The 72089-nt window shown below is 32.9% G+C and overlaps 6 protein-coding genes and 1 long non-coding RNA gene across 13 annotated transcripts; 5 read left to right on the forward strand and 2 right to left on the reverse strand.

Moving 5' to 3' along the window:
• Positions 1-13238: 13238 nt before the first annotated feature.
• LOC18586882 (Pre-mRNA cleavage complex II protein family) lies at positions 13239-18414 on the reverse strand. Of its 2 annotated transcripts, none has more exons than XM_007010459.3 (9): positions 17736-18414; positions 17176-17273; positions 17021-17054; positions 16721-16890; positions 16360-16543; positions 15628-15808; positions 15129-15228; positions 14499-14564; positions 13239-13816 (listed from the first exon to the last, which is right to left on the reverse strand). In XM_007010459.3, the coding sequence occupies exons 1-9, from the start codon at positions 17921-17923 to the stop codon at positions 13755-13757; spliced, it is 1083 nt and encodes a 360-aa protein (XP_007010521.1). In that variant the 5' UTR covers positions 17924-18414; the 3' UTR covers positions 13239-13754. The 2 variants fall into 2 exon arrangements, with proteins under 2 accessions (XP_007010521.1, XP_007010520.1); XM_007010458.3 differs by having other exon boundaries at positions 14499-14626; positions 17736-18412.
• Positions 18415-19905: 1491 nt separating this feature from the next.
• LOC18586883 (auxin-induced protein 15A-like) lies at positions 19906-20205 on the reverse strand. The gene has a single exon (XM_007010462.3). The coding sequence runs from the start codon at positions 20203-20205 to the stop codon at positions 19906-19908; it is 300 nt and encodes a 99-aa protein (XP_007010524.2).
• Positions 20206-28804: 8599 nt separating this feature from the next.
• On the forward strand, positions 28805-32750 carry LOC18586884 (serine/threonine-protein kinase ATM-like). The gene is made up of 2 exons (XM_007010463.3): positions 28805-29051; positions 29192-32750. Exon 2 carries the CDS (start codon positions 29212-29214, stop codon positions 32440-32442), a length of 3231 nt encoding a protein of 1076 aa, XP_007010525.3. The 5' UTR covers positions 28805-29051; positions 29192-29211; the 3' UTR covers positions 32443-32750.
• Positions 32751-33850: 1100 nt separating this feature from the next.
• Positions 33851-36253, forward strand: LOC18586885 (uncharacterized). The gene is made up of 5 exons (XM_007010464.3): positions 33851-34052; positions 34129-34258; positions 34351-34520; positions 34988-35382; positions 35461-36253. The coding sequence occupies exons 1-5, from the start codon at positions 33977-33979 to the stop codon at positions 36127-36129; spliced, it is 1440 nt and encodes a 479-aa protein (XP_007010526.3). The 5' UTR covers positions 33851-33976; the 3' UTR covers positions 36130-36253.
• A 10073-nt stretch (positions 36254-46326) lies between these two features.
• LOC148760424 (uncharacterized) lies at positions 46327-46945 on the forward strand. The gene is made up of 3 exons (XR_016028803.1): positions 46327-46573; positions 46668-46702; positions 46890-46945. It is a non-coding gene; the product is annotated as an uncharacterized LOC148760424 (long non-coding RNA).
• Positions 46946-49689: 2744 nt separating this feature from the next.
• Positions 49690-51964, forward strand: LOC18586887 (uncharacterized). The gene is made up of 5 exons (XM_007010467.3): positions 49690-49826; positions 49903-50032; positions 50105-50262; positions 50701-51095; positions 51174-51964. The coding sequence occupies exons 1-5, from the start codon at positions 49820-49822 to the stop codon at positions 51840-51842; spliced, it is 1359 nt and encodes a 452-aa protein (XP_007010529.3). The 5' UTR covers positions 49690-49819; the 3' UTR covers positions 51843-51964.
• A 12352-nt stretch (positions 51965-64316) lies between these two features.
• LOC18586889 (ubiquitin C-terminal hydrolase 13-like) lies at positions 64317-66257 on the forward strand. Of its 6 annotated transcripts, none has more exons than XM_088802640.1 (4): positions 64317-64610; positions 64793-64916; positions 64979-65143; positions 66016-66257. In XM_088802640.1, exons 2-4 carry the CDS (start codon positions 64814-64816, stop codon positions 66168-66170), a joined length of 423 nt encoding a protein of 140 aa, XP_088658766.1. In that variant the 5' UTR covers positions 64317-64610; positions 64793-64813; the 3' UTR covers positions 66171-66257. The 6 variants fall into 6 exon arrangements, with proteins under 6 accessions (XP_088658766.1, XP_088658769.1, XP_007010532.1 ...); XM_088802643.1 differs by having other exon boundaries at positions 65042-65143; XM_007010470.3 differs by having other exon boundaries at positions 64321-64610; positions 64995-65143.
• Positions 66258-72089: the final 5832 nt, after the last annotated feature.

Consider the following 72089-nt stretch of genomic DNA (forward strand, 5'->3'; position numbering starts at 1 on the left):
TTTCACAGTGATTTTCCTTCCATCTACCAAAATGCCATCACCTTGATTAACAATGCGTCTCTAGTCATGTTCATACTGAAATCTCACAAAAGCAAATTTAGAGAACCTATTCTGAATATTACGAGGAACAAAAACATCAACAACCACCCTAAACTCATCAAACACTGATTTGATACTCGGCCATGACATCCCTATTGCCAAATTATCCATATATACTGAGAATAACGATCTCCTTCACCATGCCAATTCAAAAAATCCACAAATCCTAATGCCCTAAAACCCTTGTTGCCTATTACCCATAGCTGCTGATCCATCTCCTCCATGCTTACCTACAAAAAAGCTCTCAACTCTCTCTCTCTCTCTCTCTCTCTCTCTCTCTCATTGTTTTTATATATAGGTTTAATGGTGATTTATTCGTTAAATATTTTGTTAATTTTTTGTATTGAATGTAATAGTTATATCATAGACTTAAAAGGTTATACTGTTATTGTGATTTCTACTTGAACATGTAATTTTATTTTTAAAAAAGAACTCTTTTACTATTCATTTGTTTGTCTTTATTTGACTTTAATGGTCAAACTAATTCAACTTTGGCCATTTTATTTTAAAATGTTATGTGAGTTTATATTTTAAGAGGATAATATTTCAAAAATTTTGAATTCAGTATCATAGAAGGAGAAAAATTTTATCAAATTACAAAATGTCACATGTCCTTCAAAATTAGTAAATTGAAGAATTTTTTTAAAAACAAATTATGTATCGCCATATGAACTTGATGACACCATTTAAACTAGTTATATTATCAATTTTAAAATAATTAATTTTTTGACTAGTTATTTAAAAGACACATAATTAAACTAGCTTTAACTATACCCAACCAAAGCGAAAAAAACATTAAAATTCACCCATGAGTAGTTATTAAAAAATTGCGAAATAATACTCTGAGCCAACATTTACAAGTCTTTTACCTTTTCAAGATTTATTCCAGGATTTATTCCAGGATCTCCAAAAACTTGTCATGAGAAATTATTAGGAAAATGAACAATAACCAACTTTGCACAGTATAAAAACCTTAACTTAACAATGGACGGAGAGTGATGGTTTTCTAGAGAGGGAAGAGTTTGGTTTTCACCTTAATTTTTTTTTAACTAGAAGTGTAATTTTTTTGAAAGATCTTAGGACTTTTTTTATATAAATTTTTTATCAGGTAATTTGCTAAATTTATTTAGAACTCCAAGTGTATAATTATCAAGTAATTATTTTTAATTTACCTAAATAAAAGAATAAAGCATACTCATATATAAACAGGATGATTGTCATGAGTGTTATGCCTTAAAATCCAACAGACATATTTTCCATTTCGATCTTGTAAACATGAGAAAAAATAATAGAAAAAGTTACTTTGTAAAATTCTGGAAATCTATGCTGTACATAAAATGCTATACTCAGAACATGAAAAAACACAAATCAACACTATTCTAATAATTCCATGGGTTTCTTTTTTCTTGTTTAAAAGATATTTAATTTAGTTTAAAGACCATTCAATTTATTGACGAGTGCCCTGAAGATGACAATACTGTACGCTTCTTTGCACCTCTTGTTCACCCTTATGGTTCAAATTTGTTTGTTTCTCTTTCTTTCATAATTATTTAATGAATCTGAGCTTTACCCAGACTTGTCCGAAGAATTTTGGCTAGCAATTTTGCAATCAATGGGCTGCTATAAGGTTTTTGATCACAAGAAAACAAGTTGCTTAAGGCACCTAGACTAGAGTCAAGAGAAGAGGTTTTTAACGTCAAAGTTAAGAGTTAATGTAAAGTTTAGTTAGGAGTGAATTTGAGATAAAAAGAAAATTTCCTTGTTTTTATATATGAAGCAAGCAAACCAATGAAAGAAAGCTGGAAACTTCCTCCTACACTATCATGTGTGCCAACCTTGACTTAAAGGTCGCTGCGTAAGCTATGGGTTAGCATTCAGTCGTGACGATGGTCGGATGGGATGGTGCCTATATAATGAATCATTATTTGAGCACCATATTGTCTACTCTACCCATCAAGAAATGGATGCCAATCCTTGCCTACTAGTTTTCAAGTTGATCTTCGGCCTCGGCCTCTTACTTTCACATACCACTCATGTAGTTGAGGCTAACGAGGCTGTTTCTGCTCCTTCCTCTGCTGACGCTAATGTTCCTTCCTTCGATTTCCCATATAAGTTTAAGGCTGTGTCCAAAAGGCTGAAATCTCCCCGATTACGACCACCACCTCCGCCTACTACTAATCCGTATGTTCACACCGGAAGACCACCTATGCACCCGTACAAGTACAAGAGTCCCCCTCCTCTACTGCCACGCTCGCCATCACCACCACCACCACCACCACCACCATCACCTTTGCAACCACCGGTGTAACATTAGCTAGCTTCTGTTAGTTAATAAAATATAATAGAAACTATATATTTTCAAACTTAATTTTATGTGCCTAATAGCTATTCCTTCACTATTATTTCTGTTTCTTGGATGAAGAACAGAGATGGAAAGTCCTTGGCTACACAATTCTACTTGAATAAAATTGAGTCTCTGCTCCAAGATTTTACCAGATTTGTTTCTCGCATGTCTTTCCTGAGAAGCGAATTTCTTCGCGCAAGCTTCTTGGAAGATGATGGCTGCCGCCAGAGCAGAAGATTGGATTTTCCTGTGTTTTTTGTTCGTGCCGTGCTTTCAATTTTGTGACCAACTTTTACAGATTAATGCAATATGTAGGACTTAAACTTCATTCTTAGAAAAAAAAAAAAAAAACAAAAGCACAGACACGCAACAAATGAGCTTATTAACTAGTTATATAGACTTTTATTATTCAACACTCGAATCGTACTAGTAGTTACCGTAGAGAAAATATCAAAGAAAGAATGTTTTTTAGGGTCCCTCTCCCAGGTTTTCCTTTAGAGGGTTTTGTATTGTCTTTGAGCAAGTTTTGCCCCTTAGGAACTGGGTCTCTTGAGGGTCTTCTCACGTTGCGCTTTCTGTTTTGATTTAAGTCTTTCTTAGGAGTGACATCTGAGTAGTTGGAGGATCTATGGTGATTGATAAGTATTGTGTGGCAGATAATCTTAGAATGATATTCTTCTCAGTACACATAGGCTCACTTGTTGCAGACACTTGGGCAGAATTCATTTCCATCCTTTGTTTTCTCTGTCAAATGTAGCTGTAGTTGGTAGTTGGTTGACTTAGAACAATGCAACCCAATGTCTTACGCAGATTTCGGTACCTAATGCCAGGTTATGTTAGATATTTTTGGATCCTTGCTAATGCTGAGTTATGTTAGATATTTTTTATCCTAAGCCTTGTATCACTATATAAAAAAACACCAAAAAAGGAAAAGATCAAAGTAGAAATGATAATTTACAAATGGAAATAAATAATTTAATTTATTAAATGTTTAAAACTTTTAAGATGTTAAAGCACAATACCTTTCAAAGACATACTTCCATGGATAATGGACATGTCAATCGGCCTTAACCTCATAAGATAATTGAATTGGCAAATACTCTGTGGAGTCAAAAAATCTCAAAACCTTACAATCACAATAAAAAAGCAAGGCTTCTTCACATACTCCAATATGAAAAACTTGACATATTCCATGTAGTAAAGACATGATAATCATCCATGAATGCTCTACCCAGATATCATACCATATAAAAGAAAACCATTTATTGGCCTTTTAGACCAACATTTATAACTTCCCCCTTGCTTTGTCCTTGGCTTATTCAAGGTAGAATTGTTATCAAATCTCCCTAAAGAATGCTTCCCAAGTGTGAATGATCACTCCCCAAAGCTTGTCATTACATTGTCACTTCAACCACAGCAAAACTGCATACACTAGGTACATTACAACAATGTAGGTGCACAAAACATTCTCCATGATCCCCATGGCTTGAAAATGTTGTTCTAGACTCCTCAACAAATTATCGATCTCCTTGGCCTCCCTTTGGTTTCGAAATTACTCAGATTTGGGCCCCCTTCAATCGAGCCCCCATCTGGTTAAGAGACACACGACCCCTTTTGGTTTCCTTAAGGGCAACAAGCTCATCCTTGAGCTCACATGCCTCATTCCTCAACCTTCCAACATAGCCTCCCACTAGTTCAACATGTCTACCAACTCATTAAAAGTCGACTACACCTCACCTCGAAGCTCGTCCTCTTTAAATCCCAACTTCTCAATGTTGGCCTCGACCTTTTCAAACTTGTCCCTCATTTCTCTCAAAAAACCTCCACATTGGACATCAAACTGTCTAAAGAAGGTAGCATGTATCGCAGACTAGACTTGTTTCAGTTGGCTATGCCCTAAGTCTCTTTTATCTCCTGAATGGGTGTGGACTAGTTAGCTTTTGAATTCATTTCTCTCTTTCGCCGATAGACTTGCTCTTATACCACCAACTGCATATTGAAACTTTAGCTCAACTCTGTGTGCCCTTTAACTTTACAATACGTCTCTCATCGGGTTCAAGTCAGCCTCGAAACCAACAAAACTAATAAGAACACAAAAGTTTTTGAAGCAACACAAAAGTAGCAAAAATAAGAGAATAAAGCATGAGAGAAATGAGTTTTTATTCTCAAATTTGGTGTACTTTAGAAATGAACATAATTGCTATTTATAGGCATGGCTAGTCTCTTTATCTAACTTATTTACAATTCAAATTTAAAATAAATAGCTAAGACATTCATATTTAAATATGAGGAAATTGTGGGAAATGACCTTCGTAGTAAGGTGACTTCAAAAATGATCGTCTTTATATTTTTAACTGTTTTTAGCTAATTTGTGGCATGACTTGACAAGAATACCCTTTAATCCAATTAATCCAAATGAAGGTGTGTCTCAGTTTCTTTCTTTCTACTCTCCCACCATTCAGCTTAAAATTCCAAAATTAAATCTCGATTTAGATTTAGCTATCCCTCCGCCCAGCTCTCCAACACTATCGAGGTCTATATCAGCAGCCATCTTTCTCATGATCCCAAAGTGCAGAGATGACATCAAGGTATTTGTTTGGGTTCTTGCGTTTATATAGGGTTATTCATAGAACGAAAAAGTTGATGGGTAAATTATATGAGTTTGGAAACTTAAATCTGGCTGGGGGTAACGAAATCAATCAGTTTATAGGCGATGCGTGAATATTTCTTAGGCATTGAGTCATTGGATATTATGGTGGATAACTGGATATTAGGAATCGTAACCTGTTTATTTGGCATTAGGTTCCTGAATATTTGTTGAGCATGGCATGAGTTCTTTATAGGCATTAAGTGACTGAATATTACCTAACTGAATATTTATTGAACATTGCGCTAGTTCTTTATAGGCATTACATGACTGAATATATGTTGAGCGTTGCGTGAAAGTTAATACGTGACTGAATATTACCTGACTAAATATTTGTTGAACATTGCATGAGTTTTTTATAGGCATTACGTGACTGAATATTTGTTAACGTTGCGTGATAGGCGTTACATAACTTAATATTACGTGACTGAATATTTGTTGAGCATTGCGTGACCTATTTGTAGGCATTGCGTGACTTTAGCTACCTAATGCTGAAGGTGATTCTCTACTGATTATCTTCAATAACCTAATAAGCTCTAATGTAATTCTTGAAGTTTATATATAATTTCATAATTGTATAGTAACAATAGTATTAGATTTTGGTTGCTCTACCATAATGCCTAAATTAAAAAAAAAAAAAAAAAAAGAGGAAACGATAACGAATTTCTTGAAAAGGAGAAAAGAGATAACATTAAAATCCTTTTTGATTAGTGACAAAGAGAGAAAACCTTTAAGTTGCTTTTTATTAAGAAATTCTTGAAAAATGATGTTTGGCCTAGCTTTTACTTTTAAGAAGTAGATAAAATGAAAGAGCAGGCTGAACAGGTACTTAATAACCAATTCAGCCCCCTTTCATTGCACTAATATGGTTGTAGAAAACGAAGAGTCAGCTTTCATGCTTATAAATAAAGGGAACCATTAACCATTTAAATCAAATTCAATTATCTTAATCAATCTCAAATAATTAAAAAATGATCTCTAGAGATCCAAGAGTCGAGAAGGGGAAAGAGGCAGCCTCCGAAGAGAATAAGGTGCCTTTGAGTGTGAGGGACTAGTTGCACATATTCTTGAGTGTGAGGGACCAGTTGCACATATTCCAGCAGGAGATTCAAGTCCTCATCGACAACCTGATGCAAAGGACTTTTGACCTGGAGGCTGCCATCCTAGGCAATGAAAAGATTCTCGTTGAGATAAAGTTCAAAGTAGATGAACTTATGGAGAAATGAACTACGGTTCATTTTTTTTATATCATTTCCTTGTATTTTCGGGGGGTCTTTTTAATAAAATTTGAATAAAATTTATAATAATTTTTATTTTCATTGAGCACATATTTTGTTGAGTTATTTTCTTCGTTTAAGTTATATTATGCTGAATAACTTCATGAGTGGATGTTAGGCATTGGGTGACCTATTATTAGGTATTGGGAGAGTGGGTTATACACGGCCCGTGAATTGTGCTATGCATATCTTCTATCGAGGTATTGCGTGAGTGGTTTGTATGTATATGGAATAAAGTACTTATGGTGACGTGTTGTTATGTATTGCGTGACGTTGGGCCAGTACATGATTGTTTAAGTTGGCATAACGTGAGTGGATATTAAGCATTGATTGACTTATTATTAGGTATTGCGAGATTGGTGGTGTGTGACTAGTGTAATTCACCTCTTGTTTAGAGGCTTATTATTCATTGGGTGACTTATTCTTAGGTGTTGCGAGCATGGCGGTGCGTGACTGACTTGTGCAATTCATGTGTTGCTTTGAGGCTTTTGTTTAGTAGTTTTTTAAGTAGTGCGTGACTGGTTTTTATATATTGCATTACCTATTGTAGCAAGAGTGGTGGCGCGTGACTTGTGCAATTCATGTGTTGTTTTGAGGCTTTTGTTTAGTAGTTTTTAAGCTTGCGCATATGTATGGAGTCTGACCGTGGATTACTTATGCAATTCACCTCTTGTCTTTTAGGTGGTAACGCTTTTTCTCTACTTCGCTCGCAGCAAAAGGTTCAAAACCCCTCAATAAGTAATCCACGGTCAAACCCGACACATATGTGCCCTATGGGAATGCATTCCACTCTTCGTTGTTCTCAACTAGCGACAACAACCATGGAACCACAGATCGTCTGTAGTCTTGACCGAATAAAACATTGGTCGCTATCAAGACAAGGGCCATCTTGCTCACGTCTCCCTCCTGCTGAAACTGCCTTCCCTTGATCGAATCTAAAACCTATTGGATCTTCACCTCCTTCCCCGGTCCCTAATATCTTAGGTGAATTCTTGAAACAAAATAATTAATCCAAGTGTGGAGCATGGATTATTAAGTAAATCAACATATTTACATTAAAGCATTACAGTTGACCCCAAATAATACAGAATGAACCCATGCAGATAAATTTCATGCAGTTATGACACTCGTGCAATTTCCTACAACAATAGCCACGCAATGCCTAATCAATTAGTCACGCAATTACTAACATTAAATCACGTAATTCTAAGAACAACTAATCGAATCACACACACACTAACTAATAACATAGAAATCAGTCACGCAATGACCTATCAATCAGTCATGTTAAGTTGAACCCTTTTTCAATCACGCAACCCCAACGTGACCCCATGCCAAAATCCACTCACGCAAAAGGTGCCAACCATCTAAGCACGCCTCACTCACGCAATATCCAAATCCTCAACCGAATTCCTAACACAAACATATCAACCAGTCACGCATGGCCGGTCACCTTTCCAACCCTAAACACCAACAATACCACCTTCATGTTTATATTCAAAAATTTCAAACAACAAAAATATCAATATGAATGTGCAATATGTATAGGTTTATGCTCAAAAACCTTAAACCTAAACATGAACAATAACCATTCTGTCAAAAACCTTCACATGGTTGAAAATAAAATAAAAAAATTCATAAAAAAATATTATACCTTTCTCAGCGTAATGTCCACTTCCTCACACTGCTCAATATGTGAACTACCTTTGTGCGAATAATAACCACTCCAAAAGGCTCCTACCACTGCCAAAATGCTCGAAAATTGAACTGTCAATGAATGCTTTTACAAACTTGCTTCTGAGGATATGTACGGTCTCTCGATGAAACCAAAGAGTTGTGGTCCACATAAAAGACACACTTGACCCATTAATAGGTTTCGGGTTGAGGCACGAAGCCTAGCGAATGGGTCGGTTTCATTAAGGATAATTTTGTCCAATTTTTTTTTCTCTTGGTTAAAAACAGTTAAAATTATAAAGATAATCATCCTCAAAAACGCCTTATACCTAAAACCCATTTAAGAAAAGGACTCTTTAAATATTCACACTATCTACATTCATATTTGAAGTACATCTTATCTATATTTTATTTTGAAATACATCAACTCATCTAAGCTTTCAAAAGGGTGTGCAGACATTACTACGCTTATTGCACAAATTTGTTGGATCTACTATCTATTGGGTTAGTTGGTTGGCTTGCTTATAGTATTGGCTTGTCTAAACTGTTGGTCTACTTAAGCTATTGGCCTATTTGAGCTACTGGCTTGCTTGGTTGCTGAGGGTCAAGCCGTAACCAATTTAGAGTTGTTGGGGGCCAAATTCGACCTTTCATTGATTATCAAAGACCATGGCTGACAAGTGAAGAAGAAAAAGAAAAAGAAAATTTTGTAAAATCTTTATTATTATTTCTTTTATTTTAAAATTTTAAATCAAAATTATAATATTATAAATTAATATTTCAATAAGAAAAAAGTAAAAGATCAAAAGTCGTACTTGATTTGTCGGAGTGAAGAAATTTTGAAATTTGTGACAATTTTAGACTTTTTGTTTGCTTTTATCTCCTAAATCTTTAGTTAAAATATTGTAATTTAGAATAGTTTTTGCCTTTTGAAAACAAATTAAATAATCAAATAAAAATGGAGAAATTGATTTTCTTTTATTATTATATTTCTTTTTCTCACAATTCATTTTTCCATTCTTTAGTTTTTCCTTTTTAAGATATTAAACAACTTATAATTTATAATAATTTGACCAAAAAAATTATTGACTATAAAATTTTAACAAATTTAATTTTTATTTTTTAAAAAAAAAATTACAACTACTAGCATAAAAAATAAGATATTAGTGTGCATGTGTGTATATAAACATATATATATATACATATAATTTATATATATATATATATATATATATATGAATCTGTCTAGAAGACTCTTTTATTTGTAAATTAAGAATGGAGCTGACTTTTTATGTGCTTGGACAAGATTGAATTTCTTTGGACTTGATTATCAATTTTAGAAATTATACTCGAACAATAAAATTTTTAAACTCCACAGACAAAATTAAACGATTGCTATGTATTCAATATTTTTTTTTTGAAAAATATGCTTTTATTGATATTAAAAGGAATAAGCTAAAATGTGTTGGCTTATTCAAGTACATAAGAAATAGAAAGAAGAAGTGATAAACCCATGCCAATTTGGAGAAGCTAGATTTGGAAGTGTCCAGCTCCAATAAAGAAGCATACAATGCTGCCCACTTCTTGCACTCAGTGACAATACTAGCTGTCCAGATTTTACTGTCCCTGTTCTTGCAATCCAGCTTTTCTACTCACATTCCCTTCATTGAATGTCTCCTTTGTCATTAGGAGTCTCCGAACTAATTCTCAAGCAAATAAATGAATGAAATCAAATCCCTTCCACTTTGCATATCCATTTCCACAGTGGAGTTCCCAATCCAACTTTGAATTAAATCCCACATCCCAATAACTCTCTTCTAGCCTGTAACTTCATCACTCAAAATGTCACTGCCCATTTAAAAAAGAGATCTTATTCATGTTCAGATCACAAAATATTAATCACGTATCCTAGTCCAATCCCCATATTGTGGCGTGTTTGGCTTGCAAACAGAACTCCTATGAGTGCAAACATAATACGGACCAGCAGTGGATTAGGATTGATTCACAGGTTGCTGAATATTTCTGTTTGCGTTTGAGAAAACCTGTAGCAAGTCTCCATGCCTCTAAACTCCTGATTAAGCCAAGAGATCAGCATCCTTATTAGCTTCACGTAACACGTGTTTACATGTTTTAGACTGTCCATGCACGATAGTCACTCCCTCATTCTCCATGGGGCATCAAGAGGTTTCATTGTCCAAGCCACTGCATTTCTTGAATTGGTTTTAATCCACAAATCAAAATCACGAAACCATTCAGAGGTCGTAAAGATAATGAAAGCTTTCCTAATAACTAGTATTTCGGCTAAAGTAGAGTCGCTTCTACCAAACATTGTATTTTCCTTTGCTGCAATTAACAAATCTTCATAATAAGAAAAATGATTGAGGATTATTGGGTGTCACCCATTTAAAGTTCCATTCTGCACACCACATACTCCATACCTTCCACGATTCAATGCAAGTAAAAAATAGGTGACTAACAGTTTCACTGTTTTGTTCGCAAAGTAGATAGATTGTCTGCTCTTCTCCAATTAATGGTCTTTTGGAAAGTTCATGTTTCACTGCTATCTTCCCCCACATAAGTTGCCAAATCAAAATCTCGACTTTACAAGGGGCAAACCCCTTCCACACCTTTTGCTAAAGCTCTGCGTTGTCATATTGCATGATTATCACAAGTCGATAAAAGGATTTCGAGGAGAACATACCACTTGTTTTAGGTTTCCAAAACACCCCATTTGGCATGGAATCACTAATAATATGCTCTCTTAAGTAACTCCACAGTCGAGTCCATTGTTCAAATTCCCACCCGAACAATTAGCTGTGAAGTTCAATTTTCAACTGCCAAGTATTATTCTGCCATTCTCCAAAATCCCATATATCCTACCCTTTTTGTTAGTGGACAATGCAAAAAGAAGTGGTAATCCATTCTTGAGAGCAATTTCGTCCATCCATTTATCATGCTACAATGCTATGGAATACCCATTACCTACAACAATTCCAAGACCAGTTGAAACCTACAAAAAGAATTTGTTACTAGGTGAAAGGGGAGAAATAATATTTTCTCAAAGATTAAAGCTTTTACAAGTAATAGCAGCATTGGGCAAAAGGACATTTGGCTCATAGTCATTCTTTGCTATCAAGATTTTTGTCCGTAGACTATCTTTCTTGTTCTCAGATCTCTCCAACCATTTGTTGAGTAAAGCCCGATTCTTTGTTTCTAGATCAAACTGTCGAAGAACGCCCATATCTTTGTCTTGGCAAATTACATTCTAATTAGCATAATGAATTCCCCTATTTGTACAATTACCATCCCAAAGAAATCTCCATTGAATTTCGTCCAATTTAATTTTAACCACTTGAAGCATCTTGAATAGTGATATGAAAAAATAAGCAAACTACTTAGCACAGATTTTATTAAAGTGACTCAGCCTCTAATTGAAAGCATTTTAGTTTTCCACCCATTCAATTTAGTCTCAAATCGATCTAGCGCAAGTTTCAATAGTTTTCTAGAAGCTTGGGCAACCCCTCAAGGAAGTCCCAAATAAGTAGTTAAGAATTGGCCTACCTTACATCGAATTCGTTCTACCCAAATTCCAAGTAGCTCTGAATTGATGCCTATCCCAAAGAGATTGCTCTTCTTAAAATTAATCTTCAACCTCAAAACAATCTAAAAAGCATCTTAACACTCTTTTTAAAGTAAGTAAACATTCCAAATTAAGTTTCACAAAATAAAAAAAAATGTCATCAACATATTGTAAATGTAAAAGACTCAAACCTCTTTTACTAATGGGAATACCATTGCAAATTTGTTCTGGCCTCCGACCTCTACCTTTACCATGAGACAACTAAAAGCTTCAGCAACTATATGTTGAACAAGAAAGAAAATTGTGGGCACTCTTGACCAAAGGCCTCATTGTAATTTAATAAGTTTAGTAGGTGAGCCATTAACATGGATGGAGACTAAGACTATAGTGACGCACTCCATAATCCAATTACCCCATCTCCTTTCAAAACTATTATATGTTCATTTAATTAATAGTTTCAAGTACTATATTCTAATAAAACATGTATCACTCTCTATTCTTACTTGTACAATTTAAAAACCTCATCATCGATGTATAAAATAATTTTTCCAAATCTAAAGCTAATCCAAACCAAATCCAATTCCAAATTTTGGGGAGGAGGATAATTAAAAGGTCCATTGACAATATATAAAAAAACAATTATAATGGAATCATTTTTAAAGTTTTTTCAGCAAAAATTATTCTCCTCCTCTGCCTTGTTTCCAAGCTTTTATATCTAATTTTCATTATCACCAACGTTGCTCTCAAATCACCAGTAATCATATTTCAATAATTCAATTAACCCGCATGTCAGCAATACAATTAAAACATTGTCTTAAACCAACAACACTAACTATAGTTGCTCTACGAGCAAAGCAAAATTAGAGTTTGCAATTTTGGACACTACGCCTCAACACACAGCATAAGAAGACTCGAAGTTAAACGGAATTTAGTTTTATCGTGTTTCGTATCTTAATCATGTCAACACATTTAAGACATAAAAATTTTTATGCCTTTTAAAGATGTCAAATACGGTTCATACATTTAAATCTATTTAATTAACCGTGTTTAACTCGTATAAGTGGACACGTTTATTAACCTATTTAAGTTTAATAGTAAAAGATTATTTTATTGTGATAATGGATTTTATAGATGTTATTTATGTTAAATTTTATTATATTTGATTATATTATTAACTTGTTATAAATGGTTTTATGATTATTGATTTTAAATTTAAATAATAAAATTATATTTTCATTGAAAGTATTTAAATTTAATCATGTATTAATTAATCACGTTAATCATGTTAAAATTATATCATGTTAAGCCTTTAATCGTATCATATAAAATTTAAACCTACATGTTTAATAAACGAGTTAACGATATTGGATCGTATTACATGATTATTAAATGTATTCGTATATGTATTTCAGATCTTGACAATTAATTAATCGTATTATGTCCATGTTTACCTATATAACTGTTAATACTTGTGTTTATACAATAATAGTAAAACACAATAACAAAAATTGTCAAGTCTAAACAAAATCCATAAAGCAGCTTTGTTGGTTTTGCATTATGATATATACAAATGGCTGGTTTGGCATTTAGATATACAGTTTGATCTACAAGGAAAGCAAAATCCATAAACCAGCTTTGCATACTGATGTCTTACTCAAATAATTACAGCCCCTTACACTATGACTAATATTTCGACATCAGTAAGAAGAGCCCAACTTTTCATAAAGATATGAATGTGTTTAACGTTTAGTATGTTTGGTAGATATGCATGAATGCAGCAATTAGCATGCATATCTTTCCATACAAGATATCCCCTGCCTCCTTATAGTGTGTTTGGTAGGAATGAAGGAAAATACAAGGCAAAAAGTGAGGAAAGAAAAAAGGAAAGGCCTCCATCTTACCCTCCTATTAAACATAGTGCAAGTATTATGTGGTATCTTGTCAAATTTTCGATAGTGAAAAAACTATGAGAGCTAATTCCCTGTTAGTTCAATCCAAATATAGAAGCCAGCCAATGTCACAAACTGGCCACTGCCTTATGACAACAGTGCCGATATAAGCAAGCTTGGAATATTAATTAGTTGAAGACTGATGACAGATATTTGATGAAAATGACTCTTCAGGTTAGTAGAACTATCCGGTTAGCTTGTAGGCAGAACATTTGAAGATACATAAGGTGATCTGCATCCCTTGACCTGTAAAATTACAAATAAATAACTAACTGATCGCCAAGATAAGATCCAAAGTAGTAATAGTTAAAGATAATGCTATTAGTGCTCTGACCACACAGAATGTTATCAAAGAAAATGGGAAAACAGTGGAAAGACCCATCAATTACCAACTTTATCATTCAAAATACTGTAAGCCAATGCATTAGAACACAACAGAATCTTAATATTTTGAAGACAATATGGTGCAAGAGGATGTACATACTACATAATATATAGGCGACTAAAACCAGTAAAATCGAAATTTTAGTTTAGTTTAGAATGTGGATACAAGTTAAGATGACTGACTAGAGAGGTATTAGTAGTGATACAGACTGCACACAAAGAAGACACCACTTAATTCAGCTGGACTGCTTCCCATAGAAATTTTGCAAGTATATATTGCCCTCTTAGGACCAATTAAGTGGTACTTTTCTCTCTCCTACCCACCCATCCCCAATATTCCCCACACCCCCCCCCCCCCAAACCACATCTTGCGTTATAAGAACCATGCATCATATATACTCTTATCCATGTAAATTATTCTAGTCAGTCTATCTGGCTAACCCACCTCCAAAAGAAGGGGAAAATGGGGGAAGGATTGCAGTGAGAAGGCATAGCAAATACAGTTTGGCCTTTACAAATATTACAGTTCTAAGGCTCAACTTACCTGCAACAAGCAAGTAGGAATTTGAATATACCCCTGCAGCAAAAGATTGACCTTCTCCAGAGTGCTCTGTGGAACAGGAGTGATCATATAGAGCAAACCTTTGAACATGTCAATTCCTCTCACAATTCCTAGTTCATAAAGGCAACAAGTAAGAAGAAACAGAATAAATCAAGTTACTTCAATACTACTTTTAATTCCTGATGGGGGAGAGGGGTAGAAAAGTTCCTGCTGATATTTACCCTAGGTAAGCCCCACTAGGATCTTATTCACCTCGCCATCCAGCCCATCTCATTGACAGATTTTCTATTTGCTAGTTTAAAGATAGTGATCAGTTTTCATACTTCATTTTCAGGAGATTTCTAAGACCGCATATTATTCTATAAAGATTTTATCTGTATGTGCCACAAAACGACCTACAATATGTTGGCGGTTTGTTTGTCATGGAAGTATGAATTTATATGTTTATGTGCTATTAATTAACCATAGATGGATAGCCATAAAGGCTTCTTGACTTCTTCCAATAAAATGGATAGAAAGTTAAGGGATCAAAAGACTATGCAAATCAAAATAATGAAGATAGAGTTACTGATGATCAAGCAAATCAACTGAGGCAGTGTAACCCAAACCTACCAAGACCAACACACCAGGGTAAACTTTCAGACTCCTCTGAACTAACAGCCAAGCCAACAATAGTTGCATTCAAACTGTAGAAAATTTCAGTGCTTGGGACCTAGAATAAAAGGCAAACCATTATAGAAGGAGTTCACTTGTAGGGAATCAATTTTAGTATAAAATACAAAAGTAAGAGAGATGCTACAAAAAGTTTGTATTGGCTGTGCAATCATCACTAAGTTCTTAACATTATGTAATGAAAAAAATTAATAGAGAAATGGAGGTCTCGTTTTTTGAAACACAGAAGTGGACAAAGATTCCAAAACAGCATCAAGCATTTCTTTTTTTTTTTTTTTTGGTAAATGAAGGAAATATTATTGTGAGGAAAAGGTGTCAAACAGGGCCCGCAAATAATACAACCAATATAACTGGCCCCTCATAGTGAGAAAAGGCTAGTATGTTGTTCTCAAAGGAAATTTTATTGCAAAAAAAAAAAATTCATTTAATGATATCTAACCTGGCAATGAAGATGTCTGATTTTGATACTTGATATTGGAACTTCATAAGGAAAATGAGAAGTAAGTGCATATGCAAGTTCTTTGATTGTAGTAATAGGCTTGTCATTAGGAAAAATCTGCCTAAAATAAGCCATTATCCGTAAATCCCGCAAAAGGCGAGCATCCTTCTGTACTAGAACTCTACAAAAAATAGAAATTAAGGTAAGATGTAGGAAAGCAAAGCTACATCTCCCAAGAATTATTCATGGTTTTTGGCAAATATGCACAATAAAGAGATAAACCTTCAATCTAGAAGAATCACTAATTTAGTATCAATAATAATCACAAGATATGTTTCAAATTGGAATTTCAAAGAAAACATCTACCTTAACGCAGCAGCATAACAAGATAATATTAAGCAGCCAAACAAATGCCATTAAATTCATACTAAAGTAATTTATCACTTGAAATGGGCACCCCTGTTACAATTTAGATCTCAATCATATACAAGTGTAGGTAATATGTACCAAATTGGTATATAAATAGACAACAGACGCATAAGATGTGAAAATTATTTAATGACCCATAATATCAGGTCCAACTATGTGAACCCAGCACCCAAAATCATTGAAGTAAGCTACATTGTTATAAAATTCTAGGGTGAAGAGGCCAAATTTAAAAAATCTATTTAACTTACTGAGATTCAAGATCTGAAAATTTGTTAGTTAACCTGAAGGTGGCAACAAACTTACGATCTATTTAAGGAGTCCTGGCAAGCTGATTTAATCTCTATGATATTAACCATCCCATCAGAATCACCATCCAACCAGAATGCTCCACCTGGCAGATTCTTACTCCCAACAGATATGTTTATCTTAACGACATGAGTAGGAGAAATGTATTTCAGCATATCCACCAATATCTCATAACCAATACCTGACAAATAAATGATTTTCAAAACATTAACAATATATTTCTAGTAAGTTACATCAATCTTTGTATGACAAAAATAGATATCTGGAAAATGTCATTTCAGAACAACAAGAACTGGTTATGATAACAACTAGCAAAGAAACAAGGGAATGAGTCAATTGGATGCAGATCATAGCATACCTTTCACCCAGCCAGGGGTATTGACAACAAGGGGCAATTCAGTCCTACCAGCAAGTTCACTCTCATCAAAAGTGCAGTATTCCTTTCGATAGTAATCATAGAGGGTAAATGCATATTTCAAGTATGCTGATGGGTCCCTTTTTGAAGAAATGTCACCAAAGAAAAAACACCTAATAGAAAATCAAACTGAAGATTTTTAGTGCCCATTACAAACAGTAACAAATAGATCTCAAGTTCATTCTTGAAATACTCAATCCAGAACCAAAATAAAATTAACAAAAAAGGTAAAAATATATGTACCTCTCAGGCGTCTTCAAGCATGGGATTGCCAAATCTATTTGGACAAACAAAAATTATACGAAAGCCCCAGTCAATAGACAAAAAACAAGTTTATTAACCCAGAGAGGAGATTTTAAGGATATGATGGAAAGACAAGAGTTAAGAAAGCCGAATACCTGCGGTTAGTTTGTCAACAACCGTAAGGGACAGGAAACCTGGAGCAGTGAACTCAGGCTGCCCAACATCTGCGTCCAAGTAAGCTACTTTTTGGTACCTGTTAACAACATACCGACCAGATGATCATAATAAAGTTATTAATTCTCATAAAAAGAACATGCAATATTCAATTCAAAAGGAAGGTCACTAAATGTCTGTTTACAAATAATTGCTTAGAGCTCCGGCTTTGCTTTTTCCATCCACTTACAAAATACAACAGCAAAGAACAGAATTTTTGCCCTCCATAATAACAGCTTGAACAAGTCCAAATAAATCAAATAGATATATTAGCCTTCATTTCCTCACTCCATAAACTACAATTAGCCGCAAAAACTGAAATAAAATAAAATCTAGGGCAAACCCATTAAAAACACCCCTAAAAAAAATTACTTCAGATAATATCATGCATATTTAAAGAATTAAACATAAACCCATTTCAATACAGGTAAATCAAAATACAGAAAAATTTAAAAAAAAATAAACACCAATGATTCTCTTAATGATATAACAAGGCCCTAACCTTTGGAGAAGAATGTTAAGGAGGAGACGAGAGAAAGTGGTTTTTCCAGAGTTTTTGGCACCACAGATGAAAGCAATAGGAGGTGGCGAAGTCACTGAATCATAGGCTATGGAGTCTGCAGCCTCCGACCACTCTTCTGGTATGTATATGTTTGCCGTTGAACTTCCAGATTCCAATTTAGAATCCATTGTGGGAGGAAACAAAACAAAAAAGGATTTCTTATCCAGTCAAACTCGCCGTTTACAATTTTTTTTTCAAAGTTACTGAATGGTTCCTGTTATGAAGGCGACGGCGACGGAGACGGCCACCAGAAGTGTGGGGAAGGGATTTCAGTTTGTAGTCCTTCTTATGGGAAAAAGAAATATTTTGGGAAAAAGAAATATTTTGGGAAAAAAATAAATGGCTAGAAAGATAGAGGAGAGAGAGGAAAAGACAGAGCGCTTTTTCCCCAACGGCCGGCGGCAGGAACGGCGGAGAGCCGAGGGAGTTAGCGTTTTTAGTGAGAGATAAGGGTTTTAGGGTATTTAGAGGGCGTCCTAAACGGCATCGTAAGCTGGAGCAGAGGGAAAAAAAAACAGAGGCCAGCAAGCGGGTCGGATCAGCCCAGATCCTGCCTTTAGTCTGGTTGAAGTGTGCTTTCCCGATGACAACCAAATTTTTCAAAAGGGGAACTTGGCCTCTTGTTATAAATTTTTCAAAAATTTATATTTGAGGCATAGAAAGGGTAAAAAAGTTTTATATTGTCTGTTTACCATTAAGCGCCACTTGTTTCATTAATAAATAGGAATAAATAATTTTAAAATTAAAATAAATACTAAAAATTTTAATATTTAATGGATTTTTTGTTTATTTTATAATGCAAGAATTCATGAATTAATTTAATTATTTTAATTTAACAACACGGTATGTGCATGATTTTCATTTTAATTAGTTCGTGTAACCATTTGAAAGTTTACATGCCTTTTTTTTACATACTAGACATAAGTTATGTATGTTTATACCCATGTAGAAATGCTATATGTGTGAGGATTGGTTTTCCCATGAGCATACCCATCTCAACTCTCCCAGTAAAATCTGTACGAAAAAACAAGAAAAAAAAATATTTATACAAAGAAAAACAAGTAAAATAAATATATTCTCTCCATAATCTTTTAACAGTTGAGCATAAATAAATTTCAAGCATAACACATATCAAGTATAGAGAGACTTGTGGAGGAGAGATTAAAGGGAGTAAAAAAAAACTTTGGTTTTTTATTCTATTAAATCTTAAATTTTTTTTATATTTATTTTTGAGATCTTAAAAGTTTTTATCTTTATTTATTAATGAGATGGCACTTAGTGGTAAGCTCACCGATTGTAAAAGCTTTCTATACATTATTATTGTATCAAATATAAATTCAAATATGAATACGGATACATTTATTAAATATACAACACCATCCGACACAACATACTTAACACGTTTACTAAACAAATCAAGTTAAATTTTATACAATACGACATTATTCATAATTTATTTAAATAATTAATACGATTAACACGATTAAATTAAAATATAAATAATTAACAATGAAACATAATTTTATCTTTCAAATTTAAAACTAATAATTATAAAAACAATAATATTCATCAAGTATAATAAGCTCTACCATCATGATCAACCATAATAAAAATCCATCAAAATCATCGTCAACCATAATAAAATAAAGTATTTATATGAGGATTTAAACCTATCGAGTAAACACGTTACACAATTAATTAAATGAGCAATAAATAGGTCATAGATTATATGGATACATGATAACATGATTAATTAAACGTATTCTAAACGAGTTAAGCATATGTGCAAGTTTTAAATATAAAATACGATTAATCTTGTATTTTATTTGTATCGCGTTATTGTGTTGTATGCAATATTTCTAGATTTATTCGTTGCTCTCTTGATTACCAAATTATCCACTATTATTCAAGGGGAATTTCAACTAATTCCTAAATTGATAGATGTATCAAAGGGCCATTAGTAATTTATTGTAATCCAGCAAATATATCAGAAAAGAAAGGCAACAAAGGGAAAAACAAGACATAATTGGGAGCAAATTTTTGCAGAAATGGGAGGAAATTGAATATGAAATTGAGCAAAGCACGCATGCATGCATTGTAGTAGAGGGATTCATATCCTCCTAGCATTTCCAGCTAATAACCTCTCCATCTCACTCCATTGGCAAGGAACGCGAAGAGCTCCTTTCTGGACAAAGCCAAATTCTTCCGCAGCTTGCTCCAACAGCACCAAGAAGCCAGGATGGTTTAGATAACTCAAAGGGACAATGAACCTCTTTGTCTTGTCATTTTCTACTGCAAACACCGCAAAGTGTCCTCCCTTCACACCTTTGACTGATGAACCTGATCGATCGCCGCAAACTTGTAGCTTCTCTGCCACAATCTTCATGCCAGAAGCTCTAAGCTTGGCCATGGACATGTTTTTCCTTTTGCTTTTGCTTTTGCTTTACATGAGTTTGCAAGCATCTTACTTGACTTCTTTATACAAGGCTTAAAGGGGCCTTGGTGGCTTGGAATCAACATGCAATGGAAACAACTGCATGTGAATGGAACTTCAAATTTTATCTTCTCATCAATTCATTTTTGATATGTCCCTTTTGGCTGGTCACATCTGTCTTTTGCATTATTACCTTCTTGTGAAGGAGCTTGTACTTTTGGTCCTTTTCAGGCAAGTTTCTTATAGTTTCAACCTTATCTTCACTGCTTCAATGCATATTTTAAACAAATTTAGAGAATAACAGTTGTTTTAGAAGAGAACCACAAGTGATTCAATTCGGCTTTTAAACGCATTGGAACAAAATTCACCTAAAGGTCACAAGTCATATGAAGTATATAACATTTGGTGAAGTTTATGCAAAATTTTAATTGGGTCGACCTTTCTATATAAGACTACAATCATATCCTCAATAAGAATAAACATTTTGATGATGTATCCGGTGAGTGACGGATTCAAAATTTTATATAAATGAATGGTTAAATGGTAATCATATAAAATTATGAATTTATATATATCAAATGTTATATAAATATATTAACATTCGAGCATTTAGGTCATTGATTGGTGCATAATCCTTTACTTAAAAAGCAAGATTTGAATCCCCTCCTCCAATTATATAAAAAAATATTATATAAATATATTAATAAAAAATTTAAAAACTGAAAAATTGAGAGATCACATTCATCACCACCATCTTCATTTGTCAAATTAAAAAAAAAATTATTATTAAGCAATAATTTCAGTTATTAAAATGGAATTCTAGAGTCATTTCCATAAGGTATATGTTAGGCCACATTCATTGGCATTTATCTAGTAGGTTTCTCATTGCCAGTACCTTTGTGCTTCATTAATGAATTTCATGGATGCTTTATGATTTCCATCATCGGCCATGTTCTTTAGTCAAAGGCTTCTCATCAATCATGTGTTTGGGTTTTTTAATCCATGTTCCAATATTTCATGCTCGAGAAGGGTAGCATAATGTTAAGGTGTCTTTTTCTCTTATTTAAGGTTCTGCAATGCATATATATATATATATTGGAACAAAAATATTTTATTGTTAGAAAAATATATAATATTAAAAAAATTTCTTCAATTATTTAAAAAAATTCAAATAAATATTGATTGTTTTATTACGTTTAATCAAATTTTTATATTTTTATTTTGATCCATTTAAATATTTATAATTAATGGTTGATTAATTGTTGTTAATAAAATATCACTTGTTACTTGTTTTTTTTAAAATATTATTTATCATTTTATATTACATGATACTTACGTGGCATGCTGATATGGCATTATGACCTGGTCATATGGTATTTTTACTTTCCATATCATTACCACATGGGTATAAAATAATAACTGATATTTTAACCAATGGTAATTAATTAACTACTAATCATAAAAGCTTATTTGACCAAAAATAAGAATACATGGATTTGATTGAAAGATATAGAAGAATAAAAATTTATTTAAATTTTCTTAAATAGCATTTTAGAAACTTTTTCAAATAATATATATATATATATATTCTTAATTTCATCTTATAAATTTGTAAAGATATCTATTTATAGTCTCGAACCTAACATGTTCTCTTTCTAACCAAATCCAAACTCATCTTCATTACTTAAGCTAAGCACAAGTGGCTTAACCTCATATTCTTTCTTCACAAAATGCTAAAACTATTTAATTTCTATGACAAATTAAAAATATTTTTTCAAAAAAAATTCCTTAAATGTGTTCAAATACTAATTTCAATACTGTAGGATCCCCTTACTCGAGTTTAGATCCTTAATTACATTTTTTATGGATTACTTTCTAATATAATTAGAGGAGCACATGTACTAAGATGCAGGAATTGGTAATCAAATTTATATACAAACATTTTTTTTTGGCTTAACATAACATGCCCAAAAAAACCTTATCCAAGCATTCAGTCATGAGGACCAAAGAATAATCCAAGGCTTGGATAATTGGTGATGGAATTTAAAGGGAATCATACTGTGAATTTTTCCTCTATAAACCATACTCATTCACGAGCTCTTGAAACCTTTGCATTCGATGTGCAATCACTTCCTCTGAAACCCATATTCCTTTGCAGTTAATGGTGTAATCCTTCCTCTATAAATCATACTTTTTTCAATTTAATATGTATTTTTGCATTCATAAGAGTGAAGAATTCAATTGTTATGAATCCCTCTGCTCTCTAGACAAAGGATAATACACCAATTCAGAGACGGAGAGAGGGAAGCTAGGAAGGGTGCCTGCTCTCCCTAAATTTTTTAAATTTAATAAATTTTTTTATTTTTTTTATTTTTTAATTTTTAATTTTTATTTTTCAAAAAAAATTTATAATTTTATCTTTACAAACATTGAATTTTTTATTTTTACATCTCAAACATAAAATTCTAATTTCATTACTGCACCAACCAATGAATCAAATGTTCGAGTATTTATTATTATTATTTATTTACATTGAATATAATGAATAAGAAGGTAAAAGAGAGATGGGGAGACAGATGCATGATCTTCCCCTGCCCAACAAACAACCATAAATAAATGAGATAGAGACTGTTCCAAGAATTTGTTAGAAATATCTCCATGATTATGCAACCAACTTTGATACGGATGATCAAATCTGTACCTTTTCTTCGTACACTGATTCATGGGTTCACATGTCTCTACCAAGGTACCCTTGTCTTGGTTACACTAATGTACATGCAAACCTCCAAGCTCCTTAATTCCATGTCGGATAACCATTTTATTCCCAAATTGTCTAAAATAATGTTTTTATCTTTTTATCCCCATAAATTATGTATAATTATATCATAATTATTTTAGTGTTTTATAGTTATAGATTACTTGATTAAAGAGATTATATAGTCAAAAAAATTAAGGAGAAAACAAAACTCTCTCTTCTATGGGAGAAAAAATCATTTTCTTTCTGTTGTCCGGATAAGCTTATAAAACATTCATATTAAAATCTTGTAATCACTCTACATAAATTATAAAAAAGTAAAAAACTTGTATCCGAATATTTGATTTATTAATTAATACATGATTTTCATCTAAAACAAATTTCAAATCCTCTTTTTCCAAATATAAAAAAAAATTAAAAGACTTATATTACGTGATAACAAAAATCTTATAATATATATAATATTATTTTATCTCTACTATTTTAAATTTGAAATGCTTATCCATTTGGATCATAGTTTGCAAAATCTTCAAAGTTATCTTATTTCCTTTACATTCCTCGAATTGATAAATTATTGTAAAAAGTAGGAAATGTTCAAAATTGTATGATTCAAATGCAAAAAGTAAAGGAATCGTCTTAGGCTAGGCTCGGGCATATATTCTTGGCTCAAGCCAATTATATTTATAAAAAATATATTATTATTTAATTTTAATTTAATTTAAAATAAATTTAGATATATTCATATATCAGTATAAAATACCTTTTTAAATATTTTAATAATAAAAATATTATATAAATGGACATGGCAAGCTGAGCTTGGGCTTGACTTTAATAAGTGAAGGCCTAGCAATGAGCCCAATTCAGGGAAACCTCCATGCAAAAGCAAAGAAAGATATTTATTTGTGCTCAAAATTAAGAACTAAAAACTTTGAGCTCTAACATTATTTAGATCCATAAGTAATAATCTATATTTGTTTTAAACTTAATGACAATGGACCAAAACTAAAATCTAATTAAAAAACTACATTATGTATTTTAAAATTAACCTATTATATTATAATGAATTAACTAAATAATATGAAAAAATCCCAATAAAAAAATGAAAATATGAAATATTAAAGAAATATATGTCATCATAAATATTATTTACAAATTGGATGAAAAATTTATGTGATTTTAACATAAACGTAGAATGTTTTATTAAATGTACATTTAAGATGAATGAAATTTTTTTTTAAGCATTTTATTTTCTTTCATTTTAAGTTTATATTTTCTCTCTTTTTTTTTCTTTTATTTCTTGTGCCATGTTGTATTTAATAAGTTACATATGAAATGAAATGAAATTAAAGTAAGAAGAATAGAGATACTCGAGCATTTGACTCATTGATTTATGTTTAATCTTCTGTCTAAAGAGTAAGAATTGAATCTTCTTTTTTTAATTAAAAAAATAAAAAGAACAAAGAGAAGCATATAGGAAGAGAGGGAAAGTTCTGGAAATGACTCTTGATTTTCAGTTATTGTGTAAACAGTTACCAGAATCAATTTATACAAGCTCCAAAAGGATAAGAGTTTTGCTCTATTTACAGTTATGTAACTGATATATTTTACAATGTTATACAAATCTAATTATAGTTAAACCTTTATAAATTAATAACTTTGAAATCATGAAAATTAATTAATTAATTGAAATATTATTTAATCAATAAATTAATAATTTATTAATTTATATATTAATTAATAAAAAATAATTTATTAAGGTATTCTTTATTTCTTTTTCTAAAACATTGAACTTAATATATGTATTGTATATTGGGATTATACGAAGTATTTAATTACCAATTTATGAATTATTGTTCTATATATTTATTTAAGTAAAATAAATTTATGAATGTAATCAATCTCATTAAATAGAAGTTATGAGAAATGACAAAGAAGATGAAGTTGAAAACTATAATTCTGTACTTAAACATTTCTCGTGCAAAGATGCACTCAAAGCAACAATCGTTTTATATAATTTTCTCTTATAATACGAGTACTACCTCAAAGCTTCTTAATGTATTAAGAAAAAGTTAGAGATAAAATTCGAGAAAACATCAATTTCAAGAGAAAACGAGTAACATTGGATTTATATTTTACAAAAACCTCTTAATTGATAATTTTGATATATAAGAAGATTATTGATTTATATTTTAAGTGAGACTAATGTATTTTTTAAAATGTATTATTTTATATATTTTAACGAATTATTAATTTATTATATTGTTGGTCTCAAGTCGAGATCGATTAAAAATAGTGTTTAATTAAAATTATTAATTTATTGAGTATTAATTTATAAAGGTTATTCTATATCTAACCAATGAGAATTAACCAGAAATAATGAACTAACTAATCATGGTTGCTCCTTTAAGTCTGGACTCTTTTGGCTACTCCGAACTGGGTTGTCCTGGTGTTTGTCTTGATCTTCTCCGGTCTTCGTGGAGCGGTTATGTTCGGTCTTTGGTTTTCGGATTTCCACGTTGAGTCAGGAACTTTGCTGTGGTGTCTCTTTCATTTACTTGTTGCTGTGTCAATGTGTACAACATCATGTAGGTTTTTCTGCCTTAACTTGACGAGGAGACCTTTGGTTGTATATGTACAGTTTCTTTTGCCCAAAGCTGCTCTTATGCCAAGAGGACTCTTTCATCAAATTGGTTCAAGACTTGTTATGGCATTCTTGCTTTGATGATATCAATAAAACTCACTTTTTCTTTAAAAAAAAAAAACTGATCATGCTTAAATAACTCTATAGAATCCTTTTCCTCACAAAGTAGCAATCAATTTCAATATGTTTGGTTTTTTTATGAAAGGTAGGGTTCTTGCAAATGCGCAAGCCGACTGATTATCACAATAAAAATCAACCGCATCTGTGTGTGACACTCCAAAATCTTTAAGCAAATATAACGCCCGCATAATTTCACAATAAAAACAAAAGCCATGACTCTATACTTAGTCTTAATGGAACTTCTAACCACTACAGTCTGCATTTTAGACTTCTAGCTCACTAAAGAATCACAAGAGGAAGATGGCAAACCTGTAATCAATCTCCTGGTATCTTGGCAGCCTGCCCTATCACAATCTGTGTAGGCTAGAACTTTGAATTCAGCCTTTGAAGACATGAGAATCCCTTGCCTTGTTGTACCTTTAACGTGCCTTAACACTCTGTATGCAGCTTGTAAGTGCACATTACTAGGCTTATCTCTAAACTGTAGAATCTGCCAGTTAAGTATTACCACTGCTTTTTGTCAATTGGAGTGTAAATTGGCTTTGCCCCCCAAAAATCCATACTCATCAAGAAGAAATTCAAAAATATTTTTCTGATTAGAAACCAAGGGTTTTGGTGGCCAATGGGCATTCAATATTGTGCTCTTAATAGATGGCTAAAAATATGAGGATAGTGCTTGACTCAATAATGCTAAAAGATAAAAAAAGAGTGTGCATTTGCTTCCTCATGACAAACATGCTTCTTCATTGCTTTCCTGCCCACACCCTTTGGTGCTGTCTTGTCTACTACAGTCTTGTACATTTTATTCTTTATTTCCTATTGGGTGAACATTAATTGTTGCCAAAAATACCTATTCATTATAATTCAAAGTATTATGTGTTTCTTGAAGTAGTATTCAATCAGTGCCTAATATTTATAAAAAAAAATTTAAGACATAATACATTAAAAAGTTTTCAAAATATTTTAAAAAATTTAAACAAGTTTTTTTTTATTGTGTTTAATGAAACCCTCGTACTTTTAATTTGAAATAAATAAATAACATAATACTCAAATAAACCCCTAGACTATTCAAGAGTATTTAAATAAGTTTTTATTCTTTAATTACATTTAATTAAGTTCATGTATTTTTATTTTGGATTAAATAAGTTATTATAATTAATGATTAACTAATTATCATTATTAAAAATATAACTTATTATTTTATATTTACATAGCATTGATATGACATTGATATGAATGATGAAAAATGTCACATGATTATGTTATCATGTAAAATTAACACATCATGTCATCATCAATTATGATATATTTGCATGTCACATCATAATCAATTATGATATTTTAACATGTTACATCAACGTCACGTACCCTAAAAACAAATTATATTTTGACTAAATTACCTGTTGGACATAACTGACTTATTTGATTCAAAATAAAAAATATAAAAGTTTATTTTGTTCAAAATAAAAGTACAAAAACTTGGTTGAACACAATAAAAGAATAAGTGCTTATTTGAATTTACTTTGATAATTTAGAAGCTTTTTTGTATATTATGCCTAAATAAATCTTTATGATTAACTTTGACTAACACTACTTGTCTTTTTATACCATACGATGCTAACGTGGTATACTAATATGTCATATTAGATGGTGATGCGGTATGTTAATGTGGTATGATGATATGATTATATGATAGTTTTTATTCTTCACATTAACATCATGTCAATGCTACACAGGCGTAAAATGACAAATATCACTTTGATTAATAACAGTTAATTAACTAGTACACAACTTGTTTGAAATAAAAGAAGAATACAATTTTATTTGAATTTTTTATAAATATTTCAGAGATCTTTAAAGACATTATACCAAAACCAAATATATTATCTCTCTTCTAATTTTGTGATTGTAGTGTATCAAATAACATAATTATTATTAAAAATTATATTTTAATAGATTTGATTAACATATGTTTATAGACACTGATTAAAGTTGATTAAAATACTATTTTAGTATTTTTTATTTAATGATTATTTTTACCAAACTCCAAAACAGATAATGCATTAATCATAAAATTCTTTGTAACCAATTCCAATAAACGCTGGATAACATTTTTTAAATATCAAATAGGATGCAATTTTATCAATTTTATCTATTTAAAAAATCGATGATAAAGTAAAGTCAATGATTAACATTAATATATTTTATTAATTTTCAAAAAAAATATTAGTAGATTTTATCGATTTTCATGTTGAGATAATATTTAATAAATATCAATTTACACTCCTAAATCAATTAATAATAATAATTTCCATAAATTTTTTCATTAAGTTGCAAGTAAATTTCACTTATGGTGTGTAACCTTTAATTCTGCTTCCACTTTATCTTTAGTTGTTCCAATTGAGTTGGAAAAAGGTACATTTAACTTTGAAAGAAAATATAAAATCAATCCTCAAATAAAGAATTTGATAATTAATTAATTATTAGATCCTAAGCTCTTAATTGTTTATGTCGCATTGTGTTGTTGAATCATGGAAATATCACTAGTTTAGAAATTTTTTTTTCTGACATAATATTTTAAAAAATTTCTAAATTATTTAAGAACATTAAAATAAAATTTTTATTTTTATTATCTTTAATCAAGTTCTTATTATTTTATTTTAAATCAAATAAATTTTTATAATTAATAGTTAATTAATTTTTTATAATTAAAATATCACTTATCATTTTATATTACGTGATATTGATATAATATATTAACACATTATAATATATAATGATGTGGTATAATAAAATTACTAAGTGTTATTTTTTAATTTTAATTTCAATATCACGTCAAGCGTTATATGAATATAAAATGACAAGTGACATTTTAATTCAATTTAATTTTAAAAAAATAGAGAGTTAATTAAATATAATAAAAAAATAAAATTTTATTTAAAATAATTTAAAGATATTTTCCGAGTATCATCTCAAAGAGAAAAACTAAAAAAAAGGACTTTATTATTAGTGAGTGGTAATATCACTAAAATAAAAGAAAAAAAAGAAAGCCTGTGAGTATTGTCAACCTGAAAAAGGAAGCCCTTCTTTTTCTCTATTTGTCACAGTAATTTGGCGAATTATTCGCCTAAATACTCTGCCGCCATTACGCTATTCCAGAATGTACTTTCCCTTCCCTTTCTCTCTTTGTTTTTCTCCTTAAATCTCTCTTCGCTACACCCCCACCAAGGGTAAACCCTCTTTTCAACTCGGCTTAAGGGCTCATCATCAACTCTGCTCATAGTGTGAATGCCAGACTTCTCTTAGGTACTTACATTCTCTTTTTTAACTGTTGGTTTTTTTTTTTAATATGTATTAGTTTTAGTTGAATGAATGGCGTTAGAATAAAGCTTTGAATTTTTTTTTATTTTTTTATGTACTAACTTTGAATTTGTGTTCTTTATTAGATGCTTAGAAAATAGTGATAATGGAGGACCCTAAAACCCCAGAAACCCTAGAAGCAAAAAACCCAGATTTAGAACTCCTAGAAGAAGCTTCTGAAGCTACCGACTTGCTCACTTTTAGTGAAAGTAGGAATGGGTTAGGCTCCATTTTGGATGTTCAGCATCAAGAAAATGGTAATGCTGTTGGAGGGAATAGCTTAGCCCTGGATCGAAAAGAGAATGGTGTTAGTGTTTTTGAGACTGAAGAAGGTTGTTTAGTGGATGATGGAGTTGATGGAAAGAAAGAGGATCAAATGGGTGTTGTAGTGGCCGAATCAACTGAGAGGTTGGAAGAAAGAGTGGATGGTGGGAGTCAGACAAATGTGTTTATAGAAACTGTTAGGGATGAGGGAACCAAGGAAGATGATGGGTCGGGCATTAATGGAGTTGATTCAGTTAAGAGGATACAAATTTCCGGAGACAACATATCGCTTTATGTGGACTTTTCGGGTCCTTTAAACGAAGTAAATGGCACTGGGTTAATGGGAAAAAATGAAGAGTTTAGGGAAGCTGGAAATGAGGAGCTGATAATTGATGGGCAGGAACATAAGTTTTATGTGGGTAATATTGTATGGGTTAGAACCAAAAGTCAGACTTGGTGGCCAGGAAAGATCTTTGATCCTTCAGATGCACAGGAATATGCTCTCAAAGGTGACCAGAGACACTGCTTGCTTGTTGGGTACTTTGGGAGTAGCCATGTCGCGTGGTGTTGCCCATCGCAGTTAAAGCCTTTCCATGTCAACTTTGAACAGATGACTGGGCAGAACAAAGCCAGAAGCTTTCTTGGTGCAGTTGAGAAGGCTGTGGATGATTTTGGAAAGCGCCTGAAATTGGAGATGACTTGTTCTTGTGTTCTGAAAGAAAAAAAGTTCTCAGTTAGCAATTCTGCTATTAAGGCAGGAGCTTCCATGCCAGAGTGCAAAGTTGGTGCATTAGGGGAGTTTTCTGCTGCTCAATTTGAGCCTGCAAAGTTTCTTTGTCAACTCAAAAATCTTGCATATGTTGTTTCAAAGCCTGGCATGCTTGAGTTTACTGTCATACAGAACTGTTTATCAGCCTTTTATTGTTCAATAGGACATTGCCAATTGCCCATGCATCAACTTTGGAGAATGACTTATGATGCGGAGAATGCTGGCAGCAGGCCCATGGATGGAAGAGATGCCACTGCTGGTTTAGCTGGAGAAAACAGCATCTCATATAAGTTGTTGCTGGAACAATCTGATGTAACAAAGAATCAGATGTCACAGCTTGATCAGAATGCAGATTTGGCCAAGATCTCGGGGGAGAACTGGGGAGATATTGTTGCTGGAGAAGGTGTTATTTTAAGCAAACTGGCTTCTACTTCAAGGAAGAGAAAGGGGAAAAATTATTCTGAAGTGAGAACTAGCAGCATCCAAATTGAAGGGCCTCATCAGGGTATGTGTGTTTCTTCTGTAGAAAATGGCAATGATATGACCGATTTAAAAAATGAAAAGGCCTTTGAGTTGAGAGAGCGGAAGAAGAGCAAGTACTTGTCGTATCCCTATGTTAACTGGGAAAGCAAAGGGTTGACTGAAACTGAAGATCCTAACACCTTGAATGTTTCTCATGAGGGGGTGAATGAATTTATTGGGTCTCCTTCAGTTGTCAAAAGTAGTGTGAAGAGGTTCCAGAAAAATTGGTATAGGAAATTCATAAGGGGGAATACTGTAACTCCTTATCCAGAGCTGATGAATACACCTTCTGCTGAGCTGCTTTCTGAACTACATTTTATAGCTGTGGATTGCCTGTTCTCAACCGAAAGTAAAAACTTTGGTCTCATTGAGTGGTTCTTTTCCAGATTCAGAATTTCAGTATATCATGATGAATCCATTTATGAGATGTACTGCAAGAATATGGTTGGTCAGAAAGAGGCTACAGCTACTGATCCTTTTTTGTCAGGGAATGATTCACATGACATGAAGCCTACTTCCTCACCCTGTATGTATCCTGGGAATAAAATGCAAAAGGGAAAGAAGCTGACAAACTCTGGGAGATCAAAAATTAAGTCTCTTTCTGGCCTGTCAGATGTGAACATAAACTTTGCTACATGTAACTTATCAGTGAAAGAGTTCCAAGCAATGGCCTCTGAAGCACCTAATGGAAAACAAACTTTAGCTGGTCAGCAGACTAAACAAGCTACTGACATACCAGATTTAAATGGAAATGGTGCTATGCCCATCCCATTGGCTGAAGATTCACAAATTATGAGCCATATTGCTTCCGAGCCTAGAAAGAGAAAGAGGAAAAGAGCTGCTTCAGAGCATTTAAAGACTAGAGCAAATGGAAATACTGCAAGCTCCAGTTCGTTGTTGTTAGATTTGCAAGTGACAGGCCCATATTCCATCAAAACAATTCCTGAGCAAAGTAACAGGGAGGGGTTGAATGTTGGCCTGCCTGATTCTAGTGGAAAAAATGCTCATGCAAGACCAGACATGGGTGCGCTTGCAGCTGAAATTAAGCCATGTCAGAAGAAGAGAGGGAGGAAGCCAAAAGCACCATCTGGCCATCCAAACCCTATGCTCGCTGCAGGAATACCAGATTTAAATGGAACTAGCAATGAACCCAACATATTGGGAAAAGATTTTCAGGAGGCAAACAATGTTTTATCTGTGGTGAAACCTGTGCGGAAGAGAAGGAGGAGGAAGGGAGAGGCTACTTTAAGCTCAAAAAATATAATTATAAATTATGATAGAGCAGAGGCAAATGGAAAACCCCTCGGGACCACTCTTCTCTTGACATTTAGCCCAGGTGCTTCCATGCCTTCAAAAGAAGCTTTAGTGGCAACATTTTGCAGGTTTGGGCCCTTGAAGGAATCAGAGATTCTGATAATGAAAGATTCTAATAGCGCCCAGGTTGTTTTCATGAGGAGTGAAGATGCTGGAAACGCAGTGAAGAGTTTTGAAAAGAGTAATCCTTTTGGCGCAACCCTTATGAATTATCACCTTCAGAATGACAGTATTCTAAATAGTCAACCCATGGAGGTACTCAGGACTCCAGCAAAGCCTTCTGGTTTGACGCCTCACCTTGGTGATGCACCTCCCATTGACTTTATAAGGCAGAATCTTGAGATGATGACGTCAATGCTAGAGAGGTCAGGGGATAATCTTTCCCCAGAGATGAAGGCAAAATTGGAGAGTGAGATTAAAGGCCTACTGAAGAAGGTTAGTTCTCTTCCAAATTCCTCCTCTTCCTAGTTAGAACTGTAAATGGTGGAGGTGTCTATGTAAGTCCTCTGGAGTAGTTTCCCATTTGTAGACTCTTTTGTCTTAGGATCCCTGTCTTGTTCTCATCTTTGGCTGTTGGTTTTGTTAGCCTGCTCTCTCTAAATGTTGATTCAAGAGCTGAGAAAGTTTTTTGTTATATGTATTGAGAGAGCATTAAGCAGCGGCAATGACATGCATGTCTTCTTTCTGTTTTATATAGCTTTTTTGGGTCACTACTCGGAAAGGGGGGCAGTTGAAATGAGAAATAGAACCCTGAACTTGGGCATTTTCACATAAAACCTTGATGTATACACCATTACAATTTGAATGTTGAGTCTTGAAAGCAGGTGCATTGTTACCCTGGCACCTATTGGAGACTCACACATGGGATATGCATGAGATGCCTGCAATTCTCATCAGTTTGCCTCCCTCCTTCGATTTACTTATGAATTGCTTCTGAACACATTGGTCTTAATAATTTTGAATTAAATTTACACCTTAATTATAAGTTACATTTCTACTTCCTGATCACCATCCCCTTTGATTACAAGCGAGTTTGTATGTTGTAGTATTCTAATTCTTGGTCAGGAAGAAGGAAATCATCTGATCCTATTTACTAAGGTGCTTGTTAATCAGGCAACTTGTACCAGCCTTTTCGCTACAAAAGAAAAATCATCATCATGGAATAAAATATAAAAATTTTATTTTAATTTTAGACTTATCATTGCTTTCAATATAAAAAATTTCAAAGATTGTTTGCACCAAAAGGCCTCAAGGAAGAGGCAGAGTTCGAGGGAAGGCCGGTCTAACTTTGGACCCTACCAATATATTATGCTTTCTGAGCCTTTCAAAAAAAAAAAAAAAAAATATGCTTGCCATGCAAAGACATTGTTTATTATCTGTTTTTATAAAAAGAATAATGTTTTTAAAAAAATTTAAAATCATAAGTTTTCATTTTTAAATATATTTAATTAAATTTTTATATTTTTACTTTAAATAAATAAATAATTATAATTAACGATTAATTAATTAATATTAATTAAAATATTATTTATTATTTTTTATGTTAGGTGGAATTAATGTGACATTTACTAAAAAATAAAAATATTATATGATAATTTAATTATATTTTATATCAATACATCACGCCATAATTTATTATAATAAATCAATGAAATATAACTTACTTTTTCTTAGTATTATAGTTTTCTACTTGTAAAAAAGGTTTCCACAGATTCCGTGGCATCATAAAGACAAGAAGTGATCGAAAAGGGGCAATACCTTGGAGGCCACGTAGTGGAAAGGTAGTTGAACTGACAAGGAAGACCAGAGTCAAATGATATTTACTTTGTTGAAAAAATATAAGGATATGGTTCAAGTCAAAAACCAGATATTTTAAAGGCTAAGTTGATCAAATAAACAAGTACTTCATCTCTACTCTACCTTCTCCAGCATAGCAGTTTTTGTAAGCAGATCATCTGATAACGGAAGGTATTCATAAATTTTTTTTTGAAAGTTAGAGTTCATGCATAAAGAAAGGATGTCCATGAACAAACAGAGGAGGGTCAAAGACTGGATAGAGCACGGTCTAGAACTAGAAGGTATTCATAAATAGCTTCACCTTTTACTCTTTAATGCTTCTCCTCCATTTTTCCTTCTTTTTGTTTTTGAGTGCAGTGGATAGTAGTGAGTCTCAGTCTGTGGGGAGTCAACAAGTGAGGAAGTGCACATGGAGGATTGAGAATTTCTCCTGTATTAAATACAAGAAGCTCTACTCTGACATTTTCCATGTTGGTGGCAACAAATGGTAATTTTGATCTTCTTGTAAGGATTGGGTTGCTTTCCTAATGTTTCAACTTGCATTTTTCTATCACTGAGATCTGCAATTCTGTTCGGCAGGCGACTTCTTGTCTTCCCCAAGGGGAACCCCCAGTGGAACCGAGTGGATCATATTTCATTTTATGTAGATGTTGCGGATGCAGCAACTTTGCCTTATGGATGGAGTAGATATGCCCAACTCAGACTAACTGTCGTCAACCAAATTGATCGTAAATATTCGATTACAAAAGGTATTTCGTTCTAGCACTCACCTCCAAGTCTAAACAACTTCACTTATTGCCTTTTCCCCTCTCTCACTCTGCGATCGTCTTAATTAGTATAAAGTAGCTCTAGTAGACCCACCTCTTTTCCTTTCCTCAAAAGCTTTAGGAACGAAGTGTGAACTGGGGGAATCGTGTTTAAAGAACACAACTTGCTATCATTATCTTCGCTGCTTTCTGTTCTAATTTCTATTCCTTGGCTAATGGAATGGTTCCTCTTATTTTCACTATCTTGCATTTCTCTGTTTGGGGCTCAACATTTTTATTTTGTATATGATCCTGGGCCCTGGCTCAGGTGGTAAATGCTTGAAAGATGGTCGAAACGTGCAAAGACCAGATGCCAAATATGTTATTCCATGCCTTCTTCTTCTTTGAGTTTGTCATCAGATTGTTTGCTCAAATGGTTGTTAATAATTGATACTCTTTGCCTTTGCCAGTCACTGACCATGAGTTTAATGCAAATGAGAATGATTGGGGCTTCACTTCATTCATGCCTCTCGATGAATTACTCGACCCTAAGAGAGGCTATCTCGTGAATGATGCATGCTTAGTTGAAGCTTACATTGCCACCGATAGGACTATTGATTTGCTGTCAGATGCATTGATAGTTGAACTTGAAACTGCTTCTGATAAACTCAAGAGCAAGGAAGCTGATCATGGTAAAGCAGCCATAGACAACCAAAAAACTGCAATAGCCGAACCAGAGGAAATCACCACTCGGTCATCAGCTATCCTTTCAGCTCCTGCTGTTCTGTCTTCTCCAGGACAAGATAAGGCAGAATCTACCAACCAAAATTTGCCACCTGCAGATCAGACTTCTTCCCAGAGTGAGGTAAGTCAGCCAAGTTAATTGTAAATGTTTTATGCATCTTTGGTATCTCTATTATTACTTTCTTTCCCTTTATTTCAGACCATTGAACCTGAAGACCCTACTGAGGAAGATATGGACACATTCTTTACTAGCTTAGAGTCTGAGCTCGCAAGCGGGAACATGGTTTCTTCTCAAGAAGAAGCAAAGGAAGCTCTGGTCAACATAGATGAAGCCCTGAACATGGCCCCAGCTAACTTTTATGATTCAGTGATGATTTCTTCACTTAAGAAGGCTTTCAAGGTCCTATCTTGTTTTGATTGTTCCTCTACCTTTACAATTGAGCAAAAAAATGAGTTGTTGGCCATGGAGGAGAACTTTAAACAACTACCTGAACGAGTGGTGAAAGCAGTGCAGGACAAGAATCTCCTTACTGAGAAGGAATCTGTCAAGCTGGCACTTACTCGTAATTTAGAGGATAGTTTAGACAAATTTAAAGAGGCCAAGGCAGAGGTGAAACAGGCAGAGCAAAAACTTGCCTCTCTCCATGAGCAAGTTGTTGAGGCACAAAAGAATAAAGAGAATATCTTGGCTGAGCGGAAGGAAATTTTCAAAATTTCCCAGGACTTGAAAGCGCAGCGGGACGCAATGGGAAAGGAATGGCCAGAGTATGCGGCCAAGGCCAAGGTTGCTGAGGAGGAGGAGAAAAGTGTCGAGGCAGAATGGGGAAGAATGAAAGACTTCATCTCTTCTCTCAAAGGAAAGATTTAAAGGGAACAAATTAGCTGTTGTAGAATGGTATTTTGAGCAAGTCTTTCTATAATATATTTGGTGGATGTGCATGATGTAATCGTTTGAACAAGTTCATATTTAGCTTAGGAAATTCCTTGTTTCATTCTCTCTCTCCTTTCCCTTCATCAAATTTTCTTGTTTAAACTCAATGAAGGGGAGGATATCCCATGTCTATTTGGCCTGTAGCTTTAAACATACCTACATCTTTGAAAAATAGGAATAAATAAAGATAATTGTTGTAATAATCTATGAGTAAATAAAATGTTTCAAGAAAAGAATGTATAGTAAAAGTAAGAGAATGAAATATTTAACTATGGATTTCTAAGCAGAAAGGTCTAAACATGTAAGGATGATAACATGATTGTTATCTTAAATTGTTTATGAAGTCGAATCTCAACATTGGTATCAGAGTTTTTGTTTGATATTTTTATGTAATATGCATGCTTGATTCTTGATGGTAATCAATACGATTGATTTATGTGTTGATTTGGTATATATCGGTTTTGAAAGCTTTTTTTAAAATTTATTTTTCTGTTTTAATTCAAATCTGGACAACATGTAATTAATTTATTAAAACATGTTTTAAAAGGTTTAAAATCATATTTAGTTGAAGAATTAATGATTGGATAAAAAGGCTTGCAAAGCCAAATTAAAATCGAATAATTTTAAGGTGTTTTGAAAACCAGTGCGTTGATTATTTTTTATTAACATTGGGTAAATGTTATGAGCAATTTTTAATTGTTAAAAATTAGTTTTATTAAATTAAATTAAATTACTACATGCTTCGGCTAAACTTGATTTAGTATGAAAAAGGTTCATAAAAATCATGTTTTCGAGTTCCAAAATAACAAAAATTCAATATAGAAAATTTTTGGCAGCTATGATCAGTTTTGGTGGCTTAATTCTTTATGAATTATGTGTTTAATTGTTAAGCACACTTGCTGAAAAATTTCAACAACTTTTTCGTTAGTTTGACTCGTGATTTATGGTATTTTAAAAGCACTTAAATGCCATTATTTTAATTTTGAGTGATTCATAAAAAAAAAAGAAATTGTTTCCTACTTTAAAAGAAATTCTTAAAATTAAGGATAGTATTTTAATTTGTGAAATTCAAAGGAAATAGTTTCATACTTTAGAAGAAATTCCTAAAGTTATGTGATAGCATTGAACTTTCCTTAAAATTTTGGTTTGACTAGAAGTTTCCAAAGTTGTAAATTCACCATTTAAGTAACTTGAACAATATACAATTTAAGAAACTAATCCATGTTCTAAATGTTAGAAAATAAAATGTTATCTTAGATATATTTTAGGAAGTTTACCTAAAAAAAGATGTTTCCAAGATTAAAAGGAGTTTTAATTATGAAAAGAATTAAAATGGAAAGTCTTAAAAAGGAAAATTTTATTTCAGTGAATTCTAATAAGAAATAAGGAGTAAAATGTTTACTTTAAGTGTTTTGAAAACGGGAATTTCTTAAACACTAAATTGAAATAAAACAATACAAAATAATAAGAGTCTAGCACTTTAAGTGAATTAATTGATGCTTTTCTCAAATAACACATAAGATCACCAAGTGATATTGAGTTTGCATTTATTTCTATGCTTTTGATTATGATTATAAAGCATGAGGATGATTATGGACTTAGACTTTAGAAGATTAGGTCATAGATGGTTAAATTTATTTCTCATAGTATTTATTTTAAAATAATGTCTGCGTACCCTGCCTTATCTCTATTTTCTCTGGGTTGTAAAATTCTTTTCTCACGTAACTCCCCTCGAATGTAACTCGAGGTTTCTTGATTATAGAATGTAATTAGTTACATCAAAGTGTAAAACTAGGGTTAGAAAAAAATTTTGTAACTTGAAGATGGAGATCCAAAGACGCCATGGAGATTCAAGGAAATTACAAGCAAAGCTTGAAGACGATGTTTGTGTAAATCCCCTAGGATTTTGACCAACTAATTTCCTTAATGGCTCGAGAAAATTAGAATTAGTAAAGTCCATAATCATCCTAGAAGTTGGCATGAGATAGATTTATTTTTCAGTATATATATATGATATATGTGAAATGCAATAAATGCTATGCATGTCAACAATGCCAAATTAATGAGACCTTAATTAATGAATTAATAAATAAAATCTCTCATTAAAATATTAAGTCCAAAAGTTACCTTCAACTATATAACAAGATAATCAGGCTGCTCTTTTAATTGGAGGCTTATTGAGTCACTCAAAGCCAAACTTTTTCACGAGTACGTTTGAGTTATTGGTGGGTTTTACTCAACTAGTACCATGTTGTTTAGATGTGTCACACATGACCACATAGTATTAGAAGCATAGTTAGGCAAAATGTATATGATGCATTTAGACAAAGAGTTTTCACCTAACTGATCTAGGAGTTGTATAAGATACAATTGGTAAGTTAAGTTATCTACCTAATTAGTTTCATTATGACTTGTTGAGTCACTCAAGGTCATGGTGGGATGAAAATGGTCCTAGCTCAATAAAAAGTTTAAAAGTTAAATTCTTGAAATAATAGAAGAGGGCTATTATTTTGATAAAATATTGAGAATAATCATATAAGATTCTGAAACCTTGTCTTTATGATTATATAATTCTTGTTAGTGACTAATAATTATATATGCTAGTTTATATAGAATATAAATCTATCATGGTGAATAGTTTGTCATTTAGAAGCATACTTGATGCAAACAAGTTAACAAGTCTAAATTTCATTGACTGGTTTTGCAATATCAAGATTGTCTTGAAACAAGAGAAAAAATGTTTATTTCTTAGATAGTCTTGTTCCCAATGAATCTAGCGACGGTGCTACAAATGAGGATAATGAGGCCTATAGAGTTTATATGGATGATCTCGATCATGCCACATGTGTGATGTTGGCTAGTATGACTCTAGATCTTCAAAAGCAACATGAAGCTATGAATGCTCTGGATATTATCCTAAACCTTAGAGAAATGTTCGATAAGGAAAGTTGCACAGAAACATTCGATATTTCAAGGGAATTGTTCCAATGTAAGATATTTGAGGGAAGCCTAGTAAGGCCTCATGTGCTTAAGATGATAGGATATATCACTCGACTTGAGCAGTTGAGTTGGGTTATGGATCATAATTTAAGCATAGACCTTGTACTTTTTTTGTTACTAGAGAGCTATTCATAGTTTATGTTGAGCTTCAACATGAACAAGATTGAGGTAACCCTTGTGGGCTTATTAAATATGCTCACACAGGCTGAGAACACCATTGCGAAGGAGAAGCCTCTAGTTCATCTTGTTTCTTCTAAGAAAAATAAAAATAAGGAAAGAAAATTTTCTAAGAAAGATAAGGGTGAAAATGCATCAACTTTGAAAGATATGAAGCTTATGGAAAGAGTGCAGAAGGACAAGGACAATGACAAATGCCATTTTTATGGCAAACTTGGGCATTAGAGGCGCAATTGCAAGGATTATCTTGAATCCATCAAAGGGAAGAAACAAAAAAAAGTTTCCACTTTAGGTATGAATCACGTGATGATTTATTTTTCACTACTTGATATATGATATTGTACTCTTTATTAATGATTTTAATATGTATGACATATTGAAGGAACTAATGACAAAGAGTAGTGAAAAATATGATCATGAAGGGGACAACCTTAGTTGATGGTGATCAAGCTTGTCGACCTAGATTAAATTGTGGAACAATAAATAATTTTAGAACATTGAATGTTTTCATGACATGATTGTCAAGATGAGATGTTTTGGTTTTGGGCCTATGACTGAATATTTTATTTTATTTTTATGAAACATAGATTTATATTTTTCTAGCATGAGATGCTTAGCTTATATGTATTTATATATTTATAGTACATCTCATTTTATCTTGGAATTGCTCTAAATTATTTATCCTTAAGTATAACCTTGCGTATATGATAATCAATATTAAGTCATAATGATAAGATCATTGTTAGATTATTTTTCTTTTGATTATGAATCAGAAAAGGAAATTAATGAGTTGACTTAGATAAAATTGAGTCATGACTCAATGAATTCATAATAGGATTATGAACATATTTAGTCAATGAGCATTTTTAATGAAATCTTGGATCTAAATTAAGATTGCTTAGAACTAAATAACAATTGCTTAGAACTAAATAACAATTGATTATCATATTGAATTTTTAAGAGACGAATCATAAAGCATTCCAAACCTAGTTAATTGCATGAATTAACCTTTGATAGGATTTCATCCCATAACCAATGATGAACAACTTATAATATGTATTTATACATAAAAAGTTATGGATATAATGCCCCAAAAGAAAATAAATAAGTTTCCTTGGTAGGATTTCTATACATGATAGAAATAGTGGAGCTAATGACTTTTTAAAGATCAAGGGTTATGAAATTATGAAATCCAATAGATAAGATCTATACACAAAGATTAATTTAATGGGATGCATAAGGATGCATAATTCATGAGATGAATCCATTATATTTTTATGAAACATAGATTTATATTTTTCTAGCATGAGATGCTTAGCTTATATGTATTTATATATTTATAGTACATCTCATTTTATCTTGGAATTGCTCTAAATTATTTATCCTTAAGTATAACCTTGCGTATATGATAATCAATATTAAGTCATAATGATAAGATCATTGTTGGATTATTTTTCTTTTGATTATGAATCAGAAAAGGAAATTAATGAGTTGACTTAGATAAAATTGATATAAACTATTAATAGGACGCATATTGATGTACTACTCATATAAGATGAGTCTACTAAATAATCCAACATGAATGATTAGATAATAATCTCTATTCAATGTAATAAATTCAAAATAGTTGAATAAATTGAATAAGATAAACATATTTTGTGCACATTATAAGGTTAGTGGGAGTAAGATAAGTTACGCATTAAAAGTATACAAGATGCATTTGCCAGTCTAAAAAAAAAAATTATAATTGGACTAAAGAGTTAGAGCCTAGAAAGGGACTCAAGAAAAGAATTTAGGATTACATATTAAAAGAGTTTAACATAGAGAGAATCCTAAATGTTAAAAGTGACTTAAAGTCATGATTGAGCAATTGTATTGGACCGGTTCCAAAACAAGAGATAACTACATGATTATATCTATAATCGGATACAAATCTTTTATTTAGCATACAAAAGAAAAGATATTTGGATCATTGGTTTAATGAACCAATAAATGATTTCGAGTTGTTAAAGTAACAACAAGAGCTATAATAATGGAATCAATGTCTCGTTGTAATCTAAATTAGTATTTCAATTATGACAACAGAGATTGTCAAACATGTAAATTAACATATTCCCAAATATTGCAATTTGAGTTATCCTAGTACAGACACAGTTGCTAAGCGAAAAAGTTCGATATTGGATACATTAGCAATTGACTCAAGTGCAAGTGGAAAATTGTTGGTATACGCCCTTGAGCTAATTAGATTGGTCAAGGAATATATATTATCATTTAATACATATTTAATTACATAACTATATGTGATAGAGGTTTTTCTTAATGTTAGTGCAATAATAAAGAGTTACTAAGCACTGATTGGATGAAACCCATAGAACATAAAAGCCTTGCAAAAGAATTGTAAAGTTGTTTCACTTATGATATCACTATGCATCAAAGCTATGTTCTTAAAATTGTTCCTGGTCATTGTATTGTCAAGACAAGGCATTGACAATGCTCAAAGATTAGTACATGTTAAGCCTCCTTACTTGAAAAGTAAGCAATCAATCTCATAAGTTGAAGTATATAGGATAGTTGAGGATAACATGTAGGTGCTTGTTAAAGAACAAGTTTACTGAACATGACCTGTTATTAGAACTTCATTTGGTATTTCACTTAAATGTCTATGGAATATGTTATCATGTGATAGTCGTGCAACTACTCCTCAGACTTGAGACATTAGGTCATCTTGTATGGGAAATGACATAATTTGATTTTACCCCTACGGATTAAGAGATGATCAGATGCCTAAATAGGGTGTTTTGGGGTATGCCATGAAGTATGTGAATATGAATAAGTGGTCAAGAGAGGATTCATCACCCCGAGTGATATGAGGGGATGTATCTTACTTGTTATTAATTCTTGATTAACTTGTATAAAGTCTTTGGCCAAAGTATGATGAATTTGAAGAAAGTTAGTTTGCTAAATTCATAAGGTTAGTCATCCTCAAACTTGAGACACCATGTCATCTTGTATGAGGAATGACATACTTTGGTTTCACCCCTACAGCGTTGAAGGTGACCAAATGCCTAAACATGGTGTTTTTAGGCATGCCATGATACATGCAAAGGTGAATAACTGGTCAAGAGAAGACTCATCACCCCAAATGATATGAGAGGATGTATCTTACTTGTTTTTAATTCTTGATTAATTTGTATAATGTTTTTGGCCAAATCATGATGAATTTGAGGAAACTTAGTTTGCTAAATTCATAAGATTAGTCATGAATTATGAGAATTAATATGGAATGTCATAAGTAGACACCAAGCCATGCTTAATAACATGTCCAAGATATTTGATGAAAGGACTGTGTTGTACTGAGAAGCTTATCACTAAAGGGCTTTGTCAAATTCTTTAATTGACTCTCTAACATTTGGGTATTCATGATGTATTGCTAGATGCCGCTCATGATCTATAAATATAAATTAATTATCAAATTGATATTTGATTATGATTTATATTTATTGCCAACATGTTAAAAACCTAATGGGTCACACACATTAAGTGACATGATTGAGATTAAATAAAGATAATCAATTGAGTTTGACTTAATTAGAATGGACCAAATTAAAGTATAAAAATTGATTAAGTTCACAGAAACTTAATTAAATTAAAATATAATTGTTGTATTTAAGGTTACAATTTAGTTTGGTTATATAAATATGTTTTGTTAGCAAACTAAATGTAACACCTCGTAAAGGGAGCCCGACCATTGAAGGAAAAAAAAAAGAAGAAAAAGGTGGGGTCGGCCAAGAGAAAAAGAAAGAGAGAAAGGGAGAGCGACGTGCTGGAGAAAAAGAAAGAGAGAAAGGGAGAGCGACGTGCTGGAAAAGAAGAAAGAGAGAGAAGAAAAAAGAAAAAGGAAAAGAGAGGGAGAGTAGGGGCGTGCTAGAGAAAAAGAAAGAGAGAGAAGAAGAAAGAAGAAGGAAGAGAGAGGGAGAGCAGTGGTGCCGAAAGAGAAGGAAAAGGGAGAAGGAAAAAAAAGAAGAAGGAAAAGAAAGGGAGAGTAGCGGTGCCGGAGGAGAAAGAAGAGGGAGAAAAAAAAGAGAGAGGGAAGGAAGGAAGAAAGAAAAAAAAAAGTAAAAGAGGAACGTTGGCTGGAAAGAAGGCCGACGGTAAGGGGAGAAAGGAGATAAAGAAAAAACAGTAATAAAAAAAAATAAAAAAAATAAAATAATAAAGTAATAAAATAATAATAATAATAATAATAATAATGGGTTTCACTATTCAAGAAAAGTAAGTAAAGGTGGTGCACTGCAGTGGCAGGTTAGAAGAAACGACGAGCGATCGACAATAAGAAATAGCGATGTAACGTCCCGCTATTATGAGGTGAGTGGATGCTAAATTTCAAAAACTATATCTTTGTAAATATATTATATATATTACATTTGATGGTTGATGGAATTGTGGAAAGTATGAGTTGGTAAAAAGCTCTAGGTTGTTTGTGATTGAAATCAAAGATTTTAAATTCGTTTTTTTTATATTATATATAAGTATATATCTACAAGGTTTTAATTACGGGGAAACAAACCTTTCAATGACTTTCGCTTCAAAATCATACTTTGCAAGCTTGTGTGTTGTTTGGGCCAATGGTCATTATTTTATTAATGGGATTTGATAAAAAAATAAAAAAATTTATTGATTTCACTTAACATGTTGATTTGATGGATATGTTATGCTTTGAAATAAATTATGCATTAAATTGCAATGATTTTCATTTTAACGTGATTGAGATACTATGGGTAGGACCTGTTACCACACCAAGTCAAAAGTGGTCTTTGTGCACAAAGTAATAATTGTTGATTATTGATTTTGATTATAAAAGGGGGACTTGAAGCCCCGATTTATATAGGGTGACGTGGGTAGTTCCCACCAGTAGGTAAAAGGAGGACCTGAAGTCCCGATTTATATAAGGTGGCGTGGATAGTTCCCACGAGTAGGTAAAGGGGAACCTGAAGCCCCGATTTATATATGGTGGCGTGGGAGGTTCCCACGAGTAGGTGATGATGTTTGAGAGAGTAAGCCTAAGGGCTATACTAAACCTACCTGAGGATGATGCTCACTTGTAGATTTTTATTACACAATGCATGGCATTTACACTTGAAATTTATTATTGAATGGCAAGTGGAATTTACGTATTTATTGGTGATTAGTGATTTCGCATTTTTATGTTTGACTCTTCATTCTACACTTGTCATTGAATTTACTGTTAACAGAATATCAAAGTTGAAAGATTTTTAGTATTCTAAATATAATCGTTTTCATATATGTTTACTTGTGATTTATTATTTTTAAGACTTGCAAGGCATAAAAACAAAATCTCTCAGTTTAATGGAGTTTGTTTTCTATGCCTACTCTTGGTTTTATAAATATCCAATCTTTATGTTTGTTTTCCCTCCTCGCCTGCTCACGGGGTCGATGATGATCATTGAGTCTATGAGACTCACACCCCTTTTATTTTTCCTTTTTCAAGCAGGGATCAGCCTAGTGCGTACTCGTCGGCGTGTTCAGTCTACTGAGAATAGGTAAAGGCATCTCTTAGCCAGCTCCGAGTCGCTCTGCTGTCTAGGGTCAAGTTACATAAGATTTTTAGATGTTGTGAATTATTGTAATTCATGGATATGTATTGTTAAAAACTTGGTGGTTGACATTTAATTATTATTATTTAAAAAGAAATATCAGTAGTATGACTATTATTATTAATCGCTTATGCACGTGAGAGCATATTTAATAAATGTCTCGAGAATTTCATAGAGGCTTGTTCGGGACTTGGCGGGATCTCCCGAAGGTCTCGGACGTCGGTAGTGATCGAGGTTGGGTCGTTATACTAAAACTCTAAGCCTTTAACTACTTCTCAGCCATTTCATAAAATAAGAAAAGAAAAATAGTTTTTTTTTGTCTACAAAAATAAGATTTGGTAAGAACTTTTGATCTTTTTGTTTTGAAAACAAAACTTACTAGTACAAGTAAAATTTTACCTTTGAGAAGGTCTTATTCAGTCACTATGTGGATTATTGTTAGAGGCCAAACACGTAGGTGACTGAAGATTTGAGAAATCCTAAAGGTGAAGAAGCAAAGATTTCGGTTGCAGGATTTTAGGCCGCCTTATTCTCTTTTCGGGTTTTTTGTTCCATCACAAGCTTTTTGGATTTAATCGGCTCTTGATTATGATATCTAGAGTAAGGTATGTGTAATACATCGTACCCCCGTATAGTAGTCAACATAACCATATCGATAAGACGAAGGGCTAATTAACATGAATTTAAGTGTCAAAGAACGATGACGGGTGAAAAGAATATTTTAGAGGTAAACATTTCGCAGTGAGAAAATAATAATTAAATAATAATACCATTATTGAGGATGAATTAGTGAGATAACAAGCGATTCAAAAGTGAATCGGGGTATAATAAGACACTTTGGGTACTAAGGAGACAAGTGAAAAATTTTGAAATAAAATAATATTTTATTAAAAAAATTATATGAAAATATTAATATCTTATTCGATGTCGAAATTAGTCATGAAGGACAAGTATATAGTCAATCTAAGCAGGGGAGAAGAAGAATGAGGAAATTTCAGAGAAAAATGACATTAGTGGGACTCGTGTGTCTTTATTAATAAAGCTAGTACGTATAAGTATATATTTAAATATTATCGTGATATCGCGTTGAAGTATAAACTTGATATTTTATTGGTACAAGTGTTAAGGAAGAAAAATAGAAAGAAATTCGAATTAAAAGATTGTGGGAGGACTTAATTAAAAAGGGTGAAAATCTTGGAAGGTTAAATGGTAATTTTGCCCTTAGCTTGGTCAAAGCTTCCAAAGGAAGCTTTGACTCTTTTCTTCTTCTTCCATGACCGATTCTTGTCTTCACAAAAAGGCATTTTCTTCTTCTTTTTCACCCTCCCAACGCCATTTTCATCTCTCCACCATGAAAATCAAAATTTTTTTCATTTTCTTTTTCTTCCTTTTCTCTTCTTACTTCTTCCTTCGTTTACCTTCTTGGGTACCAAACCCACAACTTTCAACCCCATTTTTCAGCAAAACTAAACCCTAGGAGAGAGGAAGAAAAAAATTCTCTCTTTCTTTCTTTTATTTTCTATTTCTACTCTATTGTAATCAACACTTGAATTTTTAGCTTCAGATATTCATTTTTTTAAAGGCAAAAGGTATATATTATCAACTTTGAAATTTTAGAATTTATGGGTTATATTTTCAGATTTTATTTCCTAATCTTCAAATTCTTTTTCTTGGAAATATTAGGTTTTGTTGACCTTTATGCCTTCAAGCACGTCAAGGTAAAGAAACCTTAAATTTGAATAGTCAATTTAATGGGTTTGTGAATTAGACTAGAATTCTAAGTTAAATGTTAGTTAAAATGTAATTTAGCTAGTGTATATTTATTAGAGTTTTTAAGTTCAAATTTATCATTTATTTGAGGTTGTCATGGTTTAATTGTAAATGTAGGTTCTAATGGTATTTCAGGACTTACTTGGATTAGGATCTTGTGGGTACTAGATTTGTAAGGTGACATTATTAAGGTGACATTATTAAGGTGAGTGAACTTGCATTTAAAATGTTTTGGGATAAATGCTTATGCGTTTGAATGAATCATTTGAAAAATTTTATTTGTTTTTTCTATAAAATACGCATGGGAACAAGCCTTTGGTGAAACGTCTTTACGTTGTGAAATGTGAGATGTGATAAATTCATGTGTTTCCTACATTGTGTTGAATTACTAAGTGAATTGTGGCGTATGACATAATGATGATTTTGGGATGTGACAAATAGCTATATGAAGGTCAATATTAGTTCCTTAGGAAATAGGATTGTGTAACTAAGGGTATGGCTAAAACAATAAATTATGTGAAAAGTATTAATGTGTAAAGATTTTTGTTTACATGTTGACATATATGTTATGCCTTGAAAGGCAATATTGCATGATAACTACAACTATGCGTGTGCGGTGTGAGAATGCACATGGCGATGATGGTGAGGTGCGGTGTGGGAGTGCACATGATGATATTGCCTTGTGTGGTGTGGGAGTGCACATGATGACATTAGTTATGTGCGGTGTGGGAGTGTACATGAGCTGGGTTGAGCCGGTGGTTGTATACGTGTTGAGACATACTATAAAGAGGTTAGGGAAAGGATATGTGATTGCCTTGAATGTTGAAAATTGAAATTGTCAAATGTTTCTAAAATGAGTTAAAAGACAACATAGCGCCGAGTTTGTTTATGATATATATAAATTGTACTAGGGGTGAGCAAACATAAACTGAACCTAAATAAGTACATTGCAAGCAACCTCATTTTTCGCTGCAGTAAGAATGGATTTTCGCCGTAGCGAAAATCCTCTTAACTCCATTTGCACTGTTCTCGCCGCAACCATATTGATTTTTGCCGCAGTGATAAACTTTCTGTCTTAGAAGTCACTATTGTCGTTGCAACCAAATTGATTTTCGCCGCGGTGAGAAACTTTTTACCTTGTTTGGAGTGTTGTAGTTTTCACTTTTTAATTTCATTGTTGATCATGAATTCTTCAACACTAAAGGATTAACTATTCAAGGGCTGAATTGAGGGGTTTTAACAAGAAGTTACATTATATTGCATTGTTGTTTTTAACAAAAGTGGATTGTGTTTTTTTTTTAAAAAACTTTCCGTATCGTATGCTTGTTCCCTTCCTATGTTCACTCACTGGGTTTATATTCATTCCTTTTAACTTCATGTTTTAGGTTTTCTGAATTGGAGGTGATTGGGTCTTAGGTCGAGGTGCTCTTTTTTATCCATTTTTCAATAGGTTTGCCATGACACTAAATGTTAGCACCCACGCCCAGAGTCACTCCATTGACAATCATGGTCTTGGTATATCTACATGTATGCTTAATGTGAATTGTTAAGATTCATTTGGCAAACTATCTATGTATATTTTGATTGATGATGCCATTATGAGTATATACTTGTGTTTTATAAATTGTTTTCGAAAAAATTTATCATTTGAACATTATGAAGTATAGCTCTTAAAGAAATATGGATGATAGATGGACTAATGTATAAGTTCATATAGAGAGGCTTGCTAGGGTATAGTGGGTTGTGCCTATTGGGCCTTTGCGTCGGTCATGGCCTGAGAATTGGGTTGTGATAGTATGTAACTATTATACTTATGACTGTTCATAATTAATTTAAAAGTTACATGAATAACACAAACATTGATTCTGTAGGATCCAACTGTTTCTCTGATTAAATGCTAGCTTATTATTCCGCTGTGTTATATTTTTTAATTTCTTGATTATTTTCATAGTTGAGCATGAAGTCGAATCCCAACAATATCTATTAAGTTCATCGCTTAGAAAACTGAAGTCTTGGGTTTCCTAGCTAGAGCTTAGTAAGTTTAACCCTTTCCTCTTGAGGAGCTAGCCATTGCAACATAGCATTTATCATTGATCATCTTTCGTAAGCTGAATTTGCTTTTTAACTCACTCCTATTGTTGTTCATTATTTTTCTTGTTAAACTTTTGCACGAGGAAAAAGCTCTTCCTAAGCGATTTATGTCAATTCTACATAAACTCTTTGCATTATCTTAATATATTTTATTAAAATATATTACAATGTTTTATGAATAATTATTTTAATATATTTTATTTGCTTAACTTTAGTTTTTATTTAATTTTAGAATTATCATTACTTTCAATATAATATAATAAAGAAAGAGGTAGAGCTCAAGGAAAGGGTAGTCTAAAATTATAAAAGTAAAAGGAATAATACTATGCTTTTTGTGCAAAGACATCATTTATTATCTATTTGTATAAAAGTAAAAAGAATAATGTTTTAAAAAAAATTCTAAAATTATAAGTTTTACTTTTTATTATATTTAATTAAATTTTTATATTTTTATTTTAAATCAAATAGTTATTTATAATTAACAGTTTTGATTAAACGTCATATATCATTTTTTATATCACATGGTATTAACGTGATACTTATAAAAAAATAAAAATATTATATAATCATTTAATCATATGCAATTATCAACGTATCACGTTATTATTTATTATTATAATATATTAATATTATATGATATAAAAAATAAGTATCAATTAAATAAAATTTATTTTTTCTTAATATTTTGGATTTCTATTTTTATGATATAGACAAGAAGTGGTTGTGAAGGTGCAGTACCATGAATTGCCAGGAAAGAAAGACAACTTCAAGGCCAAGTAGTGGAAGTAATTATTAAATTGAAAAGGAAGACCAAGTCAAATTATATTTACTTTATTCCAAAACATATAGGGATGTGGTTCAAGTGATAACAAAGATAGCTTAAAGGCGAAGTTGTATAAATAAAGTATTTCAACTCTAGAGCTTCCACTCTACCTTCTCCAGCATAGCAGTTTTTATCAGCAGATCATCTCATAATGGAAGGTATTCATAAATAGCTTCACCTTTTACTCTTTAATTCTTCTCCTCCATGTTTCCTTCTTTTTGTTTTTGAGTGCAGTGGATAGAAGTGAGTCTCAGTCTATGGGAAGTCAACAAGTGAGAAAGTTCACATGGAGGATTGAGAATTTCTCCTGTATTAAATGCAACAAGCTCTACTCTGACATCTTCCATGTTGGTGGCAACAAATGGTAATTCTTAGGATTGGGTAATATTTCAAGTTGCATTTCTCTATCACTGAGACTTGCAATTTTGTTTGGCAGGCGACTTCTTGTCTTCCCCAAGGGGAACAAGGTGGATCATATTTCAATTTATGTAGATGCTGCAGATTCAGCAACTTTGCCTCCTGGCTGGAGTAGATATGCCCAATTCAGATTATCTGTCATCAACCAAACTGATCCTAAAACTTCGATTACAAAAGGTATTTCCTTCTAGCACTCTCCCCCAAGTCCAAACAACTTCACTTATTGCCGTTTCCCCTCTCTGCATCTTCTTTTCCTTCCGTCAAAGCTTTAGGAAAGAAGTCGGGGAATCTTCTTTAAAGAACACAACTTCCTATCACTATCTTTGTTTTCTGTTCTAATTTCTATTCCTTGGCTAATGGAATGGTTCCTCTTATTTTCACTACTTTGAATTTATCTGTTTGGGGCTCAATATTTATTTTTTGTCTATGATCCTGGGCCCTGGCTCAGGTGGTAAATGCTTGAAAGATGGGCTTTGTTTGAGGCTTTGGGCATGGTCGAAACATGCAAAGACCAGATGCCGAATATGCTATTCCATGCCTTTTTCTTCTTTGAGTTTGTCATCAGATTGTTTACACAAATGGTTGTTGATAATTGATACTCTTTGCTTTTGGCAGTCACTAATCATGAGTTTAATGCAAAGGAGAATGATTGGGGCTTCACTTCATTCATGCCTCTCGATGAATTACTCGACCCTAAGAGAGGCTATCTCGTGAATGATGCATGCTTAGTTGAAGCTTACATTGCCACCGATAGGACTATTGATTTGCTGTCAGATGCATTGATAGTTGAACTTGAAACTGCTTCTGATAAACTCAAGAGCAAGGAAGCTGATCACGGTGAAGCAGCCATAGACAACCAAAAACCTACAATAGTCAAACCAGAGGAAATCACCACTCAGTCATCAGCTATCCTTTCAGCTCCTGCGGTTCTGTCTTCTCCAGGACAGGATGAGGCAGAATCTACCAATCAAAAATTGCCAACTGCGGATCAGTCTTCTTCCCAGAGTGAGGTAAGTCAGCCAAGTTAATTGTAAATATTTTATACATCTTTTGTATCTCTATTATTACTTTCTTTCCCTTTATTTCAGACCATTGAACCTGAAGACCCTACTGAGGAAGATATGGACACATTCTTTACTAGCTTAGAGTCTGAGCTCGCAAGAAGTAACATTGTTTCTTCTCAAGAAGAAGCAAAGGAAGCTCTGGTCAACATAGATGAAGCCCTGAATATGGCCCCAGCTAACTTTTATGATTCAGGGATGATTTCTTCACTTAAGAAGGCTTTCAAGGTCCTATCTAGTTTTGATTGTTCCTCTACCTTTACGATTGAGCAAAAAGATGAGTTGTTGGCCATGGAGGAGAACTTTAAACAACTACCTGAGCGAGTAGTGAAAGCAGTGCAGGACAAGAATCTCCTTAGTGAGAAGGAATCTGTCAAGCTGGCACTTACTCGTAATTTAGAGGATAGTCTAATCAAATTTAAAGAGGCCAAGGCAGAGGTGAAACAGGTAGAGCAAAAACTTGCTGCCCTCCATGAGCAAGTTGCTGAGGCACAAAAGAATAAAGAGAATATCTTGGCTGAGCGGAAGGAAAATTTCAAAATTTCCCAGGACTTGAAAGTGCAGCTGAATGCATTGGGAAAGGAATGGCCAGAGTATGTGGCCAAGGCCAAGGTTGCTGAGGAGGAGGAGAAAAGTGTCGAGGCAGAATGGGGAAGAATGAAAGGCTTCATCTCTTCTCTCAAAGGAAAGATTTAAAGAGAACAAATTAGCTGTTGTAGAATGGTATTTTGAGCAAGTCTTTCTATAATATATTTGGTGGATGTGCATGATGTAATCGTTTGAACAAGTTCATATTTAGCTGAGGAAATTCCCTGTTTCGTTTTCTCTCTCTCTCCTTTCCCTTCATCAAATTTTCTTGTTTAAACTCAATGAAGGGGAGGATATCCCATGTCTATTTGGCCTATAGCTTTAAACATACCTACATCCTTGAAAAATAGGAATAAATAAAGATAATTGTTGTAGTAATCTACGAGTGAATAAAATGTCTCAAGAAAAAAATGTATAGTAAAAATAAGAGAATGAAATATTTAACTATGGATTTATAAGCAGAAAGGTCTAAATATGCAAGGATGGTAACATGATTGTTATCTTAAACAGGTCATGTTTTCCAAAGAGATCACACCTTAACTTAGAGGTATTAAATTTGAATTCTGATGATGTTAAGATAGATAAATGATTCATTTTGTGAATTTATTTTTCTATCTGTTTCAAGGATCTTCATAATTCCTCATCGAATCTCTGTTCTGCTTCTCTATTCTATAGTTAACCGATATTCCCTTGCTGCTGGTTCATCTTAGTCTTTGTAGCTTTTTGGTTTTGCCTATATATGATCAGGAGGTCACTGGCAAGTGCATGAAATCTGGTCATGGTTTGACATTCTTTAAAACCTTAGGAAGATAACTCATGAATAGCGTGTTGGGATGGTCGAGTGGTCTATAGCGCCATACTAAAGTTCTGGTTTTGCTGACACTATAAAAGAGGACAAACTAATCATACAACTTGCTGGATAATTAGAATCTGAATTTGCAGTCAGTAAAACTGTCCTTGACAAGATGTAAAGAATAGGATTGAGTAAACCTTTAACATGGGTCTCCAGCTATAGTTGTTGATTACAGAGAATTTCTCCAATTAAGCAGATATTCATACCTGGAGAGGAGCCGAATTCAAAAAACATTCAACTTACTCTCATCTTCTCTTCCACTTTATTGCTTTCTTATCAATTCCACGCAGCTTCCAGGGTTTGTTATAATTTTTTAGCAATCCTACAAAATTGACATTCATGTTTCTCTTGGAAGATTAAAACTCTTTCCCATCTTTTCAGTATTAACCGTTTAACATGTGATTCGAAAATAAAACATATTCTGTTATTGGTTTCAGGTATCAATTGTAGTACTTGTACAAAACGAAAAGGTAGTAGCTAATGAAGCCATGATACAAGAGAATGAGACGGATGAAAGCAGTCCAACTGCATCCTCTTAAAATTGAATGATTCCTACAACAGCTGTAATGTCATCTACCTTGCCTCCCATACGATTCAGTCCTGCCTTCTCTGCAGCTTTTGTGAATGGAGAGAATGCGAACTTGTCGAACGAGTTGCACAACGCATACCCTGTTATCAATTATCTTTCTCTGGACAAACATTTCCGTTTCGTTCCTTTGTTTCGCACTTGGAGGACTATGTCCCCTGCCTCCACCCTTACAAATAACTTCATTGCCATATCAAGTCCATCACTAATCGCTATTCCCCAATTGATAAGGACTGTATGCAAGACTCTTCCCAAGATCAACATTTCCCTTAAGCTTATGCTCTTCATAAACAGCTATGATGGCGTTAGCCATCAGTTGCCGAGCATATTCTCCTGCATCCACGCCCTTGGCTGCCCATCCTCCAACACCATCAGCAACACCAAAGTTTGTTCCTCATTGCAAATAAAATAAGCATCCTCTCCTAAAGGCTTCAACGCATTGTCTTTTGGAAGATAACATGCTCAAGTTTCATATTCAGTCTTTGGCTAGAAAAGACTTTATTACCAAGATTCTGCTTAGAGATTACTGTAGATATTTGTTCAGGAACAATTTGACGTTTCTAAAAAATTCTCTCATTATCAAGACTCCCCATATTGTCACAACTATCGACTTTGTTGTTCGTACCTATCATTTCAAGCTTTTTCTTGGTGTTTTCTTGAAAAGGAAAATTTGATGGATCAATTTCTGCCAAAGAAGAAAAGTAATGGAGTTTTTTAATATTTGGTTTTTGCTATGCAAATGAATGGAGTAGGAAGCAAGGTGATACGTAGTAGAAAAAGGAAACTAAGAAAAGAATTGTTTAAACTGAAGTCAAGCTCTATTTAAAATTTATTAAAAAAAAAAAACTTGTACGGCTAAACTAGAAGCTTGTACATCAACTCTGGATAGGTATAAACGGGGAGGAAACAAGAACATTGGGTAAAGAGGCCTAGAGCTAAGCTAAAGATATTGCTTGTTAAGGCTTTGAACAGGATGGTTTGTCTAAGCCCTATCCTTTTATTGAGATGGATCTGGTTTGATATTTTGGTTGGTCTTGGACCTTTTTGCAAAGGATTTGGAATTTGATTTCAATTGCTTCATGCCTCTGAGTGAACTCTACAATCCTCCAACAGTCTATCTTCCAGTCTATCTTAAATTTTTTAGAAGTCAAATATGGACAAATAAAAAGACATGCAGTAATTTTTTTTTGCTAGAAGCATTAATTGTACATTTAATATTGAATTAAATAATAAGAGAAATTTTTTCCATCTCATAAAATCATATTTTGTGAATGGAACTTTTAAGTTGTAACCATCTAAGAAAAATCTAAACCGACCCAATTTATGATTAAGTTATTGGTTTGAAATTCAACCCAAAATCTAACAATATTGACTTGAAAAAGATAAGCAAAAATAGTTGAATCCAAAATCTAAATTGACTAAAAGCAGACTTAGTCAAGCTTAACCCAATATGAAAGACCCATCCAAACTAAATTCGACTCAACTTAGTGTTGACCACAAAAAAATCATTAACTTAAAACTTACCAAAATCAAACTCACGATGATCTACACTTAATCTACTCTGACTTAACTCGATGATACTTGAAATCGAGTTGTTAATTGTCAAGCCTGACCTTTAGTAGCGTGTAAGTTTTGTCAAGCTTTTTTTTAATATTTTATACTTTTATCAATAAACTATGATAGCTATTTGCATATTTTAAAGTTTCACTGTAATTTTTATTCTGAATTCAAACTTGAGTTGAGTTTCGAAGTCTCTATAGAAATTAATGATAATTGAGTCAACCTCAAATAGCTTCATTTTTTCTTGAGTCAAATGATAAAATTAGTAGAAATGTCATACAAGCTTAGAGAGAGAAAGAGCTTCGAGAGACAGTTGAGAGGAAAAAATGATTTTTACACTCTAAATCAGTCAATACAAAATGTATTTATACTAACAGCTAACTAACTCTAACTAACTCTGGAAACAACTAACAACTAACTTTTACTAGCTTTTAACTAATTATAGTGCCATGGTAACAGTAACTAGTAAAACAATAATCCAAGCCTATAATTAAATTACATGTGCACTGCTAGTACTCTGTTCTTCAATACAGCCAGTAACCCATACTTCCTTAAATAGATCCTGCAGCTTCTAATACTCCCCCTCAAGATGAATTGTGTATAGTATGCACATTCATCTCATTAAGAAGTCTCTGGAAAACCTTTGGTTGTAAAGCCTTTATGAATATATCTGCAACCTGTAATGTTGTCGAGACATGAATAGAGCTAATCAATCCATATTTCACTTTATCACGAATGAAATGAACATCCATCTCAATATGTTTTGTTCGCTAATGTAAAATTGGATTTTTACATATATGAATACCTGATTGACTATCTGTGTAGAGCTTTATGGATGTAGAATGTTCAATTCCAAAATCAGAAAGTAGAGATTTCAACCACATTACTTCACAGCAGGCTGCAACCATAGAACGATACTCTGCTTCTGCAAAACTCTTAGCAACAACTGATTGCTTCTTAGACTTCCAGCTTACTAGTGATTCACCAATAAAAACACAGAATCCTGTTATGGATCTTCATGTATTTGGACAATCAGCCTAATCACTATCTGAATATGCAATCAGTTGCAAATTAGATTTTGACTTCAAAAGAATTCCTTGTCTTGGTGAACCTTTTAAGTACTTTAGTACTCTATAGGTTGCCATGAGATGAATGTGCCCTGGCTTATCCATAAACTGAGAAAGCGTTTGAATAACATAGGATATCTTTGGCCTTGTGAAGGTTAAGTATAATAGTTTTCCAATGAGTTGATGATAAACAGGAACATTGTTTAATTGTTCTTCATCTGTTGCCTTTTCAAGTTTATGGTTATAATCTATTGGTGTTGATACTGGCTTTGCTCCCAGAAAACCATGCTCATCCAACATATCTAAGACATATTTCCTTTGACAAATAGAAAAGCCTTTTACTGATCAGGCTACTTCCAATCCTAGGAAATGTTCAACTTCTCCAAGGTCCTTCAATTTGAAGTGAGAACTTAGATATTCTTTAACATTGTTTGCTAACTGAGGAGAGCTTGTGTCACGACCCGGTACTCCCCTCGAGCCCGTGACAATTGTCGCAGTGTCCCAGTAGACACTCATTGCCCGGAATGTCAACCCGAAACCCTGCAAGGCTTTACTATTAGTTTCTTTGTTCTCTTGTGAGCAACCATTATCAAATATTGTGTTCTAAAAGATTTTAAGTCGTTTCCAACTTAAAACAAATAAAATATTAATTTTCGTCTCATAGAGATATTTTGGTCATTTTTCTCAAAAATTTTGAAACTGGCTAAAATGTAATATACAAGTATAAAAGACATAATTCATAATCAAAATGAGTTTAAAAGTCTAAAATCTTCATTTAAAACGAAATTATGGTTATTTGAATATAATAAGAAAATAAAAGAAATATTAAGTAAAATATTCTATTTTGTTATAAAACAATATTTATAAAGTTATACGTGAATAATTTTTTTAGAGCGTAAAAGCTAAATAAATTTATACATATTGTAATACAGTAAGCCAAAATATTTAATATAATTTACAATAACAAGAGAGCCCCCGAATGAACAAAAGTAAAGAGGACTGTGAACTTACGGTTTGAAAAATGCAGATCCAATGGTAGTCCTCGATGAGATCAGCTATCTACAGCCTATACTGAACCTGAAATGGGTGGAAAGGAGGGTGGTGAGATTATAAAATCCCAATGAGTAAACAGACATCATCATAAATATCTAGAGTTGAGTACATGGAGACAATAAAATAAATCATCGTAAACTGGGTCACAGCATAAGAATACATTTCATTTAAAATATGTAAAGAGGCTTATGAATCTCATAAAAATTAGGCTTGTGCCATAAATTCATTCTCGGGGACACCTTGATCGAGGCATCCTACCAAGACCGCCAAGGCTATTAAAATTCACATTTCACATAAATCATATTTTTGTTTTGAAAACATAGCCATTCCTTGGCGTTGGCTGAGTTCCCCCTCATGTGGTGGTTTAGTGTGAAGTGAACTCTAAACTTTACCCTAGGAGATACCCTACGCGCCTCTTCGTTTGAGGTAAGAATATAATGGGGTTTACTGTGCCCTTCTAAAAGGCTGGTCCATAGAAACCCCTACTGCAGTGATTAATTAATATATATAATCTACCATACAATAAAACTCAATAACATGATATGACAATTTTGTAATTCACAGTCTTTCAAGGCAATCAAATAATTCGCATTTCAATGCAATTGCCAACTAGCCAATCATACCCGATTTATCATGAGCCAATCAATTTAAACAATCAAATTGCCACAATTAACAGTCTTCGTGTACTCTATTTTTCAAAATCACTATTAATTTCAAAACAATTTATAATTTAATTTCATTGAAATACATTTATTCATAAAACATGAAAAGTTTCCTTTTTAAATTCCTTTTTCCATAGAATTCAAGAAATCATCTAAAAACCACCATAGATAATTAAAATGACAGTAAGTTTACTCACAATGTCTAGAATGCAGACTTTCGAAGCACTCTGTCTACTGGTCCTCGGATGTAATTTCTTTACCTTTATCGGAGGACTCACCACCTTGACACAGTACAAAATCGAGAAATTCACTACATTGGTACTAAATTGAAATTAAACTAATTTAGACTATTAATGCATAATATGGAATGCAAAAATGCACTGATAACTATCTAAACTCGGTATTGGCCTAATTCGTCTTATCACCCGATTAAATTACTAACGCCTCCAATTTAATCCCAAATTAATTTTTTTCAGTTTCTATACCTCAATTGCACCCAAATTGACTTAATGTCCCTTAGTGTGGTGCAAATTATCAGTCTCGATAGTAAATTACGAAAATACCCCTAATGGGTAAAAATTCGTATTTTTGCTCTGAAAATTCTCATTATTTTTTTAGGCTCATAATTCATCATTTCTTAACCAATTCTCCTAGAATAAAAATCAAACTCATCCTCACTCATACATGGTAAATTCGGTCATTAATGGTTGCGGGAGAAAATAAATTCTTTTCTTGTTGTTTTGTTTCTAAATATGCTAAACTAACTAAAAACACTAACATAACTTAAAATCAAATTAATCTAAAACTTTCTCTCTCCTAACCCATTTTGATCAGCCAACAATTCATCATAAAAACATGTAATTTAAGCATGAAAAATAAGGAGAAATGCTTAAGGAAAATGGATTTCAAGCTTAAGTTGAAAAATCCTACCTTTTTCACTTGTTTTCCTTGATTTTCCACACTTTTTCTCTTGAAATTCCTCACCTAGGGTTTGTTCTTCCTCTCTTTCTCTCTCTTCCTTGCTTGGCCGAATATTTGGAGAGTAATGGGCTGATTTATGCCGATTTTTTAGTTAAATAATAAAATATCCTAAGCTTGACACATGGCATTTTCTTATTGGTTCATTTTTAAAATTTTTAAAATTTAAACATTTTATCTCCACTACATGATTAGTCAAGGGTCAAAGATGAAGATAAAGGAAGACCATGTGCTGGAAAAAATGTCCTGATGGTGGAAAATTACAATTTTGCCCTTGGGGTGGCAAAATTACCATTTTACCTTTTTACTCTAAATTATACCGAAATTAAAAATTTTCACTTCTAAGCCTCAAATCATACTCCAATAAGTCAAATTATACTCCAATAAGTCAAATGGGGACAAATAAATCTTTTCTAAAATTACCATTTTGTCTCCAGGTGGCAAATGACCATTTTGCCCCTAGATGGTAAAAATTCCTGTTTGACTCCAAATTGATCCTCAAACTCTGAATTATCATTTTAAGTCATCCTTAGACTGTGACACTCTTAATTTCACCTTAAAATTCCTATTTGATCTAGTTCGAGGATTAAATCAACTTTGTTGTACCTCTAGGTACAATACCGACTTTTGTAAATTTTTCGGGACTCTCCTAGCATACAATCATGCTATCATCACATGTATGTCATGAATAGTATTTTATAAGGTCGGGCTTTACAACTTGTGCCAATGACTATGTCATCAACATAAACGAGAAGGGCTATGAATATTCACCAGTTTCTGTACTCACGGTAAACAATGAGTAATCTGATAAAGATTGTTTGAAACCATACTGTGCCAGTGTTGTTGTAAACTTTTCATTCCATTGTCTTGAAGCCTATTTCAAGCCATACAAAGACCTATGCAGTCTGCACACAAGCTTAGTATCAGGTGGATACTCGCCCTGGACTTGATAACCTTGTGGCAAGGACATATACACTTCTTCATCAAGATCCCCATTAAGGAAAGCATTGTTGATATCTAGCTGAGTTAAACACCATCATTTTGTAGTTGCTAATGCTAGAAACACTCGGACAGTAGATTGCCTTGCAACAGGACTAAATGTCTCCTAATAATCGAAACTCTCAACTTGACTGTAACTTTTGACAACCAAGCGAGCCTTGAACCTTTCTATAGTACCATCTGCTTTCATTTTGACCTTATAAATCCATTTAGAGCCAATGGCACTAGAATTAGTGGGTAGAGGAACTATGCTCCATGTGCCATTATCCTCTAAAGTTTCTAGTTCAACAGCCATAGCCTTTCTCCAATGAGCATGTTCAACAACTTGATGATAAGTACTAGGTTCATGAATATGTGATAATGAAGCAGTAAAGGCTTTATGTGTAGGGGATAATTGAGTAGTAGATAAGAAATGAGTAATTGGATGAGAAGTGATAGAATTTGAAGAATTAAGAATATCAACATGATAAACTTCAAGATACTTAGGTAGTTTTCTATGTCTGTCACTTCTTCTAGGTTGGATAGATGTAATAGGATTGGAAGTATTGTCATTAAATGTTGAATCAGAAAAGTCAACTACAGGGTCAATAATTTTGTTAGAAATATACTGGTCATTAGAATTTTCAGCAAAATCAACTGAATTTGATGTTCCTGTGTTATCCAAGGATGTAGGAGATTATAATGAAGGTGTAGAAGTAGATGGAAATGTGGAAGATGGAAATGAAGTAGGTACAACATCCAATAAATCAAAATTTGTGTCATGCACATGAGGTGTTTGATAGAATGCATGATCATAGGAATTGGCCCCCAATGATTGAAATGGAAATACATGTTCATGAAAGACTACATTCTTGGATATTAGAATCTTGTTGGCAAGAAGATCATACACCTTATAACCTTTGACACCATAAGGATAACCTAAAAATATACATTTACTAACCTTTGGATCAAATTTCTTTCTATGTTGACTCAGAGTAGAAACAAAACATAGGCTACCAAACACTCGAAGATGAGCATAAGATGGAGATTTCCTATAAAGAAGCTCATATGGAGTAAAATTATTGAGAATTTTGCTTGTCATTCTATTGATAATATGAGTGATAGTAAAGACAACATGACTCTAAAAGTGAAGTGGAACATGAGACTAATGTAGTAAGGCTTTAGCTACTACTAAAATATGTTGATGCTTCCTTTCTACCCGATCATTTTGCTGAGGAGTTTCAACACACGTAAGATGATGAACAATACCTGTCCTGGCATAGAATTCAATAAATCAAATTCTTTACCATTATCTGTCCTCAAAACTTTTATGCAAGTATTAAACTAAGTTTTGACAAAATTATGAAAGTTGGAGATAATGGTTGAAACATCCGATTTGCATTTCATCAAAAACACCCATGTGAAACGTGTAAAATCATCCACAAGAGTAAGAAAATACCTTTGATTAGAAATAGTAGGTATCTCATAAGGACCTCATATATCAGCATGCACAATTTCAAATGGATTAAAAGTGGTTTACACATGAACAGGAAATGGAGTTTTTCTTTGTTTGGCCATAGGGCAAACTTCACAAATCAAATTTTTTGAACCTTGAACTTCTGGACAATGTTCATGAATTACATCTATTCTTTCTGAAGGTGCATGACCTAATCTAAAATGCCACAAATCAAAGTTGGAAGGTGTAACTAGGCTAAAACTGAAGTTACATTGGCAAAATCAATGATTTTATTGAAACTATACTTGGACAGATCTTGGTCATCCTTATTAACTTGCATGAAGTATAAACCTGCAGTGACTTTAGCTACCCCAGTCACCTTGTATGAATTCAGGTCCTGGACAACACATATTTCATCAATAAACTAGACACAATTTGTTTTTGAACTAGTAAGCTTACTCACAAAAAGAAGATTAAACTTAAAGCTAGGTACACACAAGACATTATTCAAGGTGAGAGATGAGGTAAGTTTGACAGTCCCAATGTAAGAAACTAAAGCTCTAGCCTTATTTGGAAGTTGCATAAAACAATTAGACACAGGCTTAGCAGAAACCAATTGTTCAAAGTATAAGAAATATGATCAGTTGCCCCTGTATCTACTATCCAAGAATTATATTCAATCATGGAAGCATTCACATTTCAATATTTGGAAGGAAGATTATTAGAATTACTGAAGCAAATGAGACCAAAAATGATATCTGCAAATGTAGAATTGACCAGAGAATGTTTGCTTTGTTGAGTGGCAGTAGGATTTTCTTTACCATCATCAATGTTAATGCCACTTTCATTTAGGAGATTCATCAGCTTGCTGACTTGCTGCTGAATGAGTGACATCTGGAACATGGAGATATTTCCAACAACCTCATCATCTTGTGCAAGCTGTTTTCCCTCCATAACAGATTGTTTCCCTTCAATAAGTGTAGCATTATTTGCTGCCTTGTCTCTCTTGTATGCATTTCTTCCTTTATTGAACTTGAAATCTTCAGGAAAGCCTATCAATCGGAAACATTTTTCTTTTAAATGGCCTTTCTTATTGCAATGAGAACAAATGACATCTTTCTTGAACTTTTTCTTGTCATCTGTTGCAACAGCCATAGCAGAAGAGTCTAACACTGGTTGACCTTGTATCAGTAGATTTCTTTGTGTTTTTTCGGTCAACACCATACTATATACCTTATCCAAAGTAGGAATAAGATCCAGTAAAATTATTTATGACCTTATAGCAAAGTAAGAATCATTCAAACCATTTAGAAACTTAAATACCATATCCTTCTGGTATTGATTTGAATACCTTTTAAAGCAATTAAAATTGCATTTTCCACATTCACATTGTGGCAGTGGTCTGTAGTTCCTCATCTCTTCCCAAATCCCCTTTAATTCAATGAAATATTCATTTACTGATCTTGTTCCTTGAGACACATTTCCTAAAGTAAATTGCAGGTTACATATCCTTGTGTCATCAAGTTGTGAGAAGTTTTGCTTTAGAGTACTCCAAATTTCTACAACAGAGTCCATGTAGAACACAGTAGAAGCCACAAGAAGAGTTATTGACTCTAATAACTAGGCTACGATTAAATTATTGCACCTTGTCCATGAATCAAATAATGAATCTGTCATAGCTGGTTTAGCAATACTTCCATTTAGGAACCCTAACTTGTTCCTAATCGAAATTGCTAAAAGAAGCGATCTACTCCATGAAACATAGTTTGTTGTGCTTAGTTTAGAGGTAATGACAACTGATCCAGGATAATCAGAATGGTGTAAAAAATAAAGTGATAATGGATCTTGAACTGGATAAATAACAGGTCTTACAACTGTATTTCATCCATCATGAACTCAGAAATTTCAAGAATGATTAGCAAGAATCAACAGACAAATTTCATCAAGAATCAATGCTAGATCTATTAGAAATCAGAAACAAGTTAACAAGATCTTCAAAATAATGAGAGTTTCAAAATCCCTAACCGAATGCTTTGATACCATGATAAAATCAGCAGAAATGTCATACAAGCTGAGAGAGAGAGCTTCGAGAGACAATTGAGAGGAAAAAATGATTTTCACATTTTGAATCAGTCAGTACAAGATGTATTTATACTAACAACTAACTAACTCTAACTAACTCTAGAAACAATTCAAAACTAACTTTTACTAGCTTTTAACTAATTACAGTGTCATAGTAACAGTAACTAGTAAAACTACAATCCAAGCCTATAATTAAATTACATGTCCATTGCTAGTACTCTGTTCTTCATTACAGCCAGTAACTCATACTTCCTTAAATAGATCCTGTAGCTTTTAATATCAAGCTTGACCATGAGAAAATAAAATTCGATTGAGCTCGAGCCTCGAGTTTTTGAATTGAGTCAAGCTCGAGCTTGACACTAATTTTCTCTCTCTCATTTTCCTTCATCAAATTTTTTTGTTTAAACTCAATGAAGGGGAGGACAACCATGTCCATTTGACCTAGAGCTTTAAACATACCTACATCCTTGAAAAATAGGAATAAATAAAGATAATTGTTTTAATAATCTATGAGTAAATAAAATGTTTCAAGAAAAGAATGTATAGTAAAAATAAGAGAATGAAATATTTAACTATAGATTTTTAAGCAGAAAGGCCTAAGCATGTAAGGATGGTAACATGATTGCCATCTTAAATTGGTCAAGTTTTTCAAAGATATCACAACTCAATTAATAGAATCAAGAGTTCTAACTTAGAGGTGTTAAATTTGAATATTGGTGATGTTAAGATAGATAAATGATTCACTTTGTGGATTTTTTTTTCATCTGTTTCAAGGGTCTTAATAATTCCTCATCAAATCTCTGCTCTGCTTCTCTATTCTTTAGTTATTTTATATTCCCTTGCTACTGGTTCATCTTAATCTTTGTAGCTTTTTGCTTTTGCCTATATATGATCAGCAGGTCATTGGCAAATGGATGAAATCTGGTCATGGTTTAACATTGTTTAAAACCTTAGAAAGATAACCCATGAAGAGCATGAGAAGGCACTTGTGACAATTCTTAATTACATAAATTGCTTTTACATAACCCTTAGACATAATGCAGCCATCTTTTATACTGCTCATCATCTCTACAACAACATAAGATAGAATCTACCAATGGAAACCTGCTAAATTTTCCAGTTTTCAATGATAAATTTCGAATAAAAAAATAAAAAGTGAGATAGGGAAGTAGTACTTGTTTATTGCCCTACTTTTTCCTTTACAAGTTGTCCTAGTTACAGACCATGATGTAACCTTACCCAAATCTGTCCAAAGAGTGCAGAGGTTGAGACATTCTTTACAAATTTAGAATCAGAATTTGCAGACGGTGAAACCGTTCCCTCACAAGAAGAAAAGCAATGGAGTATTCTTTTATTTGGTTTTTACTATGCAAATGAATGGAGTAGGAAGCAAAGTGATTTGCAGTAGAAGAGGGAAAGAAAAGAACTAATTTGGAGTGAAGTCAAACTCTAATTTAATATTTATTAAAAAAAAGGCCGAGAGCTTGTACATCAAGTCCAGATAGGTAAAAAAGGAGAAACAAACAAGAACATTGCGTAAATTAGACGGCTAGCTCTTTTTCTAATCAAGTTTTGATCACAAGATTCTCTGCCAATGGAAGGTAATCTCAATTCCATTATTAGAACTTAGATTTCATCTTAGCATAAAACCCTAACATGGGATTTATGTTATTAACGGTTTGACAACAAGTAGAACAAGTTTTCAAATTTATGCCTTGTATTGTTTTCTTCTTTAGTTCAATGTCTTTAGCAAAACCTTTCTTAATTTCGGTTCTTCGTGCAGGAAACACTGGGTCTGCAAACGATGAACCCCAGAGTTTATTGTTCACATGGAAAGCTGAGAATTTCTCGAGACTCGAGGCCAAGAAGATGTACTCTGAGACCGTGGATCTTGGTGGCTACAAATGGTAATTTGCGTATCTTCAACTTGTTTATCATGCACTGCCGATAGCTACTTAAGATGTGGAAGGAATTGTATTGGACAGGCGACTACTTGTTTTTCCCAATAAGGATCATTTGTCAATTTTCCTAGATGTTGCTGCTTCAGAAAATTTGCCTGATAATTGGAGTGTCTGTCCGCTGTTTACATTAACAGTCGTCAACCAGATTGATAAGCGTTACTCTGTCAATAAAGGTGAATTATATTACAGTAGCTTGCAATCTGTTGTTCATATAAATTGGATACATGATTTCAAATGGTGTGCACGATTAATCTCTGATTTCGGTATTTGAGCAGTCCACCTGTGATGCCAAGGACTTGTATAAATTCATTGGTTTTGTGAAGTAAAACCCTTTCGTGATTCTTGGCATTTTTGTTGCTTGTTTTTCCCTTTTCCATGAAACAACAAGAATAGTTTCAACTTAAGGACATCAAGAATAGTGACATATAATATGTTAGTATATCTGATAGCTAGTTCTTGTGAGGAAGGGCTCAGTTTTTGTTATACACTTGTTACTCGATGTGCACATTACTGCACATGTCACATTCGTTTCTTCTAAGATATGGGCCAATTGCCTTAGTTTGTTCACTCGAATGAGGACTTGTACTACGAGGTCAATATTGGTGACTGTTCACCCTCGCCCCTAACCTGTACTGTGTAATTAGGATACCATCTCTCAAGCATCAAAACACTAGTGGCACGTCAGATACACATAGATATATTTCTGACCAACTTTTTTCATATATCTACCAAGTTCATCGCCTAGAAAACTGAAGTCTTGGGTTTCCCAGCTAGTTGCCTAGTAAGTTTAACCCCTTCCTGTTGAGGAGCTAGCCATTGCAACATAACATTTATCATTGATCGTCTTTTGTAAGCTGAATTTGCTCTTCAGCTCCCACTCCTTGTGTTGTTTATTATTTTTCTAGTTAAACTTTTGCATCAGGAAGAAGCTCTTCCCAAGTGATTTATGCCAATTCTACATATGCTCTTTGCATTATTTTGTCTCTTTTGGTTTTCCATTCTTGTTTTAAACTGAAATTGACAATCTTTTGCGTTGCTTTTTCAGACACATATCATGAGTTTAATGAACGTGACCATGACTGGGGCTTCAATTGCTTCATGCCTCTGACTGAACTCTACAATCCTCGAACAGGCTATCTTGTAGATGATACCTGCATAATTCAAGTTGAGATTTCTATTGGCTCACTGTTTGCAGACTGAGTACTTATATGCCCCATTACCTCTTTTATTATGTAGGATTTCTATGTAACTTATTTTTTAATGCTTCGTACATAAACTTACTTCCCATTTTCTTGTTTCTCGTATTCTAAAATTATGTGTCTTATTTCCTACTTTAAAATATCTAATACTTTTTTTTTTTTTTTTAAATTTCAATTTTATTTTTCATTGCTTCCGATTTATGCTTTTTGGCATTAAAATCATATTTATGTAAAAAGTTTTAAAATTTTAATAAAAAATATAAAAATAAAAATGTTTAATCTTAAATTTTTTAAAAGTCAAATATGGACAATTAAAAAGAAATGCAGCAAAAGAAATTTTTTTTTGCTAGAAGCGTTAATTGTGCATTTCATATTGAATTACATAATAAGAGAAATTTTTTTAATCTCATAAATCTTATTTTGTGAATGGAACTTCTAAGTTGTAATCATCTAGTAAAAATCTGAACCGACCCAAATGATTTCGTTATTGGTCTGCAATTCAACCCAAAATCTAAGAATATTGACTTGAAAAAGATAACCAAAAGTAGCTGAATCCAAAATCCAAAGGGACTAAAAGCAGACTCAGCCAAGCTTTAACTGAATATGAAAGACCAATCCAAACCAAATTCGACTCAAACGACAAAAATATCATTGGCTTTAAAGTTACCAAAATCAAACTCAAGATGATCTGAACTCAACCTACTCCGACTCAATTCGACGATACTTGAATTCAGAGTTGTTCACTGTTGAGCTGACCTTGAGCTTGAGTGGCTCGCAAGTTTTGTCGAGTTTTTATTTTTAAAATTTTTTTTTAATATTTTATATATCTATCAAAAAAATATGATAATTATTTACCTATTTTAAAGTTTTACTTGAATTGTTTTCTAAATTCATACTCAAGTCGAGTTTTGAATTTTTTATATAAATTAATAATAATTGAATTGACCTCAAGTAGTTTAATTTTTTCTTGAATCAAACTTGTTCATGAGAAAATAAAGTTCAACTGAACTCGAGATTTGAATTTTTCAATTGAGTCAAGCTCGAGCTTGACATTGTACGTGACCAAGCTCGAGCATTGAGTTTTTTTAATTGAACCGAGCTCAAACTCACCTAACACTAGATAGACTTGACTTGATTACACTTCTAGATGTGCGGTATGCTTAGATAAAATGTTGTATTGAACAACTTAATTGAGGGTGATAAAATCTCACTCAACTAGAATGATTAGTCTAATTCAACTAAATTTCATTTTAAAGATTATCCACTTGAATTTCAAATGAATCGAATTTTTATTGATTCAAAATAATCCGAATTTGGGTGCAAGGAATAACGGATATGGCTTTGTAAGTATGGATCTAGGATGGTAGGCTACAAGTTCGGAGGTAGGATTTGTAGGTCTGTGGCTGTATAAGTATGAAGACTATGAGTAGGTACTGAAGAGTTTTTATTTTCTAATTGATCAAAGCCCAGTTTTTGTTCTAGGGGCAAATTATTTTTTGAGTTTTGTTGTCAATTGCTTTTCGTGCGGTAATTGTTTTTGGTAATTGTTCAGATTTTTCATACACAAATCAAGTTATTATGTCATGCAAAGTCTCTTGTTATACAAACAAGAAACTTGAAATGATAAACTGATTGTTGAGGTCAATAAATTTACTTTTCAAAAAAAAAAAAAAAAACCATATACCGACACTCATTTCCATTATTTAAATATGAAATGACCCAAAATTTGTATTAAGAAAACTTTTTATTTTTTTTTCTCATTTGAAAAATTAACTTAATTATAAATAATATCTGAATGAACCCTACAATCCTCCAACAGCCTATCTTGTAAACGATACCTGCATAATTCATGTTGAGATTTTTATTGCCTCACCGTTTGCAGAAACAAATCCCAATAGCCACTCAAGGGCTTTAGTCGGCATGATTGACAATCTTTTTTTTTTTCTTCTTGCATAAAGAAAATGTTTGAATTATTGCCTCTTTTTTGTTTATACTTACCAAATGGAGGCTATATTGTAAATGGCACATGCTTAATTCAAGTTGATGTTGCTATCCCACTGATTTCATGTCATATGATCTAGTTGACAACAAAATATTAGCTGTTACTTTCGATAATGCTGCCATCTTTTCTACAACAACATAAGGTAGAATCTACCAACTCAAACTTGCTAAATTTCCCAGTTTTCAATGTTAAATTAGAATAAAAAAGATCATAAATTAAAAAAAAAAAAGGTTTTCTCAAAAAATCAAACTGTGACAATATAATAAAAGTGAGATAGGGAGAGTAGTACTTGCAGTTTGTAGCCTTATTTTTTCCTTTTCAAGTTTTCCTAGTTACAGACTGTGGAACCTTAGCCAAATCTGTCCAAAGAGTCGATTTAGGAAGAGGCTGAGACATTCTTTGCAAAATTAGAATCTGAATTCGCAGTCAGTAAAACTGTTCCTTCACAAGATGTAAAGGATAGGATTGAGGAAGCCTATGACATGGTTCCAGCTATATTTGTTGATTACAGAGAATTTCTCCAATTAAGCAGATATTCATACCTGGAGAGGAGCCGAATTCAAAAGACATTCAACTTACTCTCGACTTCTCTTCTGCTTTATTGCTTTCTTATCAATTCCATGCAGCTTGCAGGTTTGTTATAATTTTTTAACAATCCTACAAAATGGACACTCACTTTTCTCTTTGAAGGTGTTAACCGTTTAACATGTGATTCTAATATAAAACGTTTTCTTTTATTGGTTTTAGGTGTGTGAATGCAATGAGTATGAAACAAAGTGATAGATAATGTAGTAGAAAAATTGGAAGAAAGTTTGGATTTTCATTAAAAGTCCGTATCTTACAAATTACATGGCTAACCAATTTATAGACTAACTCACCATATCAATTGTAGTACTAGGACAAAAGGAAAATATACAAGAAAATGAGCAGGATAAAAACAGTCCAGCTGCAGCCCCTTAAGATTGAACGATCCTTACGACAACTGTAATGTCATCTACCTTGCCTCCCATACGATTCAGCCCTGCCTTCTTTGCAGCTTTTTCAAATGGAGAGAATGCAAATCTGTCAAACGAGTTGTGCAATGCATACCCTGCTATCAATGATGCTATCTTATCTGGACAAACATTTCCTTTTTGTTCCTTTGTTTCGTGCTTCAAAATTTCCTCCATCTCAGTTGGATACATGCTATCAAGCAGCCATCGGTGCCAAGAACGACTATGTCCCCTGCCTCCACCCTCACAAATAACTTCATTGTCATATTAGGTCCATCACTAATCTCGCTATTACCCAATTGATAAGGATATTTGAAATCACGTTGCTGAATGGGTGATCGATAGACCAATTTTGCATCTCTAAACGCCATGACCCCACTGTCCCCCACATTCACAGCATGCAAAAAGTTGGCTTTAAGTGTGAGAATACAGGCCGTTGATGATCCTTCAACCTTGGTATGGAAGTAAGCTTCCTACAAGACTGTCCTAGGATCAACACTTCCCTTAAGCTCATGTTCTTCATGGACAGCTATGGTGGCGTTAGCCATAAGTTGTCGAAGATATTCGCCAACATCCATGCCCTTGGTTGCCCATCCTCTAATCTTTAGCTTGAAAAGACTTTATTATCAAGATTTTGCTTAGAGATTAGTGCAGATATTTGTTCAAGTACAATTTGACGTTTCTTGAAAATTCTCTCATTATCAAGACTACCCATATTGTTACAACTATCAACTTTGTTGTGCATACCTATGATTTCAAACTTTTTCTTAGTGTTTTCTTCAGAAGGAAAATTTCTAAGATGAACTTTAATGGATCAATTTCTGTCAAAGAAGAAAAGTAATGGAGTAATTTTTTTTATTTGGTTTTTGCTATGCAAATGAAACGGAGTAGGAAACCAAATGATATGTAATAGAAAAGGAAAGAAAGAAAAGAGTTGTTTAGAGTGAAGTCAAACTCTATTTAATATTTATTCAAAAAAATAAAGCACGTGGAGCCAAACTAGAAGCTTGTACATTAAGTCTGGATAGGTATAAAAAGGGGAACAAACACCAACATTGGCAAAGGGGCATAGAGTTAAGCTTACTCTTCTTAGAGGAGAGGAAGATATTGCTTGTTAAGGATTTTGAACAGGATGGTTTGTCTAACTTCCATTTTCTCTAAATATCTTGTGATAAATGGTATATTTATGCATTTGGTTCGCTAGCTGTATTGGTTCTTATTTGATCTTGTTATGGAGCCCCTGATTAATAAGAATTAGTCTTGGTGCAGTTTTGATGTTAGAAAATTTGCAGCTAAAATTTTCTAAGAACCACCAGTCAGGGATCCAGAACAAATGAATGTCTTTTATATAAAGTGCTTTCTATCTAGAAAGGCTCGTTAGGTAAGTCCATGCCATGGCAATGGCTAATGATATGCTTTTTGCTGGTACATAGGTGTTTACTCTGATTTGAGTCCATCTTTCTTTAAATCATTAGTTTACATTGACTTGTTTTTGACTTTGACACAAAAGTGAGTTACTTAATCCATCGTTTTGTTGCAGAATGGGGCTATAATCTCATGGAAAGGCAATTCTGAGCCCAACCTTTTCAACTTGCTATATCTTTGGAAGGTCACACTACTGCTGTCATATCTATAACCATATATTAAAGGAAGCCCTGAAGAGCTATTGGCTTGACACTTGGTAAGGCTCTTGGTTTCACACTTGGGCGTTTTGTATGTACGACAATTAGCATTTTGTATGTGTGACACGTGGCTTGTTAAGTTTGTGGTCTCACATCTTATTTACTGATAGTATATATAATTTCTGATTTTTTTTATATTATCATTTTATCTCTGGCACAAAGCTGCACTTTGCTATCCAGAACCTTCCTTTTCTTCAATTTCTCTATTTTTTTTATTTTCCTTTCCTTTTGTCTTTATTAGTTCAATATCTAGAACTTTCTCTTATTTTCTTTGCCTTTCTCTTTTCCATCTTTTTCTTGTGTTTCTCCATCTTTCTATTTTCCCTTCTTCATGTTCTTGTTGTTTCAGTACCCAAAATCTTCTCCACTTCTTCTTCTTGCTTTTCCTTTTTTTTCTTATTATTTCCTTGAGTTTTCTGCATGTTTTAGTTTGCTGTCTTAATTTGCTTTCTTTTTTGTTGGTGCAAATGGAGTTTAGATGAAATTTAAGAAAATGACAAAATTGACTTCAAAATAAGCTTTTCAATAGACGTTATCTTTAAGACTTAATTTGCCTCCACTACTTTGTATGTAAAAGGGAATAATGTGAATAGCTTTAAGGATACAATGAAGTCAATGCCTAGCACTTTACGAGAGTAGACCATTAAATACATTTAAGAGTTTGCAAAGTTGTTCAACCCAATAGCCTACTTTTTGTACTAAGTAGATTACAAGGGATTTAAATGCTTTTTGTAGTTAATGAGAACTTAAGTATTTATGTTAATTTTTAGAACACAACACTTCTCTTACTCTTGATTTTTCTGTTATTGTTTTGTTTTTGTTTTGATATATTAAAATGGTTAACAGTAAGTCCTTTATATAGGCTTGCAAGTATCTTCTCAAAGACACAATTCTTTCATCAAGGCAGCTCTTTTTCTAAAAAACATCTTTGTATTTTTAAGACACAATCTATAGATAAAGGGATGTTTCCATAATTATCATTTGAAATTACAACTATTCATTCATAAGACACAATATGAAAAGATAACTTTTCATTTGAAAAGATTACCTTTTATTTTGAAAATACACTAACAATCCCCCACTATTTTCAAAATTTTCAAATATCAACAATTTTGAAAATCTTGTGCATAAACCCGCTGATTTGAACCTTCACTTAGTAAGTGCAATTGGTTTTATTTTGAATTGAGTGGTTGACCAAGCATTGAACCATCAATTCTTCATTTGATTAGTCGGGCCATTAAACA

This window comes from Theobroma cacao, chromosome 10, assembly GCF_053813885.1.
Source record: "Theobroma cacao isolate CCN51 chromosome 10, ASM5381388v1, whole genome shotgun sequence".
Classification (NCBI taxonomy): Eukaryota; Viridiplantae; Streptophyta; class Magnoliopsida; order Malvales; family Malvaceae; genus Theobroma; species Theobroma cacao.

What these genes read in the sequence shown, in the direction of transcription:
- LOC18586887 (XM_007010467.3), top strand. An exon ending in CATGTTGGTGGCAACAAATG is followed by an intron (nt 50,033 to 50,104) that starts GTAATTCTTAGG and finishes TTTGTTTGGCAG; the next exon opens with GCGACTTCTTGTCTTCCCCA. An exon ending in TAAAACTTCGATTACAAAAG is followed by an intron (nt 50,263 to 50,700) that starts GTATTTCCTTCT and finishes TGCTTTTGGCAG; the next exon opens with TCACTAATCATGAGTTTAAT.
- LOC18586889 (XM_088802639.1), top strand. Translation starts at nt 64,720, where the DNA reads ATGCCTTGTATTGTTTTCTTCTTTAGTTCAATGTCTTTAGCAAAACCT. An exon ending in GATCTTGGTGGCTACAAATG is followed by an intron (nt 64,917 to 64,994) that starts GTAATTTGCGTA and finishes TGTATTGGACAG; the next exon opens with GCGACTACTTGTTTTTCCCA. An exon ending in GCGTTACTCTGTCAATAAAG is followed by an intron (nt 65,144 to 66,015) that starts GTGAATTATATT and finishes TTGCTTTTTCAG; the next exon opens with ACACATATCATGAGTTTAAT.
- LOC18586882 (XM_007010458.3), bottom strand. Translation starts at nt 17,923, where the DNA reads ATGGATTCTAAATTGGAATCTGGAAGTTCAACGGCAAACATATACATA. An exon ending in TGTTGACAAACTAACCGCAG is followed by an intron (nt 17,055 to 17,175) that starts GTATTCGGCTTT and finishes TTGTCCAAATAG; the next exon opens with ATTTGGCAATCCCATGCTTG. An exon ending in CAGGACTCCTTAAATAGATC is followed by an intron (nt 15,809 to 16,359) that starts GTAAGTTTGTTG and finishes TATTTTTTGTAG; the next exon opens with AGTTCTAGTACAGAAGGATG.
- LOC18586883 (XM_007010462.3), bottom strand. Translation starts at nt 20,205, where the DNA reads ATGGCCAAGCTTAGAGCTTCTGGCATGAAGATTGTGGCAGAGAAGCTA.
- LOC18586885 (XM_007010464.3), top strand. Translation starts at nt 33,977, where the DNA reads ATGCATAAAGAAAGGATGTCCATGAACAAACAGAGGAGGGTCAAAGAC. An exon ending in CATGTTGGTGGCAACAAATG is followed by an intron (nt 34,259 to 34,350) that starts GTAATTTTGATC and finishes TCTGTTCGGCAG; the next exon opens with GCGACTTCTTGTCTTCCCCA. An exon ending in AGACTTCTTCCCAGAGTGAG is followed by an intron (nt 35,383 to 35,460) that starts GTAAGTCAGCCA and finishes CCTTTATTTCAG; the next exon opens with ACCATTGAACCTGAAGACCC.
- LOC18586884 (XM_007010463.3), top strand. Translation starts at nt 29,212, where the DNA reads ATGGAGGACCCTAAAACCCCAGAAACCCTAGAAGCAAAAAACCCAGAT.